We start from the raw sequence: 59,028 nt of genomic DNA, 5'->3' as shown, positions 1-59,028 counted from the left end.
TGAGGCAAAGCAGCTGCTTCCTAGGGGCTGCAAGAATTGGTTTGTTTCATCCTTTTTGCCGCCTCCACATCCACTCTGTAATTTGCCAGTCAGCCCCAGTTTAATAGCATTTAAGAACTGCTTATATGGCAGTGTGTTGCACTTGAGTGATGCTAACAACACCAAACCTTGTCTGTTGCAAAAAATAAAGGGCAATTGCATAGCAAAGTAGCATTTTATTCAAATGAAACTCTTTTAGATTAATTAAAAAATCTGCAGTTCTGTGGTGCAGGTAATTAAAGATAGATTAATGATCAAGCTAATGCAGTCGTCTGCCCAGTTCAGCACCTTGGAGAGCACCACCCTCTTAGCTCAAATGTAGGGCAGTGATTTTCAGCACCATAGACAGCGGTCATCAGATTTTGCTGGAAAGCCAATATAGTCGGTGTGCTGTACTAACTGACACGCTCAGACGAACTGTTCCTCCGTGTACCTGGCTCTCACCTCTCAGGGGTAGTTTGTCTGTTCTTCTCACAGTTCCTTGGCAGAAGTCCTTTGCCTCTCAGCTCTCTAGGCTAAGAGTGATTGAAGAAACCTCCCAGTGCTATTAGACCACCATGCTCAATTGCCCCATAAGTCTCCACCCTGACCACTTACTCAGTGTAGCATTAGATTATGTGATACATCACAAAAGAAAAAAGTCTACTTTTCCTTTTAGAGTCACGCAGCATGCTCTGGAATGTTCTTGAACTTGTCCTTGACAAAGGGCCCTTGTCTTTTTACAGTAGTCACTGTCATCCAGATGGGGAAAACAAGCTGTAGGTTGTCTTTCTTCTGAAGGAAACTAAGCAAGTAAGCAGCAAGTCTTGTTTGGGATTTTGCCTCTGGCCCTCTAGGGGTGACGAGATGCCCTGGACAGGCTAAACACAAGGTGTGTTGTGATTCAGGAATGGTACTTGCTGGGGTCAGCTCATGACCAGGGTTTATGCTGGAGGAACGTGGATAGCTTTCCAACCTTCTCAGCAGGCCATGGAGTAACATTAAACTGGATTAGGAGCCTCACTAACCCTTTCGTAAAGTTAAAACTTTTACATTGTCTACTAGCCAACCTCGCTATTCTCATTCTGTTGTCATGAGAGCATTTTCTATTCATATATAGACCAAACCCTATATGTTTTGTTAATTAATATTACTCTGTACAAAATTGTGTAGTTATTTATTTAATTGTATGCATGTATATATAATTAATTGTGTGCTGTGATTTATCTGTGCGGTCTGTCAAAATCCTTACTGAGAAGTTATAGCATCAGTGTGAGTCTGTCCCAGATCTTGTTCCCATTCTATTGCTCTCACTTTCTCACCTTGTTTTCATGTCTTCTATTTCGTGTATCCATAAAATAAGGCCAAATAATAAAAAAATAAATACCACTTTTACAGCCGTAAACATGCAGACAGATGTCTTAGGCTGTTGTGTCACGACTCACGACCGTTGTATTGTCAAGTGAAATAATGGTTTTGCTTTTTCAAAGCATGTCTCAAGACCAGTGCGTCCCGTTCTTTTCTTTTACGCTCCATTTCACAGTTTTTAATGCAACAATGTGTCTTTTTTAAAGGCCCTATAAGAAACTTGTCTGAAAACCTAACCTAATTATACAGGGCTTAGAGCCTAATGGATTTTAAAAACTATATAGCTTTGCACATCCCTAGTACTGGTCCTAAATCCAGCCTCTGCTGATGGCTACCGTAAATTCCTCTCTGATGCTTTTACAAGCTTCAAATGTCTCGGTGTCTGATGGAACAGCCCTTGTCTGGCAACACATCCACAAGTGAGTAAAATCATCATGTACAACGCATTATGTGACACTTGGCAGATGCTACACTCCTTTTAGAGGTGAGTTACAGAAGCAAGCATTTGCCAAATTCAAGGATATTCTTCTCATTGCTCAGGTAAAGATTTGTTGCCGGCTATATGCACATACCTTTCAGATGTAATCACTTTAATTAGCTAAATATGGCTAATGAAGCAGGCCATTGGCTGGCAATAGGCTAATGTGTCAGCATTTGTTTTCTGTGGAGCGATACATTTTACCCCCCCAGGTAAACTGACAAGCGCACCGTAATACAGGGCTAGTTCATGTTATCGGAAATCTGACTGGCTGTCAATTTCCCGGCTAATTTATCCCATCTGTTATTCGTATGCAGCTGCAGGGGGACGGTGAGGAAGAATGGACAAGCAAAATCAATCTGCAAGACCCTATCTGCTACTCATTTTCACAGATATGATGACAGCAAATAGTGTCATCACATTTCACGGTGTGTAAATCCAGGGAGGGTCTGTTTGGCTGACTTGTAAGTACAAGAGCGACACATCTGTGACAGTGTAATGAACACTATTATTTTAGAGTGTGAAATGTAAAGCCCTTGAACAGATCAGATTAACACAAAAAGTTTTCACATGAGGTCAATCAAGAGTGCCGTTTTCTGTGCACATTTGGTACATAACCATGTTTTAGATCATTATTTTCAATAGTGGCCTTAAGTATTAATTAAGTTGATGGTTTTCGGTCACCATCTCAATTCCTCTTAGTATTGTCCTATTTTTTGCCTCTTGGGTGGGATTTGTCCTAAATTCTTCACACAACGTTTGGTCTAAAAATGTATTCGTTCTTTCATGTGACCATATTTACTTGCTACACATGGATCAGCGCGGCTTTTTCCTTTTAAAAACTCATTTCAAAGTTACTCGGGCCTTCATTAGTCCCTCAATGTCCTTATCTTATGCCTTCATACACTACAGCAAATGCTGCCCTTGAGAACCTTCACAAGATCTACTTCAGGCTATTTTTCTCCTTTTCTCTGTTCTGGCAACAGTAAGAACTCTTTTTCTCTCTCTCTCTCTCTCTCTCTATGTGCAACCACAGCAAAAGAAGATCCCACCAGGGAATAACAAGCAGAATTAAAATCTAAGGCGGGGGGGGGGGGGGGGGGGGTGAAGGGTAAAAATCTCCCACAATCCCTTTCCTCTGCTCGGTACTTAAACATAATTTTAACATGATCATTTATCAGATCCTAGGAGGGAGTTTCTCAGATGTTACAGCAGTTTTGTTTTGTTTCCAAATGATGTCGCAGCTTAGAAAGATCCAGAGGATACATGTCGAACAGAAGGTGACCTTTGCCCCAGTATGTTGTTTTTAAAGCATTCAGCCCGCAGCCACATGCTTACTCACTCCCCCTGGGGGTTACCCATCTTTGTTCACATCCTGAATGGAGCTCATAATAAATATGTTTCAAGGAACGCGCATACTTTACCATTTGCATAGACATCAAAATGACAGATTAATGTCAAATCCACCTGCAAATGTCAGCAAAAGTTCAGCAAAATAGCAAAAGATGTGATGAAAGCCGACGTCTCGGCTACTTCACAGCCGTCTGCGTTTGGCATGATCACTGCTGATTCGGTTTCCTCCATTTTTGAACTTTAAGGCAAACAAAGATGTCAAATGAATCCAAACAGGTGTTGGAAATCCCAACATTTCACAGACAATTATTTTGTCAATGGCTTACTTAGTGATCTCCTTTGTGGGCCCTTTCAAAATGGAGAGAATTTCATTTCACAGCCATCAAGTAGAACAGTGGCTTTATTCCCAGGTGACATTGTTAATTTTTTTTTTTTTTTTGATGATGATGATTTCTCGCTTTGAGTTGTTTGTGTGTTATTAGGAGTTGCTGTGTTTGTTGTTCATGTTACGGCGCTTTGGGAATGACCCTAATGTGGAGGGAGAGGCAAAGAGACCTGTATAATAGCTGTGTCAGAATGTTTCATAAACAGCTTAGTTGCGAGATGATGCTTTTAAATATAGATACAACATAATGAAGAAAGAAAGGAAAAATATAACTCTGGGTGAAAAGATATTGTGAGAGAATAGGATCTGGCGTACTGCATATATTGGTTTGTGTTTATATTGCATTTTAACTTTTTTCGACCTCTCCCACAAGCGGTTTTCTTTGGAAAGCTTGGCACTGCATTTTTTTATTTATTTTTTCATGGCGGAGAAGTAAATATGTAAATACTTTTTACTTCCTCAAGTTTTTGGAGTGTTAAAATTGACTGCGTCTAAATTTTGCAACACATAAGCTGCATCAGTTACATACTTAAAGCGATATGAGAAGTAGGTCACTAACATTTTTTTTTTTTACCTTGCAAAGACTTGAGCGAATGCCAAATGCATGTCACAAACTACAGTTCAGTATCAAGTGAACTCTGTGTGCTTAGTGTTTTATAATGTTTTCTTCCTTAAAGGAATAGTTCATCCAAAAATGAAAATTTGTCGAAAACATACTCACCCTCAGCACATTCTAGATGTAGATGAGTTTGTTTATTAATGAGAACAGATTTGGAGAAATGCAGCATTACACAATTGCTCACCAATGGTTCCTCTTGCACCTACATTTCAGCTAACTCTCATTAGAGTGTTAGTAGACCCTGCTTAATATCGGCAAACTCTTTATTGTGATGGTGTACCAACAGACATAATGCTGACTATTAAGTAACTTTGCCAGTAAGTCAACTTACTCTAACCCTTCCAGACTACGGCACCCATTCACTGCAAAGGATCCATCTGTGAATCTAGTGATTAAATGTATGTAGAAACTACTATTGCTATTTGTTTTTAAAACATAGTTTTACATTTGTTATTTTAGTTATTTATTTTGTGAACTGCATTAGACTTCACAGTAAATTAATAATATAAGCATGATATTTTCACATCAAGTGTAGCAAAAAAAAAAAAAAAAAAAATGTTGTTGAGCCAGCAAAAATGTTGGCACCCACAGTAAAAATCTGCCACTATTATTCTAACAAGGCCAGCAGAAAAAAAGGTCTTTATTGTTGAGCCCTGAGCCCTACTTGATTTGAAGATTCTCTTTTAATGAGTTCATCCTGTCCTCAGAAGGCCTGCTGGTGTATTTCAGCTCTGTATGTGCCTGCCAACACCTCCAAATGTAGTCACACAGATCTGAATTAACTGTCTCCGCTCTCTTTTGACATTGCACACACCATTGCCAGTGTCATGGTGTGTCATTAAGTTTCTTGTGTGATTTTTGCTATAGCTTCTGCTGGCTCTGATTCCTCATCCCTCTCCAGAGTGCCCTTCAGTTCAGTCAACAATGCAGCATGCCTGGCAGCATCATTACCGAGACTGAACAAGGAATCAGAGACTAAATCTACATTAATCCGGATTCATTTGAAAACAGTGTTTTAATTTTAAAACGCTCTCTGTCCACACTAGCGCTTTCAAGCTCATCCAGACTGAAACACCAGAAAACGCTCAAAAAGCTCACTGCAGATGATACACAGGGAACATACATGAGACGGTTTTATGCAGTTTTTCTGAAAGGATTATTTTATTTATGAAAATAACTCTCCATTCACTGACGCATCCAGGTCGCACACACTCACGATATGAGTGAGTGTGTCACTCGTATTTTGAGTAAATATTAATGGTTAACATTAATGTATTAACCAACATGAATAAACAATACATTACACAATTTATTAATCTTTGTTAATGTTAATAAAAATAGTCGTTCATTGTTCATGTTAGTTCACAGTTCATTAATGTTTACAAACACTACTTTTAATGATTTTAATAATGCATACGTAAATGCTGAAATTAACATTAACTAAGATTAATAAATGCTGTGGAAATATTGTTCATTATTATTTGTTATTTATATATATGTTAACTAATGTAATGAACTAATTAACCTTATTAAAGATTGGCCGCAGATGAGGCATTAAGTGCATGGCACTGCGAGCAACTTAACTTTTTACAGTTTAATGTAGCAATGTGGTCGCTCAGTTTTTCAAGATCAGTTTTAATTGTGTAACTATTAATAGATTTGAAAAAAATAAATAGTATTACTACGCACAGGCCGTATTGATTGCAAATACAAAAACAAGATGAGTAAAGAAAAAGCGTTACTTATTAAAATAATCACCCTTTACTTATATGAACAAAGAAAACTGCTGTTATCAGGTTAATATAACGTTTCTTATTCTATGACTAGTAAATTAATGGCAACTTACTCTGATGAACCCGGCTCTCCTCAGAGTAGCTGTGAGTGTTGCGTCTTCTTTGTGTGTGCCAGGTGTCAGCGTTAATGCACAATACTGCCACCTGGGAGCTCAACCAGGTACTGGCGCTGGAGTATTTAAATGTGGTGTTATCATAAGAGAACTGTTCATTTTAAATATCGCGGTTATCGCTAATACCGGTATAATGTCACACTCTAAATTAACACGATATCAATAATCGTTGCTTTGAATATCACGGTTATCATCAATACTGGTATTACCCCTAATCACAAGTCAATTTCATTTCATTTTTGCAGCACTGTGATATGAAGAGTGTACAAAGTAACACATCTATAGCAATAGTGTGAAAGTGCATAGCACAAAACGTACACAATACCAGTATAAACACGGATATCTATTGGTATAATATGCGTCACATTACTAAACTTGCGTCATCATTTTCAAAAGCCTCAATTTTCACAGTCCACACTACAACAAATTTATCTACTTTGGAGAGCGTTTTCAAAAAGCTCAGTTTTCCTTGATTAAAAACGCCCTCTCAGTGTGGATGGGAGGCCAAAACGGAGAGAATAAGATGCATTTTCAAATGAAAACATATTAGTGGGGACAAGGCCAAAAACAACCATTGCACTCTCCTGCTCCCTTCACTGAGTTAATGCAAATCGAACACATAATATACAATCAACCTATCTGTAAACTGCTATCAGGAAATTATGTCTGTTATTTCAGAACATTTAATTTAGCAAATTTGTTACATTCTCATCAGTTTGTTGTTATAGTAACAAAGAAATGTGGAATTATATGAACACTAGTCATTCCTTTCATAGTAAAGAGAAGAGAAGAGCATAATAATTATCCGTCCTGAAACTAGAGATGAAATAAGATTTTTTTTTCTGTTAATTGACAATCTGCTTGGCCCTTAATGACATATCCTCAAATATCCATTTTTCAGGGTTTATTGAAGGCTTTTTAATATAACAGAATAAAATATGGCTGGATAAGTAGAGGAAAAGAGGCTTTGAAATCGCCAGATAGCTAATTAGACGTCTACGGCTTTAAGCAGGGTTGCTCTATGCCAATGCACATGTCTCTGAGACATAAGACTGCACAGGATTGTGGTGTGCCATCGTGGACTGCTTAGTCCCATCTCATGAATATGCTAATTTGTTCGGAGGCCACCCCTCCGAGTTCCAATACCTCTCTTTACATTTAAATTTCACGGCCTGTCAATGTCATCCACACTGACTAGTTTGACCTGTGCTGACGAAATGTCAAAACCCAAACATGTGGGATCTCCTGGCTGGGAGTTCAGAGCTGTGGCAAATCTCTGTGTGTGTTTTATTACCACAGGGATTCAATATGGCTTTTCTGTGGATTTACAGTACATGTGATGGTCAGTGTCACACTGCAACCTGTTTGTGATGACATGACATTCTGGCTTATCTACTCTTTATTTGTACAGAAGCAAATTCCATTACTGATTATGATACCTTGCATACAGGTTGTATTTTCTTTTTCTTTTCTTTTTTTCTTGGGTAATGTGTTGCAGCTTTGTGTGGTTGGGACGAGTTTATTGAAGCAAAACTCATAGATAATGGTTTGTTTATAGGGAGAATCGGACCTTAAAATAAAGTGTAAAGTAATGTGAATTTCATAGTGAAAATGGCTATTAAGAATATATTTGTTATTTTCTAATTCTCCTGTAGCCACATGACAACTTTATTGAAGGAAAATGCTGAAATTTAAGTCATTATTCACTAATAAAATGTTAATTCAAGAAATGCTACAACTGGTTTGTTTGAGTTATTGAGTTGAACTCCTCTTATAATTGTTTATTCTTATTTGTGAAATGGACCAACCAGTTCATAAATGAATTAAAAGTATTATTATTAATTATTATTAGTAAATGCGTCGCCCCTTTATATTAATTTAATTACTTAAATAGACTATAGCCTACAGCATAATAAGCGTTATGACCTCATACATAAAGCTTGCCACAAAGAACCGGTTAAAGTAATGATTATGAATGTGTTTAAATTAGCAAGGAGACATTTAATTGTTTAGTAATAAACAGGTGTTTTCTATGTCGCTGCTAAGATGAAGTTGACGATGTGGACTCGCCATGAACGCCAGAGAGAAATACACATTTCATATGGAATACATAATCAGATTACATAATCAGAGAGTAGACTATTTATTTTGATTTGAATATTTTCATTTAAAAGTAGACATTTCAAGTTTTCTTGTAAAATATTGCCCACCGAAAAGATTAAGACAGTACCTGACCCAAAATATCAACCAAGGTTTCTACAGCTTTTTTCTTAGCTATTTCAGAATCTGCAAAAATGACTGGGGCTAACTTGTTACTGCAGTCGGTAGAGCGATATGTGCGTGATGTATGGCATGATAAATGCACGTCACTTCTGCTGCCGAAACTTTGTCAGCCTGTGGGTCATTTGGTTTATTGAAAAACGATTGCACTGATTTGCATGTTTCTTGATGATGTGTTTTTTTTCTATGGTATTCACATGCCCCAATGCCGCTTCATGTCTTATTCTCCACCATGTCCCACAGAAAAACTGCTCTCTCTGCTTCGCCATCTACAGGTCTTAACCAAGAGTATGTTGTCCATCCACTTTTAAAAGTGCATCTTCTCTTTTTCGTGGCCACGGCTGCTTAACCTTGACCGAACAGCGAGCGCGCTTTCCAATTTGAGATTGTTGACAAATGTTGAGGAGGCGTCCATGCACCAGTCAACAGTTTGATTGCTGTACGACTCAGCCTATCGACTAACGCTTTTATTTCTCTCCTCTGAACTATTGGACATAAGTTAACACTACACCTATGGATGTATCTGTGCATTTATTAGGCAGGATCGAATGGAAAAGTGGGACAGATGCTCAATTTGCGTGAGGCGGGACAAAGGGTAAAATGTCTGTACAGTACAAAGTAAAGTGGGACAGGTGGTCACTCTATAATTGCGCCAGTTATTCAGCCAATAAAGTGTAGAGCTATGTATTTCAAAATTGTGTCTAGTACTATATAAATTACAAAGGTTTAATTGGCATCTTTATTTCAAACAACCTGACCGACCGCGACCCAAATATCATTAAAAATATTTTTGGATGACTCGTAACCGCGGTTGACCACAGGCACCCGCTCATTTTGGATCAAACCGCTTATCACTGACTAGTATAATAAATAGACGCATGAAGATTCTTCAAAATGTATAATTTTATGTTCGCCTGAAAATGTTTGGAATAACACGAGTTAGTGCCAAGAATTTAGCATTTTTATTCTTATTTTTTCAGTGCAAATAGCCATATCAGAGCCCTTTATGTAAAATCAGTTTACATTATTTATTTTCTGATGCACACAGATTACTCTCATGCCAAAACATCTTCCAGTTCCTCTCCACTCTGTCTTTTCCTTTCTCATTCTGCTCACACCAGACCGCTTGGTAAGACAACCTTGTTTTCTGAAACGATAGACCTCCAGGGCTGCAATTCTGAATTAAGTTTTTTTTTATATTTTTTTTTATTGATGATGTTTTCATTTCCTGTTTCATTCCTCCACATTTCCATGTGGTAAAACTCCAGGGTGAACCCGACAATAATAGAAGATGTGCTGTAATGTAATGTGTTTTTGCAATCAACACAATGATGATCACTCCTCCTGTCCAGCTGGAAATCTCTACTTCATCGAAAATCAATCACAAGGACACACGGGGCCAAGCATACTGATGAGGGTCGAACACCCCTCGTAAACTGTAGCCCAGGTAGTGCACAGAAATTACGGCAACACAGGGATGTTATGGTACCCCAGTATGGCAGATTGCGGAGTATTTTCCTCCTTTGAGAGACTTTATGTTCATAAAATTTTAATTTTTGCCTCTAATGTTATGCCTTACTTCATGAGAGGAGAATTATGTAGAAGCACGCAGCAATTCAAGGTGAAGAAAAAAATACTTTGGGTACAGGTAACATAAATGTTTTTTCACTTCACGTTGTTATCAACATCACAACCGTTCTCTCTGCGTGTGTGTGTGTTGTGCACGTGTGTTAAATATTGTTAATTTTAAAACGTGTGCCTTCCAACCTAACTCACAGGGCCAGATACTTAGCTCACATCCGGAAATTGGAAAATGAATTATAAAACTGAAAACAGAATGTTTCTTGCCTTCAAACATTTCCCCATAAAAACAGGAATGAAAGATTTACATTGGCACCTTAAAATGAAAACACAGAATTAGCATACTGTACTTTGTTTTGTGGAAATATCCCCAATGCTTATGCAATATCAAAATGCACTGGTAATGCTTAATCATTAATGCACCCATGTTTCTGACCGCACAGAAACTGCTTTTCTTCTCCTTTGATAATCTTCTGTAGGAAAATAACCAAGAATTGAATAATTTTCTGTCTCCTCATTAAGATGCTCATATTCTATAAAGCACATTTAGACAAGAAAAAAAATCAGTTACTGTTTTAATTTTATTTTTGTTGTGGCAAGGTAAGAAATTATTTTATAGTAATGTTTACCAAGTGTTTCAGACTTGATCCAATGAAACCGTGATCATGACTAAAAATATCCACAGCTCAGAGCACAATGTGGGAGTAAGTTATCGAGCTTTAAAATCACATGCATGCAGGGTGTGGAGTCTGGCTAATTATTGGCAGTGACTCTTGTTTCAGTTTTTACGACAGTTCCAAGCTGTGAAGTCTCTGATAATGTCCTCTGGTCTCATTTTCTACTGCTGAACAGAATAACTGTTAATTCTTCAGTTCCAGTGGTTAGGTCTTAGTGCACTGTAGGGGGTGGCAGACTGCTAACATAAATGCTCATCTATTCACCAAAATTACTTTTGTCATCTTGATCTCGTATTAGCGCTGAAAATGCAAGAGTTCATTTGGAACATGAAAAAGTTGAATGATTATACTGATGATGCGTTCTGACATGTCACCTGAATAACTTACACACGTTACACATCATATCTATTTATACTCGTACTTCATACTTGTATATATTTATTTATTGTACCTCTTTAAATAGATTCATTAAGATAATTATATGCACTGTGTAATAGTCAAATAAATTAATAAATTAAAACAAATAGATTGATTCAAAAATAAATAATCTGTGAAAGCCATTGTTAGAAACTATTATTTAAAGACCCACCAAATATTGACTGATAGATAACAACTGTTAATTAAGTAAAAAAAATGTTAAATTTTTTTTTTAATATTAAATTATTCTTCAGAGAGATAGTGTTGATTTTCTGGACAATCAACCTACATCCTTTTTTGACCATATTGCAGACAAACATCCCTCCTCCAACAAAAGATCTCAGGAGCATTTGGTCTCTATTATAGGGGTTTAAGCAGTGTCAGACACAGAGGCGCAGTATATGCAGTTTGTGACAGATCGGAGTCTCTGGAGAAGGCCATGTGGAAGGCACTATGGTTGTGTGCATCTGGGCTAGATTGGGGGCTGACAGAAACAGCTGTCTTGTGCTCATGAAACCTCCACGACTGGGAGCCAAAGCTGCCTATACATTTAATATGGCTTTTTGCCAGCATTCCAATCTGCCTCCAAAGTATCACCGCCACTCAGATGTTCAGTACGGTGTGCTCTGAGACATATGTACAGTTTGATATTGCAGGCTGATCACATACATTCTATTGATTGCCGTCTGCCATCGCATAAGGCCAGCTACTGTATGATGTGTTACTGTAGCTCTTCATTCAACAAAGTGGAAAAGGAGGCACGATGCAAAGAAGGCTGTTCCTTGACATTCCCAACCTCTTTTAAAAACCCAGCTCTCCCACAGAGCCAGACACCCTGTTGTCATGCCGGGGAGCGAGTTCAGTCAGGCATTTCAAAGGTTCAGTCTACCCTTGGCATTTGAGATTGAATAAACTATAGCTTATCCATCTAAAACAGCAGGTCGCTATCTCCCAGGAGTGCGACACAGAGTGCTAGAAGAGAAGCAGATAGTTAATCTTTCACCTTCTCTGGAAAAGAATGGAGGCCCATAACCCAATGTACCTACATGATATGTGGTCCGTCCCCCTTTGCGCCATATGTCGTCCACGAGTGTGAGGGTGGAAGAAACATTGCCAAGCAGCATCATCTCAAAGAAAGGGGAGAAGATTTCCCAGAGGGCAGCTTGGATGACATCCCGTGACCCACTTCTGACTTTTTTTTTTCTTTAGGTAACAAAAGTGTGATGTATGCAAGTAATTCTCAGGGTCCTGAACTCAACAACCTGCTCCAATGTGCAGTTTAATGAGTTTTTTTCACAATTGTCGGCTGTGGCTGAACGTGTCTTAACTTGTTTAGTGCCGTTATGGTCGATACATATGACAGGGGATTGGTTTACGGATGGGGGCTGTGGGCGGATTCATTCTTGATCTTGACTAATTCACAAGACTGTTTTATCAGTTCAAACACTCATAACCCCATGTGCACTCCCACCCAAAAGGACTGCATTGATGTTTTATTTCACAAAGAATGTAACTAGAGCTCAAAGTCTATTCTGCAGGCAGTGGAAGGTATGGCAAGAAGGTTTTTGCTAAAATAGGCCAATTTAGAGTGTTATTACACTGCTTGTGAGGCGAGTTTCATATTGATATTCCTCTTTTATTACAGTGCTTGCAAGACAGTGCTCTATTGATATTTCTCAAACATTATGATTTGAGATTTGTTCTGAAGTATTCATTTTCTACAATTAATTCGGCTCTGTTCAAGCTTTGTTTTGTCGATCATTTCAGTCTTGGGTTTTATTTCTTACTAGAATATCGATATGCACTTATGATGGACAGCATCACAATAGTGCACTTGCATGAATTACAGTATAGTGACGCACAAAATAATTCACAGAAAGCATACATAACTGCTGTGCTGTTATCTAGTTGTAATTTTCGTGAGCTTTATATTTTTTGAAGAAATGTATGTTTGAAAATAACCCATTCAACTGTTACTGTATTTGCGTACCCTTACAAAAAGTACACGTTATCATACTTGAAAAAAAAGAGCACTTATTATGAGAAATTATATACTTAAAAAAAAACTACTCACTGAATGTTAATGTTTTCATACACTGAATTAAAATGAAAATGTTTTGTAGTTTATATTTATAGTACATTTTGGAGTGTATTTTTGACCCACTGAAGTACATCTTTACATGTAATTTTATAATTACTATTTTATTATTCTTTGAAATATAGTTAAAATGCAACAGTACTGCTTTATGGTAAAGTAATAATAGATACTTAATATAATTTTCATTTGGAACTGATGTAATGTATTTAAATATTAGTTTATATATTTTGAATGACAAATGATAACTAAAATAAAACTATACTTCCAAGTTTGAACTTCAGTGCAAGTGCACATTCAATGCAATTAAGTATGCTTTTGTTTTTTGTTTTTTGTTTTTTACAATGGTACTGAAATTCATTTGGTTTTTCTATTATTATATTGACATGTGACTAAAACTAAAGTCATCTTCACTGTGACATGGCATCTTTTGTGCAGCTGATTCTGGTTACACTGAAAAAAGTAATAAGTAAATTTACTTAATTTTTATTTGGCAAGTTTTTGCACAAGCATTTTTCAAGTAAATTTAACACATTTGGAAATTAAGTAAATCTACTTAACTAAGTTAAGTAAAAAAAAATAAAATAATAATAACTACATTTTATTGAGTAAAATTGTATTAAATAATATTAAATTAATGCATTTAGCAGACACTTTTATCCAAAGCAACTTACATTATTCAGGCTAACAATTTTCACCTATCATGTGTTCCCGGGGAATCGAACCCCCAACCTTGTACTTGCTAATGCAATGTTCTACCTCTGACTACCACTGACTAGTCAGTTGTAGTAGTTCTTGTGTTTCTCTTTTCTTCAGTGATTCTGTTTGTTAACAGCAGCTGTTCATCACTAATTCTCAATCAGCACTTAGTTAATCACTTAATTACTTAAATGCAAAGTTTTAAAACTTACAGGGTTTAAATCAAGGCAATCTATTTACTCAAACGGTTTGAGTAAAGTTTACTTATCGGGTTTTACAGTGCTATTTCTTTTGTCTGTTTTCTTAATTGCAGAATATGTATCATGTTTAAAGGGTTTAAAGGGACAGAAGTGAGAGACTTATTTACCCTCATTTGATAAAACTGTTTTGAATAAAAAAATATATTTTACATTTAGAAATTTCTAGAATATCTGTTTCGTGTTTTTTGTTAGTGTAAAAACTTTTCCAAAATAAAAAAGTAAGTAAGTGAAATTTTCACTTATTTTTCACAAGGTCTTGAAGTGTTCCTGTAGCTCAGTGGTAGAACATTGCATTAGCAAGTGCAAGGTTGGGGGTTCGATTCCCCGGGAACACATGATAGGTGAAAATTGTTAGCCTGAATGCACTGTAAGTTGCTTTGGATAAAAGTGTCTGCTAAATGCATTAATTTAATATTATTTAATTAAATTTTACTCAATAAAATGTACTTATTATTATTTTATTTTTTTTACTTAACTTAGTTAAGTAGATTTAATTTCCAAATGTGTTAAATTTACTTGAAAAATGCTTGTGCAAAAACTTGCCAAATAAAAATTAAGTAAATTTACTTATTACTTTTTTCAGTGTACGAGACGCATAAAAAACAATGTTTGTTATTGTTGATGTCTCAACTGGCGACTGCAGGCAACATACACTTTAACTTGTGCGTAGTATTTTCATCACACAAAGTTACTGTTTGGTTTTCAGAGAACTTGAAATAGCAGCCGATTCATATGGACATTTTTGTCCTTTTTTGGTACCCATTTTCACTAAACTGTCATTGTGAGAGGGGAAAAGCAAGATTCTTGAAGTAAAACATTTGTGTATTGCTAAGGAAATTACTTAGCTGTTGGCTAAAAATAAACCTGTCATCAAAGAGCTCTTATGTGTTCTTGGCAGTTGCTTTATGGCTGCGGCAGCACATTGCAGGATCATTGATCAAGATGAGATTCATTGTCATTGTGAGCCATGTAACATTCATCAGTCCAAAGCCCAAATTCCAATTCATATGTCACATGAACATCTATTGACCCAGATTACCCCTGAGCACCGCTCCAACATGATTACACCCATAATTCCCCACTATTGATCATCCATCGATCTCAGGTAATGCTACCATTAGCCTCTTTCAATTAGACATTTAGTGATTAATTTCAATAATGAAAGCAGCAGACAGTGCATTGATGTAAAGCATATTGACTGTTCTTGCTCTCTCAGGACAGTGAGTCTCAGTGTCCTCCCATTATATTACATTTATTCATTCCAGCTTCTGCTTTATATTATTCACATCACCTGGGTTTGGAAAATTATAAGTGCTGCACATTCTACCCATTAAAAGATGCTTTATCTCCGAGAGATAATGTAGAGGCTTGTGAGTCACACACTCACAACAAAGAGAGAGACCCCGAGTTCACTCTCTTATCACGCAGGTGCTCCTAACGCAGCTAGCAGTATGGCACTCTGGGTAAAAGAACAGTCTCTAAAGCCCATCGAAGAATCAGATAATGACTCGCAAGCAGTTGTGGTATGCGTTGTTTGCTTCATTATTCATTAGGCCTGAACTCGTGAACCTTTTTGAGTTTATTAAATGTGAACAACCTAGCTGGAAGTTATCTAATATTGATATTGTTTCAAAAAGAAGTAAGAATGCAACATATAAAACTTCATCCAATCAGACTAGCAGTTTTGTGGTTTTATTTAGTTTATTCATTTGGGGACATTTTAATGCTTGTGTTGACAGTGAAGGGTTTATTTGTATTTTTTTTATATGGGAAAATTGGCTAAAAACACATTGTCCTATAAGTCTCTTCTTTATATGATTAGCGATATCAAGTATCAAATCATGTTCAGGGCTATAATGTCAACTACCGTATTTTTCCATAATTTTTTTTTGTATAAGTCGCATCAGTCCAAAAATACGTCATGACGAGGAAAAAAACATATACAAGTCACACCGGACTATAAGTCGCATTTATTTAGAGCCAAGAACTAAGAGAAAACATTACCGTCTATATATAGCGCGGCTGTAGACGGTAATGTTTTCTCTTGGTTCATTTCTCTCGGTTCATGTTAAATTAATTTTGATAAATAAGTCGCACCTGACTATAAGTCGCAGGACCAGCCAAACTATGAAAAAAAAAGTGCGACTTATAGTCCGGAAAATACGGTATTTTCACTATTTTCTAACTGTGACGTCAGCTAAGATATTGGCTTTGCAAAGGAAAAAAACCTTTGGATGGATCACAGACTCCCTGTTTTAATAGGAAATACATCAATACAGGGAAGGAAGGCATGACTGCTGAACTTTTTTGTTGAGTTACCAGCCTTTTTTTTTACTTAAAAATGAATATTTATGTATATTTTAATTCATCCCATTAGATGTATCATCTGGCAGTTTAAACATGTGGTTCGATTGTTTTTGCAAGCTTGGAAAATATAGGAAATGTTGTGGCTCAAAGAGCAGTGTTTTTTTTGGTGTGTTTCTCTGTAGAATTCCCTCAACCGCTCCTCTCTCCCACTCAAAACAGCCCCCGATACATAGTGCTGCCTCAAAAAAAACCCTCGGGCCAAGATTGGCAGTTCCTTGAAGAATGAACTCATCTGAACAGCAAGACAAATAAATAAATCAAATGTTAAAAAATGCAGACAAAGTCTAGGGTGCTGCAGAAACCGTCTTCACAGTTTCTAATTTCACAGTGACAAATGTGTTGTATGCAGAATACAAATCCTAGTGATTTTCAGATTTTTTTTTTATTATTATTGAATCTATTCCAAACATCTGTTCTTTGTGATTCAGAGTGCAGTAAGAGTTCTGACGGAGTCTTTTTCTAAGAAACATGGCTGTGAAAAAACACACTTTAAATCTAACCACACCTGTCCACCCCTCAAACTGTGTGTATTTTTGGGAAATGGCAGCTGTTCAACCTCTATATGAAAGCGCAGTCAGCGATTGTGCCACTTAGCATTGCTTATTTACCCATTGACGTCCCCTGAAGTGTTACCTGTACGTTGTTTATTCATGCGATGACAGCAAACTCACAAGGGAAAGCAGAGCACCGGTTTACCAGAACAGCAAAAGCTTCAGGCTACATCCTTATCCCATCCCTTGCTCCCCCCCCAGCCGCACACAATAACTTATAACTGTAAACGTCCTGGTGAAAATTTGTTCCTGCCGTCCCGGCTCACCATGATATGTAGCAAGACATCGGTTTTACAGCTCACCTCTGCTCCTGCATCTTAATGAGGCGGCTTCACTGATCCGGGCCAAGATTCTAGTGTCGACTCGTCTGAAGTGCTCCTCTGCTCTTTAATTGAATCTTCCGCCCCTTCTCCTCCCCCTCTGGCTCTCTTCGGCTGTCAGCGAGCCAAGGGTGTGTTTAAGTGTTAATTTGTCAACGGCGGTGGGGTGGCGTCCAGTTGGCTGTGTTGGCATTGGTGCGACGGGCACACAGCGGGAACAGATGGAGTTCAGATGTGGCTTCTTAAACATGTGCATAAATACTGCCATTGTGGCTGTCTGAGGACAACTCTTGAAGTTGCATTTGCCTAATGTGGATTTTTTTGTACTAATTTACACTAGCGTTTGCATTAATATTTTTAAACAGTTTACTACATGTATCTAATACAGATTTTATTTAATAGTGTTGTTAAAATAATAAAAGCTGTATGTTTTATGTGTGTAAGGATAAAAACATTTTAATTCTTGGGTAACCTCATTTTGTAACAAATTCTGAAAGAAAAAGTAGATTTGTCAAAAAGTCATAGTTTAAATAGTTTCATAGGAATTTACTGTTTGTATTCAAACAGTAGTTGTGAAAGGGTCTACTGAACTTTATTACTTTGCAATTGAATTGTTTATTCAAATTATTCAAATGAATGAATTTAAATATCTTTAAAATAAAATGTATTCAATAAATGTATTGCTGCATTTATTTATATATTTTTTTGATTAAGGGGAGTTTAGGTACACCTTAAAAAAAGTAAGTAAGTAAGAAGTAAGAGATGATTCTCATATAGGGTTCCACAAAAAATGATCAGACCCTAAGACAGTTCACATACTGTAGCACCCATCTACCTCCCTAGATAACAGTACTCAAGCCCGCAGTGATTTTTCCCAGCATAGTTTTTACTTAGCCTATTGTATTCCTTGTAACTGCACTTTTGGGGATGTAACACCAACTTTGAAGGCTTTCATTTCTCTATTTGTGTTTAATATGGATGTCTTGATCTAGTTTGCCATTATAATCTAAACTGATCTAAGAGCTTAAGATTTCATCCTCAGGGAGATTCCTTGTGTTATGCCGCAATATATGACTGCCTAATTGCCAAAGCCCGCCTCTGCATCACGCATCCTCCCCATGAACAGAAGTTAACACAATAATACATAATAAATGTACTCCAGGTACATGTATACACAGTGCACAAATGTGCTGTTTATGTGCATGTTCCATGTTTTTCCTCCCTGCTGTTGTATTTCTATGGTAAATCATACTGGCATGATAATGGTAAGGAAACCGAACCTTGAATCTGGGACACCTGGCTTTGAGTCATTTATTGAGTCAGCAGCTTCAGATCAGCCACTAGACCTTCAGAGCCATTATTTGTCTCCGTTTCCCTCTCTCCTCTTCCTTCTCTGAAGGGTCTCATTATTAAACTCTTTGAACCAACTCTGGAACAAAAGAAGCAGTTATTGCAGAGGCAAAAGCAATAGTAGGGAAATTTGTGTACGTGCTTTTACTCATTTTTATAAATGTGGAAAAGCGAACAAAAGCAGCATACTGGAAAACAATTCCTAGTATATAGCTAGTATAGACTTGTAACAATAGATTTAAAAGGACAGCATGACCATTTGCCATTCATGTGTAGCGTGTATTCTGAAAAGTTGAACTATCTATTGCTTACTGTATATGTGTGTTTGTGTGTGTGTGTGTGTGTGTGTGTATGTACATATATATATAGTACGAAGGGCCGTACAAGCCATAATTCATTCTGAAACTCTCACATTCTCCTTTCACATACATACATTTCTACTCTCTCCCACACACTTACATTCTCCTTTCACATACAGTACATACATACATTAGTAGTTTCAGCCACATAAATTCTCCTTTCACATAGAGTATATACATTGCTACACTCTCTCACACAAACACACATACATTCTCCTTTCTCCTTTGGCAATAAAGCTCTTTCTGATTCTGATGAAAATGCAGTATTTGCTCTGCTTGTGCCACTTTTCTCTCCTCTTTGTGCCAGTCTTCAGTACATCTGTCTTACAGATAATAAATCATGATGATCATTACGTTTGTGTTACCAAATTGCATCCTGTCAGGAATAACCTGCCCGCGCTGTTTTTAACCTGGTCATTTTTGATTACTTTCCGTTTAAATGCCCGCATTGCCAGGTACTGAAAAACAAACAAAACAATTTAAAAATAAATAAACCGCAATGAGTCCAAATCTTGAGTTATGGAAATAATATGAAGATATCACTGTCCCTAACTTGCAACCTCCCACTTTATTCACTTCCTAAATAAATAATAATAATAAGTCCATAGACGCTTATAATATGTGTATCACCAACACGACTGAGGCTTTGCCAGTGTCCTCGAATAACATTTTGCTCAAAGGACGAGGCCATCTTTTCAGTGCTTCCCAAAGGTTTGAAGTATACTTAAATCCTCCTATTACCCATGGCACAAAAATGGTCTTCTACTACATGTGACAAATAATGTGTGATTTGTAACAATATTTGTATTTATTGAAATTCATTGTAATTACATACAGTAGGATACTATTACATTTAATTACTCATATTATGCATTAGTATGCATTGCAAATAAATAAAATGTAAGCATAGTTCTCCTTGCTTTGTCATAAAGTGTCTCTCTCAGTGTGAATGGGACACAGATTTTACTGATATTACCATAATATATACTGAAAAATATTTCAAATAATTTTTGAAACACAAATGTATTTTTCTTCCTGTGGGAAGCATCTCACACAGAAACTACAATAGTTTACTGTGAATTAAATGGAAATTAAATCAAATACAATTTATTGTGTAACCAAAATACCAATAATGCCCAGAAAAACTTAAAACGACTTAACGTATGACTTAATTAAAAACAAGACTGGGACTCTTATTTTGAAAATATAAACTTTTACGTGCTGATCCTTCAGATGAGAGATAAAATCTGCACTCTTACAAACGTCTAAAACATTATTTAAACGTCATAGAGTAAACACTGTCCTAATTTATGAAGTTTATAAACAATCACTTAGCATAAATGTGCACTATTCATTGAGTGAGAATCCCCTTAAAGCAGTCTGAAGCGCTCGCACAACAGCGCCACCTTGTATGTATGTAGGATAGTTGTATTTAGGATTGACAAGTGGTTGAACTAGGTATTGCGGTCCAAATTCAAAATATTGCAGAGGTTTTTATTTTATTTTTTTCACCTGGTCCATTGACACACGCAGATCGATGACACTAACAGGAACGAGGGCACCTGACAATGGAAAGCATTGAGCCTTACACTGTATTATACTGTTGTTGATCATAAAGTTTTTAGATGGATGTCGAGGCCTTTTAGGTTGGGCAGAAAGTTATATTTCCCGCTCTGACCCCTTTTGTTTGCCAGCTTCCATGACGGACATGAAATATGCTTGTGTTTCCCTCCAGCTGGCAACCAGGTGTGCCGAAATACAATTGGGTAAACTGGCAGTGGGTGGGTTTCACAAACCAAAACAGAGGCCGACTTTCCAACCCAGAACGTACATTTTCAAAGGAGGATAACTGACTGTAGCAATGTTTTTCAGATAAACAAATATGTTAACTTGGCATGTTTCTTCTACAAATGAAGGCTACGTTCTTTCTTTAAAAAAAAAAAAAAAAAAAAAAAAAAAAAGGTGACTTCATCTATGTTTACACGGATTTCACACTATAGCCTGTGCGTTCGCTTCGACTCCTCTTTCACTGTCAGAGTCAACGGTTCGCGCTTGGTAATGATGGCTGCGGCTGCAGTAAAGAAAATGTTCGCGGTCACTGTTCAAAGTCATACGCGTTCGGGCACCATAATACATCTAAAAAAAAATCATTAAAACAGCTCGACACCGCTTTAACTTGGCACGAAGTTCTGGAAAAACTGTTCCCAGATCTTTTCCCATCCCTTCTCTCCTCTAGTCTAAAACCATGACCGTGTCGACAGTCACTTTGTTCAAAAATCTATTGCACGAATCAAACAACACAAGTTTTGAAAACAAAAATAGGAAATTGATTTTAAAGTCCTTCCCTCGGAGCGCGTCCAGGTTTTTTTTTTTTTTTTTTAGTTTTTTGGGAGCGCGTCACACAGCAACTGCAGCTTGGGACACACACGCATAACAGCAAATAATACTTCTATACAACGTATCTCTTTTTACTACAGAAATGTGAATTCTGTCGGTATTTAGACAGTCTCATGCACACAGATTCAATAGCCTGTACTGTGATGAACACTTTTAATGACTTTAAATGAAGGGATTTTTCTTTATTTGCACGTGCTCCTAAATACATTTTACAGTTCGCACACAGCTATTTTTTAGTCACAAATAAACCTGAAGCGCCCGCACTGTCGAGCTCTGTCTTTGTCTCTGTAACACACGTGTGAATGTCAGCCAGAGATAAAGCGCTAAGGATTGAATTAGGGGTTGAATTAGATTTTTTTTTTCTTATAATGTACATATTGAAGAATAGTATGAAAGTTCATGTCTAACTTTAATAGGGGATATAAATATATATAATATATATATATATATATATATATATATATATATATAATAAATAGATAAATTAATAGGGGGAAGATGTGAATGACACCTCGGGACACTAAACACTTTAAAGGGTTGATGGTGTTCGGAAATAATCAGACACTCACCGTATTTGAACTTCAAATTTTAGAAACTTTCAATTGCTTTCTAGTGGGACGGAAACCGGTAAAAGTTCTAATCTGAAAACGGTAACCATATCTGACAGTCGGCATATGAGCAAACTGAAGTTGAACTAATAGAAATCACAAAAAAGAGAACAATCAAGCCAGTAAATGGGAGAGCAGATACGCCTGACTTGAAATGTTAGGGACAATTAAGGAAACTGCTTAATAGGTGGATACATGTGTCTGGTGAATCAGTGCAGATAACAGATCTATTTAAAGCAAATTTTATTGTGATAGCTGGATTTTTTTCTGCTATTTTTTGGAGTGTGCATTGAGGTTTGCATGCTGGTGTAATCCATCACTTAGCAGTGTGTTAACAATTAAAACTAGGAGCATTGGCATTACTGACCATTTTGAGAAATTGGATCAATTCTAAATTGAACCGAGTCTCAGAGGTCGATTTGCATTTATGTGTAGGGATGCATGGGCAAAAATGGCAAACTCCTTTTAGCTCACTCAGATTTGAAGGAAGGAAGAGATCCCTGAATTAAACTGAGGCAAGACATCGGGAAGACCAAGCAGGAAGCATGTCTGTCTGGACGCGTGTGCTGATGTGTATTACACAGAGGGCATGTTCAGCAGACAGCATGGTAGATATCTTTGTGTCTCATTTCGCTCTCTGGTTCCCTATGTCGTCAGTTAGTAGTGTGAACATAAATTTGAATGATATCAAAGGCCTTGATTCACCAATCACTGGGAATCTGCTAATTGAGTGGTTGTGCATTAAAACGTAGCTGGTGTTTACATTTTCATTTTAGCTGTTAAAAATACAGCCTGTTATGCAATATGTGTTTGTCTGCATTTTTTATTAAGAATAAAGTACATACATGGCTTCCATAATTTTTTTTTTTAATAAGCTATAACATGCAGAACATGTGTGAATTAACAAACAAAAATAAATAGGAATAAATCTTTTTGTAACAACTCTGATGTAAACTGAGAGTTTATTTTTAGTGCATACTGATGATAAACAATATCAAAGACTGAAAAAAGGCTGTCTTCATTTGTACTTGCTCTCATATATATATATATATATATATATATATATATATATATATATATAATTTTTTTTTTTTTTTTTTTTTTTTTGATGATGCATTTAAGTGCACTGGAATTAATTTGACAATGGGACAGTCCTAGAAATGGTCAGGTGCACTAAACTAGAGAGTATACTGAGCAACTCTAATTATTTTCAAGAATAGGTTAAGCTTTTTTTTTTTTTTTTTGACATTTTTAAACTTGGTTAAAAAGGCTTTGAAAATGTTGTGTCACTAAACATCATACTGTCGCTGCTTTGATTAAGAGTTAGTCATTTGATTAATGAGTTTGACAATTTAGACGATGCATTTACTTTTCACTTTTACTCTGGCATGCCTTTCACCTTAATGAAAAAGAAAAAAATCGAATCTTGTCATTTAATGAAATGAAATGCATTATGATCTTTGCCTCATTCTCTTCACGGGGTGCCAGAAATGGTATTAAAATGTGCTAATTTCTGCTCAAACCACAAGACCTGCTGGGAGTTCACAACACTCCAGTGCAGGCAGTGACCTTGTGAAGAAGCACCCCAGTTCAATTGCTTGGTAACACAAATTGCTAATCACATGGCAGCAACTCATTGCATTTAGGCATCTAGTTCAAACCGAGCATCAGAATTTGAAGAAATGGGATTTAAATGACTTTGAACCTGGAATGGTTCTTGGTGCCAGACGGGCTGGTCTGAGTATTTCAGAAACTTGCTGATCTACTGGGATTTTCACGTGCAACCATCTCTAGGGTTTACAGAGAATCTCTTGTGAAATGTAAAGGTTCTTCAGATGTTAAAGGTTCTTCACGAAACCATGTAGACAAAAAAGTTTCTACCATGGCATCGTGAAGTATCTTCATTTTAAAGAGTGTATGACAGCATTTCCAGGATGCATTGAGGAGGAACCTAAACTACACTCAGTGGCCAAGTAATGCTTATGGTCCATGATATTGGTACATATCATGAATAACTGATGAATTCAAATTAAATAAATGAAGATGTAAAAGGCCTTTAGTTCCGACTTTAAGTGAACCTTAGCTCCCAGGTCATCTACAAGATGGATTAAAATGCTGATAAAGTCAAGAAAAGATGAGACATAAACACATGACACTATGATGAAATGTTCAAATGTTAAAAAATAAAATAATAATAATTAAATAAATAAAATAAATTGGGTATATAATATTTTGTGGCACCTAATAAAATAATTAGGCACCCAAGTTTTTTTTTCTTATAGGAACCAATGGCTCCGTACTCTATTTATTTATTTATTTATTAATTTATTTATTTTTGAGCCCAGTGCCAGTTTCTATGATCTCATCAGTAATAATCAAATGGAAATAATGCTGAGAAAAAAGATACTTCCTCCGATACTTAAAGCACTCCCAAATACTGAAAGTGCTTTTTGTTTATCACTTGTAATCGCCACCCCATTGTTTGACACTGCTTCCACTTATTTTACTTTAGATATGCAATATATGACACTCCTGTTTCAGCCGCGCCACAAAGATGCACTGTTTTCTTTCAAATCAATACACGTAGAAAACAGCACATATGTGTGGCGTGGCTGACACAGTGTGTACTGTACGCAGCCTGCACTATGGAGATGTGGGGAGAGACAGAGAAGACAAATTGTTGAATAAAGTTGTTATTTGTGTTTTCTTGTTGTACAAAAAGTATTCTCATCGCTTCATAACGTTACGGTTGAACCAGTGATGGCAGATGGTATATTCTGACGATCCTTTTCATACTTTTCTGGACCTTGACGGTGTATTTACTTGGAAGTTTATGGGACAGTCACAAGCCTCCCGGTTTTCATCCAAAATATCTTCAATTATGTTCCAAAGATGAACAAAGCTTTTATGGGTTTGGAACGACATGGTGTTAAGTGATTAATGACAAAATTTACTTTTAGAGTGGGGTTTTCTTTAAACAATTACATGTTTTAATAACCTATGAATTTTACCGAACAGAGTAAATTATTTTTTAATTTTTTTAACAACTTCCTTTTAATACTGTAATTTCTACACTACTGCTGAAGCCAGTTTTCTCCTCAGTGAACTATTATGTACAGTGAGGATTACACAACTCTTTTACTGACCAATCAGTACAGTACATTGGAGTGGAATAAGATGGTTTACATTCTTTTCATTCTGATTTGAGCCTTTCAAATCCTTACAGAATCTCATAATGCCAGTCGGAGCATTGACCGAGCATGACAGCCCTTGATGGAGCATGTGCTTCTCTAATTTCTTTATTTCATTGCCATCTCACTGGAGCATTATAATAGCGTTCATGGTATTAATTTCAAAGCATGCAATCATGATTATCTGACCAGAGAGTATTACCAGCATCAAACAAGAATCCTGGAACAGCTCTTTTGTAACAGATCTGTCACTTATAATCAGTTTAATACATTTCATGTGAAAATGTATATGAACACATTTTAGTCCCAGTCCTCGAATTTGATTGGTCGATTTTAAGTTCAGTCTTAAATTTTGTAGTGTTTTAGAAGTTGTTTTCAGAGCAGTGTGATGTGACAGCCATAGAATTGTCAGATCAACAAATTAAAGTGCAGCAGGGCATTTACTAGCATGATTTTGAATTCATTAATATAAATTATGAGGTGAAACAGCTCAGTGCATTTGGGAAAATTAAAATGCAGAGCTGAAACAATACGCAGGCTGATGCTTGTGAGAATCTCAGTGCATGAAGTCAAGAAAGACAGAGAACGTCCTCCATCTGAAAATCTTTATACCCTCTGATAACTTCTGTAGGGATTGGCTATAGGAGATGTGTTGCAGTTTGTTTTTCGTTCTGATTTTTCATATCAGTTGGGAACATTACAAGAAGAAAATAAAAAACCCATACATATATCTCAAATAAAAAGCCCATGTATATACACAAGATGTTCAGCATGGACTGCACCATCAATAGTAGAAAATGCTCACATTTTTAGTAGAAATAAAACATCTGGCAGAATGGATAAACAGCTTCTGTGAGACTGAGGTCCAGTCACCACTGTTGTCGAACAGTAACAGAACATCTCAGTTTGTCATGTATGCCATACAGGGATTTTCTCCGGTGAGACCGCACAATGAGCCGTTTCCCCTCTTTTTTTAGTTCTTCTCCCTTTGCCATCTGTAGTTCATGAATAGTCATTGAGAAATGACCTCTTCAGGGTTTTTTCAAATGTCTTGCCCTTTTCTCGGACGAGTCCAGCACCCAGAGGTAACTTTGCAGATTGGTGATCTTTAAGTGCGGCTATATCGTCTTTACTCGCTGTTTCTCTCAAGGATGGTCTTTGCTCCTCCCATTCTCACTCTTTCTTCACCCCTCCATCCTTTTCCTCTCTCTTATTCACCAATTCTCTCTACCCTACACAAATCATTGATTTTTCAGAGGTTCTATAAAATATTTACAATGTGGGGGCAGGCCTCTTTTCTTGGGAATTGGCGAGGGAAAATCATTTTGAAGGCAAAGTCATTAAAGGTAAAAGACGGACAGAAAGAATTAAAGAAATAATGAAAGAAAGAAAGAAAGAGGGAGAGAGAGAAAGACAAAAAAGAAAAGGCAAGATAAAACCATGGAAGCCTTTCTGGCATCGTGTTTGGAATATCAATGGCTCACTTTGGAACAACTCTTGAATATAAATAAATAAGCAGATACACTGGTAAAGATTGCTTTCCATGGTTCTTGTATCTCCATGCTCTCTTTTTAAAATCTCAGATCAAATCGATTCCAAGCAGATTCTCAATCTCTTCGGCTCTGAGGACACACTTTGTGGCGGGCCCACACCAGCTCCTTTCTTTCCACTTGAGTTTTTACATGTTACAGTATCATTGAGAATGTGAATATAATTTAATCATAGACAACTTTATAATTTAATTATAGAACAACAATTCGATGTAGAGGTGTTTCTTCAACTATAGACAGGCACTGTTAACAAACTCTTAATACACTTTTCATATTTTAATTAGCATCCTGTGGTTAAACTGAAGGGATGGAAATTATATATATATATATATATATATATATATATATATATATATATATATATATATATATATATATATATATATATATATATATATATATATATATATATATATTAATAACACTCCTTTCCCTTATTGAGTCTAATTTCATAGCTTTAATTCACAAATGATATTTTCACAAAATATTCTGTGAATATTCTGAGTAGACTTTCCCTACTCCGTAATACATAAGTAACTTAGGTGCCTAATTACATAAGTAACCAGAGACATCCCCTTTCAAGGGAACTTAGAACTGTGTCCTCTAGTGGTCACTATGGGGAACTGTATACCAATGCCATCATTCTGAGGGGAGTGTAGGCCAGAAACATGGCAAGCACTAAGTACCAACTCTGTTTTCCATGAGAGTTGCCCCTGGGACGTTACATGGCTGTCCATTACATCATCTCTTACGGCCAAAGGCCTAGGCTACATAACCAAACTTACCTGCTAGGGCCAGACTCCTGGGCCCAGGGTAGAGCTTAAGGCTTGGAATCAAGAATAGATTCCTTTAAATGGATATGACCAAGAGCCTAGCATCATACTAAGTCTTGCCCTTTCACACAGGGGCTACCGCTTGCTCTCGCGTATAGTTGTTGAAGAAACTGTCTCAACAGATCCCTAGTAGCAACACCCTGTTTAAACGGGTTTCCTGAGGATACATAGGTGGAGTGGCGCCCAAGATGAACGGGGATTACCAGCTCAAGAAAGGGCATGAAGCCCTCACAATATAGCATTTTAGAAAAGAACGCAGAGTACTGGCATGCAAGCTTACCACAGTTTGGATTTTAGAAAGTGTGCAAAGACTTCAGGTGCACACTTACAATAAGATGGATTTTAGGATAACATTCTAAGGGTCTCTTGTGGCAATCTGAAAGAGCATCTCATAGATGGAATGGTACATCCCAAAACCAATATTTTTGAGAGTCATCAACCCGATCTATGGTATAATTCTGTAGAGGCCAGCAGTAAATATCTAGCGAACACCCAGTTCTCAGTGATAAGGGGAGGGGCAAACACCCAGTTCTCAATGATAGAGGGGGCTCAACCTACAACATGTTCCAATGCAGGAACGGCTAGCAGTAGGTTACCTAGCTGAGAGCATAAATCCATCTCTCAATGAGAGAGAGGGCTTGACCTAAAGCATGATCGTTAGAATCAGAAGCATAAACATACTGTGAACTAGACACACTGGTTGAGTGGAGCCCAAGGTACGAAGGTCTAACCAACTCGGAGAAAGGGAACAAAGCTAATATGCATAACCCTTACCATACAGGATTTCAGAAAGTATGCAGAGTCTTGGGTGCCCACTTACCACCACGTGGATTTCAGAAAGTATACAGAGCTTGGCGTGTGTACTTAAAGCTTCCCAAGCATCTGTTCAGAGATACCTAGAGGTACTGAACCAAATGGGATAGACAAGCTCAAACAGATACTCATCACTCTAATCCGGATGAAAGCACTGACGCCTCGTCTGGATCACATCTTTTATCTTGCCTACTTCCATCTGACCCGTGATTCCTCCTACCTCTACCCGTAGGCGGGAGAGGGGCGTGAGACAAGACACTAGCCTTCTGTGCCCGTTTCTGATCCTCAGATCGAGATGTACAGGACCCCTGGGTTTGTACGAACTCAGACCTGGAACTTCGTGGAACGAAGGATTTGAAGGCCGCTGAGCATGTGTTTGCCTCCCTGAACTTCTCAACCATCGCCTCGACAGAGGTATCGAAATATTTGAAAGGTGAGATGTATCCTAAAAGGCTTACATCTTAAGAGAAGATGCCTCCCCCATGGAGAGATAGCAGGGCAGCTTCTCTTCAACAGGTGGCATCTTCTCAATCATTCTCACACATCCCCTCGATGTTGGCATAAATGGTATGCTGGAATCTGTGGATGCAGGATGAGAATGGATTGTATTTTTTATTTTAAAATAATTCCAGCCGGAGTTCAGCATAATGTGGTTATCTGAGAAGAACATGATATAAACCATCTGTCAAAAACCTGCAGACAGACCCACACTATACATTTCCAATATAAACCAAAGGAAATTACTGGTCAGAGCCTTTCCTGTCAGATCCTTTCTATGTTCTCACCACGACGCAATGCGCAACATGCATTCAGTTCCTGCGGGAGCTAAACACGGTCCACCCAACCACTAGATTACCACAGAAATCAAGCGCAAGCGAAACTGCTGCTGCAAATGCATAGCTATTCTCGTGAGATGCGAACGCACTCATGCAAATGTTGTCTACAAACTCAGGTAAATTATGAAATACTCACATCTCCCTCAGTAGTCTCACAAATGCATCACAATGAGTGCAGCAGAGTGCATCCAACTCCCTCAAGAGCTGAACATGCTTGCTCTTCACTACACACACCCACAGCATGCAAGAATCATGCACTCCTAAACACTGTACACTTCAAATAAAATTGTCAGTGAAGATGAAGAAGAGGATGGCGTGTCCTTTCGGCGAATAGGTATACTATAGTCACACCGGCCAACGTATTGTTGGTGTTTTTCAATGTATGCTTCTGACATGGGTCACAACGAGGCATTCCCCATAGCAACCCCTAGAGGACGCAGTGTCTCGTTCTCTACTCAGGTAAACATGGTTACATAAGTAACCTGAGACGTTTTTGCATATTTTCAACCACAACCAACAGATCTGAACCTAATACACGCAGTTTGAAGTTCCCTTGAAACGATTTTCACACATGCTCTTTTATGGATTATCATAGTTTTAAACACAGGGATAAATCATATCTGTTCATAAATTGATTTTATTTTTTTTATTACCCAAATTCGAGACTGGACCTTCATTAAACCAGAAACCCTTTTTTATTTTGTTTAAATCAGGCCAAAGGCAGCATCAAGATGACAATTGTTTTTTTGATAAAGACAACAAATAGCAGTTCTTGTGCAGCTGGTTGCCATCTGTTTTTAACTTAGCTCCTCCTCATTTAGAACATAACATTTACTAAGACAAGCACATTATAAATCAGAGAAGCCATCCTTGAATGAGCCTGTGTCCTACTTGTCAAAAGTCTGGATGCTCCATTGGTCTTTTTACCGTTTCTTTCCATCTATTTGATTATTGGTTCTTGGCTTAATTAAATGCCACCTCTTTTAACAATACCTTTATTTTATTTTTGTTCCTGTAGGTTGGTGGGACGATGTACAACACCGGCCGCCATGTCTCACTCCGACTCGACAAAGAGCACCTGGTGAACATCTCCGGTGGACCAATGACATATAGCCATCGTCTTGAGGAGATCAGGTTACACTTTGGAAGTGAGGATGGACAGGGCTCTGAGCATCTTCTCAACGGCCAGGCCTTTTCTGGGGAGGTGAGCTACGTCATGAGTGGGCTACAGATCAGATTGTAGAGCGCCATTAGCTGCTGATTATCATCAGCCTATTGATCTGTTAAGGTCACCATCTAAGTGCAAAGTGTAAAGACAGCAGGGCTCTAAGGTCAACAGGTCAGTTGTAGACTGAATGCAAAACTCTCCATGGTATATAGGTCTAAAATATTCAGAAGTTTTTATGCATCGGCAGAGCATGCGTTTCATGAAATGTTTAACATGGTTTGCATCACAGTTTGCACCCTGCTGAACAATATTCTTTAGCATACTAAAAAAACAGCTGTATTTTGGGCTGAAACAGTCTTAACTGTTTTGCTGATGATAACTGAGTGTGCTCATTCTTCATTGTAAGTAGTCTCCCACTAACAGAGCCATAACAGTGGGGAAAAGCATCTCAATTACATTTGTGGTGTAAATTTAGCATGCGCTGTACTGCAGCCTCCATCATTTGATAAAGTCGCCAGTCAGTAAAGTCCTGACATTTCTCTTTGAGGATAATAAGACTGACGATTTGTGTGGCAATAAAATAATTGTGTGCTTGACAGGCAAATCCTCAGTAATTAATGACTATAATTTCTCACCCAATACTCTGTGGCAGCCAGCTGATAATCTAACAATAATAAAACAAAGTGTCAACAGTCTATCAGGGCAAAGAGAAGCGTGACCTGGACACCAAAAGGCCAGCTCTGTCTTTCACTCCTATGTTGAAACCATTACTTCTCAGGGTAGACAAGAGTAGCTAAATCTATATTCTACTGAAGTTGTTATTGCTTCAGCTAATGAATTTATGCCTTGACTGTATCTGGAGAAAGATGTCTGTTGGCATTCATATTCATCTCAGTTGTTCGGCTGGCACAGGACTCAACAGAGGTACACTACCATTCAAAACTTTTGGGGTCCATAAGATTTTGTTTGTTATAATTTGAGCTGAGGAGTAATGGCTTCTGAAAATTCAGCTTTGTCATAATTTGAATTATATTTGTAAAATAGAAAACAGTTTTCAAATAGTGGAGACCAGAAGAGACCTCTTTCAAAAAATGTTTTAATAAAAATAAAAATCTTACAAAACTCTCTTTAACTTTTAAACAGTAGTCTATGTGATCGTGTAAAATTAGGAATAGTCTTTTAATTTAATTTAATAAATTTAACTGGCCATATCCCAAGAGGAAGTTAAGTTTGAACTTTATTTTAAGGTCTAATTCTCGCTGTTAACAAACCACTAACTCTGACTTTTGCCTCAAACTCCTAATTTTCTGCTTACTAATTAAGGTAGTTGTTAAGCTTAGTTATTGGGTAGGATGAGGCATGTAGAATATGGTCATGCAGAGTATGTGCTTTATAAGTGCTAATAAACAGCAAATCTGTTAATAACAGGCATGCTAATAAGCAACTAGTTAATAGTGAGAATAGGTCTTTATCCTAAAGTGTTACCAAAATTGCAGTTGTTTGAATTTCAATTCATGTTAATTCAACTAACATTTACATTTAAGCTGCAGTTCTGACTCATGCTTTTTTTCTGCAATTTGAATTCAAGAATTGAATTGGAATTCTCAATGTTTTTTGCAGCCACTCACCTGAGCCAAAATTACCAGGTTACTAAAAACACTAGAGCGGAAACAAAATGACGTCATGTCTATGAAAGAGCTTTCAGAATCACTCTTCCTCGCGCCCAGGAATAGCTCTGTATAAAAAACATCTGAGAAAGTAAATTAAACTAAATGAGCCGAGACTGTGCCTGTCCTTGTAAAGAGAATAGAGAAGAAGAATATTACAACTTAAAATGACAAACACATTCCCAACCAGAGACCGTTTTGCATTCAAATGCAGCCGAGCTTTTAAGTTTCATTTGGATGTCTGTCTCTGTAACATTCAACATGTGTGCCTTTCTCTTGTCTCATTTGTTCTATAGTAATAAAATATTGTTTGACTGATGCTCACGGTACCCAGAAGGAAGTTGCAGCACCTCTGACTTAATACATACCTCGTTCTCCCAGATCCTAGATAAGCAGTCTCACTCACAAGCTGAAAATGAAAAACCTGTATTGAAATGAGTGCTAAAATATTCAAGGTGTTTTTTACGGACTTGCCTAGGTGGTTTCCCTCTATCTTTTTTTTCTCCTTGGAGGAAAGAACATAATGGCAAATAAATAATGTACTGCATTTTAGACAACTTTCTAGCATGCACAAACAACTGAAAGCTTTTTACAAAGATTTGTCTGTTGTGTTTGTCTCTGTTATGTCTCCATTTCACATGCTTCAGTGTCTCTCAATAAACCAAGTAATCATTTAGCAGGAATATATGTTTAGCTTTTAGCCATCATTTATTTATATGTGTAGCAAAGGGATAGTGTTGTTCCAAACCCATAAGACCTTCATTCATCTTATGACAACAAAATGAGAATCCACACATGGGTTATGTGTGGTGAACACAAGTGGAAGAAGAGAACAAATTGTTGAATAAAGTTATTATTTTGTTTTCTTTGAGCACAAAAAGTATTCTCATAGCTTCATAATATTATAGTTGAACCACTGATGTCACATGGACTATTTTAACGATGCTCTTATTACCTTTCTGGGCCTTGAACGTGTCTGTTGTGTTGCTGTCTGTGCAGAGTTAGAAAAATATCTTAATCTGTGTTCCAAAGATGAACAAAGGTCTTACGGGTTTGGAACTATCCCTTTAAGATATTCTGACTACCCCTTTAAGTTGTTTTCATAGATCACAATGCCCAAATCAGAACTACATTTCATTATGAAGTGATGCATTTTATTACCACATAATACCATAATCTATGACGTAAAGACAGAAATATGTGGGTGTGCAGATATAATGCTGTTTCTGAATGAAACAAAAAAATTTAAAGTTTCCTAATATATATAAACAGAAAAATCAAATGCATAAACATAACGCATAAAAGCATAAACAAGTGCCATCTAAAAAGTACAGCAGAAAATTAGAAATCATCAAATTCTATCATAACTAATTATATTATGTTATAAATTGCGTAACAGCCCTCTCCATCATGTCCCGTCCAACTAAAAGCACTACGATCAGATGCCATGCTGTAAGTGGAAACTGGTCACGTAAGCCAGATGGCTTTCACAGGCTACGCGCTCCTTCACAGGACATCTAAACGTAATCATATAGGATTGTTCTCCGTACTGTCGGGCTTTCGTTTATTTGCTTTATGAGCACACGCTCTGATTCATCCACTATTGGATGGCGGTTCCAGGCAACTGCTTTTCATTTGCCCTGTTAGCGCTGTCCACCGCTCTTTTGCTATCGACTTGCTGTCTTCATATTTAGCCCATGGTAGACCTAAGCCAGCTATCACACAATAAAGAGCTTGTCAGGGGGCCCACCAGAGGCATAAGCTGTCTCCCGTCGTAGCAGAGACACTTCTCCTCTCACGGTCTGACAGATCCGTCTGTGTGCAAAGATGCGCTGAACATTTCCTGCTACCATTCGACACCTTTCCACCATCTGCAAAATTCTCAGAACCAATGGATCCTGTGAGATGAGCGAGGCAGCTTTTTGCACATGTAATATGATTTCTTAGAAAGTCGGTTGAGTGTAAAAGTTTGGGGTAGTCACTTCAGACTCACTCTGGTTAAATCGTTGAGGGAAGGAAATGGCTTTCCGCATCAAAAAAATAAAAAGTCTAATCAAATTAACATTCGCTCTGTTATCACGTTCCTCCACACCTGATTAAGTTTATAGACGATGTGTCACTCCCTGGATCCCCTTTTGCATTTTTCATAATTATTATCAGCCACACAGATTTTAATTTATTTCTTTAAAAAAAAAAAAAACACGCACACAAGGCTAAACAGGGCTTGGTAAAGAATCGATCTTAGCCAAAAATGGATGTACGACGCCGCTCCCAGCAATTCTACAGCAGTCAACAAACTGCTTACAGTGTTCTGTGGTGGGTTAAGACCTTGGACGAGACACTTTTTCCCATCAGAAAAAGTTATTTTACAATAATTGTTCTCTGCTCAAGGTAATCTGTACATTTCTTGCCTTTGCTTTCTTTCTGAGGAGTACAGAGAAGAAATTGTGTCCTCTTCACCTATCTAAACTGCCTAAGTTTTAAAGCTCTTTCACAGGGACAGTGTGCGCTCAAGCGATTCACAGGAGGAAGATTAGCTGAGCTTCACAATGAATTCGAATTTAAATTTGACAGACATGTTCAAACAAAAGACAGAAGCAGCTGTTTACCTGTGATTGTGATTCAGAGCCATCTGTAATGACATAAACTCAGGCTGTTATCCAAACGGACTCTCAGCTCATTCAAACTGTCACATATTTATTTTTCATATTTACTTGAGGTGAAAACAGGTTGTAAGATTAAATCTGCACTATGAAAACTGAATTTTCTGTAATTGCCATGCAAAGTATTATCAATCAGTAATTATTCCCAATTATGCTTTTATATTTCATAAACTCCAAGAGAAATTTGGACGTCATATCTCAACACCTGCATAGCTGACACTTACTTGACATAAAAACAACCATTTTTGTAGGATAAAGAGCAAAGACAGTACTTGTACATGTTTCCCTGTGCCATGAACTTAAGCTGACACTATTTTCTCCTTGATCGTGAGCATAATGCGAAGTAGGGAAGCATTTTTTCAAAACCATAATGCCCATTTTGTCTTTACACAGGTGCAGCTTATACATTACAACCATGAACTGTACACAAACTACACAGAAGCTGCTAAGAGTCCAAATGGCTTGGTGATAGTGTCTATATTTATGAAGGTGAGTAATGATCATACACTCAACAACAGAGAGTGAAAGCACAAAACCCGAGTATAATCTCAGATAACCTCGGTTCAATCCACTCCACACAGTAGTGTGAAAACACAGACTGACATACATGTTTGTTTCTAATTTTGTTATAAATGACTAATTATTCACTGAAACACACACACACACACACTCACACACACACAAGATACATTTTTAAGAATTATTTGATGAATCGTGTGTTGAAAAGTACCGCATTCACTTCACAATTTGAATTGGTACATTCATTCAATAAATGGATGGGGTATGGAGAGAGGAAGAGACTGAAACTATTAGCTTATACATGCAATTAGCAGACAACAGGCAAACTAAGTGTGCATCTCCTGGTCACTCTGGAAGGACAAGGTTATGATAACTTTCCCCCGCTTTATTAAAGGACTGAGAGTAGACATGGCTGCAGAGATCCCCTCAGGACAAGAGTTCAGGCTAAGATAATTAACCCATCCAGTGTCACTGGCAGGCTATGACCTCTTTGCCCTGGACGTGAGTCTGGTTCAGTCACCTCTGCTGTCTGTCCATATGGAAAATGCCTAATTTATGCTCAGTAATATATAGTCTGTGTATTTAAACCCAATATGGCATTCTCCATGTATACTATAGAGAGACAGTTATATATCTGTGCTATGATCAAACACTACATTAACGATATGTTGGTGTATTTACATTTAATTAAGCAATGATATTTACATATTGGGATCTTTATGTGCCAACACCGTACATCAAAATGTGTACTTTCATGTCAAATATTTGGATTTGACATACAGCATTCAAAAATGATTTCAGAACACATTCAAACCATAGTTGTCTGTTAAATAGCTCTATCTGTTAAAGAAGGGCTGACAGGTTGACAGCTAAAAGTGTGGACATAGCCATGTTTTTGAATATCTGCTAAAATTCTCATACATGTTCTTCACCATTTGGATGATGGTTTATGATGCTGTTGACCAAAAGTAGGGATATGGCAGAGATATATTTCCCTATATATTTTTTTAAACTAAGGTATTTTGGCAGAAAGTATGATTATTGTGGTAATTGTATTAAGATATGTTTGACAAAAGAAAAATATATATATTTGAGCCATTTTTCTTAAGAGCCCAATTTTGAGTCTCAATATTATTCTATTTTCAGGTTAATTTCTCACTGCCCTCTCTGCCCTCCCCTGGCAGTGATCCCAATGAGAACATTGTGACTTCACTCCAATTTTCCTGTACTTTTCTTCTCTGTGACTTGAGTCACCCAAAGCCATTTTCTTAAGAACCCCATGCTGTGTTCCCTGTTATGGCATCACACCTCTGGGAGGGACTCCCATCTGAGTCTAAATAGTATGAACACAAAGGATCCCAAAAAAAAAGAAAATGGAGGGACCATCAATAGAGGCACAAGCATAAAATGGAGGAGGCGGAAGAGAATCCGGCCATTTTGTTTGTGATATAAACAGCTACTTGTATGAATAGCCAAGTTGTTATTCTTAATGTATTGATTGCAAGGGAAAGTAAAAGCTATTCTTTTTTTCATGCACTGTGTAGTCAAGCCTAATTATTTCTAGAGATAATGGCTTGCCATAGCCACAGGTTCTATAACCGTAAGTCTCGAAATGATGCGACAAAGACTTTTAAGCCTCAGACTTCTCTTTTCAAAGTGATCTCTTTTAAACGTTCAGACTGAAAGCGTTTTAAATTAGCAAGTAAAGTGGAGTCAAAGGAAAGTTCTCTAATGGCCTCGTTGGCTTCATTCATGCTCTCTAAAATCAGAAACAATTTTTAAAGAACTTTTCTTAGCAAACACGTCAGTGTGTCATAAGTGATTCTATCAGGTGTCATTTAATTACAGAACACTGTTCAGGTTTATCTTGATGCATTTGAGTGCAGTAAAAACATTTTAGAAATAATGTTGTCACTAATAATCTGCTTCTTTTTACTTTCCCCTCGATCCTTTTTCTCCCCCTTTTCCTCTCTCCTGTCTATCATTCTGTCCTTCTCATCTGTTTTTCACTGCTCTGACCTTCCTCCCGTGACATCGGTTCCATTTCAGATATCCGAGACTTCAAATTCATTTCTGAATCGGATGTTGAACAGAGACACCATCACAAGAATAACATATAAGAGTAAGTGGAAAAATATTATAATGTTGACCAATTGACACTAAATCCAATTGTGTTTTCAAATGCGCTCAATTGTACTGACATCTTGCAAGTGATGAAATCATATCAGTTTGTTCAGCCATATAGTCAATATCAGGTGCAGCTTTATCAGCTGCTAGAGAAATGATGTAAGCATCTCCATGAGATCTGAGGGTAGCTGTCAGTAAGGAAAACTTAGAGATATTGAGTCTGCTTATGTTTATGATATCTCAAGGCAGTGCTGAATCATGAGTAGCATGAGAAAATAAATGACGGAGGAATGTGTATGTGTGTATATATATATATATATATATATATATATATATATATATATATATGAAAGAAGATAACTGCTAACCAGACTGCATTAATTTGATTCAATTATTTAATTATATTTTAAAATGTAATTTATTCCTGTAGTGGCAGTCAAATTTGCATTTGAGTCAGCTACACCAAAAATGACCTTTTGCTGCCTGTCTGAACATAGTTTTTGTTCTAACTCAGTGATCCTCAAATCTGGCTCGCAAGATTCACTTTCCACAAATTTGAGGATCACTGTTCTAACTGAACCTCACAAGATAGTTGATTATTTATTTTTTGGCCACTTGATTTTGAAAGATAGCAGTTTCCCTGGTAACGGCTGTACACAATCATCACTGCGCTCACAAACGCTGCTTTATCAGGTTTTACAGGCATGATGAAATGAAAATGAGACCAATTGGACCAATCACTCCAGATTAGCTTCATACACAGGAGAAGTTTAAAAAATGAATCGAGTGAATTGTTTGGGAGTCGTTGAGCAAGTAAGGTAAAAATAAATGCATGCTATAAGAGAATGAAAGTGTTTTTTGACCTTGCATTCATGTCAACCTGTTGTCGGGGACTCCCGAAACTAAAATGATAACCTTTTATTACACATAATAGGGGCACTTTTAAACAGTCGGTAATTTGTGCTGCTTTGTGCTGTAGATTGTGCTGGTGATTATGGAAATTATCTGCCTGCATCTGTGTTCTTCAATGTGCGCACTGTTAGTAAATCACCTGCAGAATTTTCCCCTCCCATCAATGATTTTATTGAATTGCGCTCTAATACTAATGTGCCCTTTTTAGTAAATATGGCCCTTTGATTTCAAAATTCATAAAATCTGAGGTAATTTTGGAAGATTTTCTACAATAAACCAAAACCCAATGGAAAGATCCAACTGTGAACCAGGGTGATGCTAACTTCCAGGTTGGCCTACAAAAATACATTTGACATTTAATCCGTAAAGAAAACCTCACAGTGGTTGGACATTAGATATGACAATGTGTTATTACTTATGCTCTCTTCAGCTGCAGAGAAACTCTTCTGATAGGTTGTTTTTAATGGACTGCGTTGTTCTGCAATTCTTACCAAACCTTCATGCTAATTATTGATTTACAGCAGCATTTTGAAGGAACAAGACTTTTGCAAATAAAGGTGTTGAGTAGCAAATGTATTCAGCCTTGAGAACTCAAACCACTTTCTAGTTTGGGAATATTTCATGACTGAAGCTGACATGCAGTGTAGTGGAAATGTTCCGTGGCATTATCCTTTTAACTCACCAGAGGGACTTTTGAAAAAAGGCCTTCATAATTGAATTAATAGGGGTGGGGAATGAGAGGATGAATAGATAAAATGTTCTGACCCCTGGTGGCTGGTGCGTGTCTCCCAGGCTGCAGCGGTGCATGAACAGAGGCTAGGACTCGACAGCACTGCCAGAAGGAGAGCAGAGGAGCATAGGCTTTGACAGCTGTCAGAGCCCCCCCAACCTGCCTCTCCGGTCTCCCGCTCTGTTCCCGCTTGAATCTTTGAAAACGCACTACTACCAGCCCTTGCTGCAGCAGCAGTGGAGCTAGCGCATTTATTTTTCAAACATATCCCCCTCCTCCACAGCCAAAAGGAATTATTTATGCCACCAAAGCTATCAAAGTTCTGCACGATAACGCCATAGAATGACAAAAAATGTGGGGAGATATATAGAGAGAGTGTTAATCAATGGGATAGAGGGAGAATAACTAACTATTTTCTCCGGCTGGCTTGAGTCGGAACCTATTACATGTCTGTTGTCAGTGAAAGTGGGTTCAATATTCCTATTCCTCATGAATTCAGTGACTCATTGTCTCACAGCGTTTCCTATCCATTTTTTCTTTTTTCTTTTTTTTGTGGCAGCCTGCCACATTATCAAAACTGACCACCAGAAATAGATTTTCCAAAAGTATTTGACTTTGTTAAATAAACATGATCACTGCACATTTCGAAATCGGAACCCGGTGTGAGTGTTTTTTTTTTTTTATCACCGTATTTCTGAAGGAGTCCGACTGTCTTGGGATGTCATTTTCATTTCATCTTGTATGTAATGTCTCATGAAGCAGCATTTTGTTAGCTGAGCGCTGCTTTGTGTATAGCGGTTACTGTGGAAACCTCTATTTCTCCTGCTTTACAAGCGCCTCCTCCTGGCAGAGAATGAATTTGCACACATATGCCGCCCCAATAGTCTGTGGGAAACACTGTCTTATGTCGGCCTGTTATTGTGAAGTCAAAATAACAAATGCTATCACCACTTGTCCAACAAATCAAAGGCAATGCATAAATCCTGAAAATAACTGCTGACAAGCAAAGATAAAGAATTGTTTGGTTAATATTTTTTAGCTTTTGTTGTTAGGACATCATTTCAAGACATTCTTATGTTACTTAATTATTGAATTTTGACTTTGGATGAAGACTTGGCTGGAAAATGCACTATTTTGTTTACTAGAATTTACAAATTTATGTTTGTGAATTGGTTATCTAGATGAGTTTTAATTGATACAACAACATGTTATTTTACTCTTTTATGTGTAGATGATGCATACCTTCTCTCGGGGCTAAACATTGAGGAGGTTTATCCAGAGACAGCAAGTTTTATCACTTACGAAGGGTCTATGACAATCCCACCGTGCTACGAGACTGCAACATGGATTCTAATGAACAAGCCAATTTACGTCACAAAGATGCAGGTAAATTAATAAATTGAGTATTTGTAAAGCTTTAAAAATGGAAATAGGTTTACAAAATAGTTTTATGTAAAAACTCTTGGCTGAACTTAAAATACTACACTGCAATCGAATGATCTATTTAGATTTAGCAATGTTGTACTAAAATACTTTTAGAACTTAGTTATATTATTACCAATCTACTACTATCAATCTCGAGACACAAAAACTGAAATAACATAAAATCCCCAATAGACAACAAGACTGCATGTCAACTACCTGATGATTTTAAGTAAAGGAACACAGTAATCCAGACATCTTAAGACAACAACAGTGTAAATCGGAAAACAGTCACATAATGCAACCATATTAATTATTCATGCCAAGTTCATACTGGGAAGGTACTGTAGGTAAGGAAACTGAACAACAAACCATTTTTCAGTGAAAAGCTAAACTAAAAAAAAAAAATGCATTAATTAATGTAATCAGTTCAGTTTGAAGACTTAAAAAACAGATTATTATAATAGAAAAGGTGCATTAGTTGAGTTTCTGAAAGTTGTCAGAACTCCAGAATACCAAGTAAACAAACAAACAAACAGAATAATGAAGTAAATCTTTCAGCATTATTTACTTGATCTGAGAATCAATTTTTATGGATTCATATAACCGGCATGCTTCTCAGAGGCAGAACGCCTTACTTTCTGACCCTGCAGATACACTGTTTTGATGACATGTAATATAATCTGTTCTTGAATGACACTCTCACGTAGCTCCGCAGATGCTTTTTGATGCGGGTCCGTTAGGATTGGATTGACTGTGCGATAATTGCCTGACCTGCCATCAGAGAGTCGATATAAAACGTCTGCTCCGTCTGTGTCGTCCTTACAGATGCATTCCATGCGACTGCTAAGTCAGAACCAGCCCTCGCAGATATTCCTCAGCATGAGTGACAACGTGCGCCCAGTACAGCCTCTGAACAATCGCTGTATCCGCACCAACATCAACTTCAGCATGCAGGGCAAGGACTGCCCCAACAACAGGGCACAGAAGTTACAGTACCGAGGTCAGTTTCTCTGAGCTTCCTCCTGTGATCTCTCAGCCCGCTTTGAATTAGAGACTAAGCCAGTCCATGAAAAACTAAGTGTGTTTCTACAGCTTTCATCATTTACTTCTCCAAAACAACGCAGGCTCAGAGGCAGAATCGCATTGTTGCTCATAATGAACAGTTCGCTGAAGCTACGGAGTAAAAGTTACAAATTAGTTTCTAGCTGACTAAAGGTGTGTCAGTAATAAATGACTTTTTCCTCTATTCTTGTCACTTTTCACATTTTTAAGTATTTGGTGATATGTAAAGACAAGCTATGCCTGTTTGTTAAAAGAATTATAATAATTGCAAAACTTTCATTAAACATTTATGAGGATCCATTACTGTTAGTATGCCTCATATGTTGGTAGTAGGCAACCAGATTGCTCACTAGGTTTCATAATAGAGCTAATGTGATTTAAGGTATTTTGTGCTGTTATACAACTCTCAAAAACATTAGAACATTGCAAGTAAACAAGCATTTTGTACATATTAGATGAATGAAATGAATTATGCAGTAGCTTATGAGCAAATATTTACCCTCAAAACAACCATATAATTACCCCTTTCCTTAAATGCGTCATGTGTGTAGAGAAGTGGTTTTATATTTAAAATAAACTTGCTGGTTGTTCCGTCATCCTGTCAAAAGTGTTTAGATAATTCCTGGTAATCTCCTCTTGACCATGCATCATTTATTGGCTGAGCTTGTCTAAGAGGTTTAGGAGTCTCAGTAATGCAGAAGTCCACGGGCATCTTAAGATGTGTTTGTGCTTCTACTAGAATGTCTGAGATGTTGTTGTAAATTGTTTCTGCACTAAAGCATCATGTACAAGGAAAAGAAGGCTCTTACGTTGAGCCTGCTCTTATCGCAAAATTTAATTATGGAGAATTCGCTTGTACTCTCGCTACAGCAGTGGAGTGATGAATCAGACTCGTGTGGCATTTGTTCGAGAGGTTGGATTTACCACCCCAGCGGGTAAATGAGCCATACAAAAAAAGAAAAGGTTCCTTCCTTTTATTACATTCGAGTTGTTAAAAGATGTAAATATCTTGGAGAAGGAATGGATAGAGGCGTTTAATTAGCGTTGGTTAGGCATCTGAGGTCATGTATGTTAACCGGGGAGACACATCCTTTGTTGCTAACACAGTGCGGTGTCTGCAGGCTAATTGAATGTTAAATTTAAGCTTGAGGTGGTGATATTCAGAGTGCAAGAGAAAATTGTTATTCTGGGAAACTGCACAATGAACATGAATACAATGTTACAGATTCTTACAGAACAGAAGCTAGTCTTAAAGGGTTAGTTCACCCAAAAATGAAAAGTCTATCATTAATTACTCACCCCTGTGTCGTTCCAAATCCAGAAGCCCTTTGTTCATCTTTGAAACACAGATTAAGATATCCTTCCATAGACAGCAAGGTTACTAGCACAATCAAGAACCAGAAACGTAGCAAGGACATTTGTGAAATAGTCCATGTGACATCAGGGATTCAACCGTAATTTCATCAAGCTACAAGAATACTTTTTGTGGACAGAGAAAACTAAAATAACAAGAGGACTGGGTTGAAGGGAGGTAGGTCTTTCTGGTTTTGATCGACATTAGGGTGAGTAATTAATGACAGAATTTTCATTTTTGGGTGAACTATCCCTTTAAGAGAGAACTGTAAAATCCAAGATGCCCTAAAGATGAAACCTGCTTTACACATTTGTCAAATCATCCTTAACCTCTGCAAACAAGTAAGTGCATTTCTCAAAACAATTTGTACAAATGGCACCACACAATCGATTACCTGCAAAAGCCTGTAAACTTGCTCATAATTCTTGGTTCATCTATCAGAAGCATTTGTCAATGGGCACACCAGTGCCATCAGATTGACAAAGCCCCTGTGTCACTGTTCACAAACAAGATAGTCATATGCTTAACCATGTTGTCAATAACAGTGTACTCAGTATTTCCGGAACCATAGCTCAGGTTTTCTCGATTTGAAAATGCACAATGCTGCTCTTTTTCTGTATGGCATTGAAATTTCAACAGTAAAAATGAACACATTACTGTGAGAGACTGGAGAGTTACTCTTTAACTGGTGGTCTGAAAAAAAAAAAAGTGCTGTCAAATGATTAATTGTGATTAATTGCTTCCAAAATAAGTTTTGGTTAACATAATATATGTGTGTACTGTGTATAATTATTATGTATATATAACGACACACACATACAGCATATATTTTGAAAATATTTACGTGTACATTTTTATTCATATAATGTATACACTTATTTAATATTTAAAACACATTTTCTTAAATATATAAATCTGTGTGTGTGTATATACTGTATTTCTTAATAAATATACAGTACACACATTATGCCTCTGAGCTATTTTAGAGAACTGAATTGTCTACCACTTTACATTTCCCTTCATTAGTGAAATTAAAGATTCATCTCTGCAATTCATGATATGTTTGCAAAAACAAGTATAATATAAATATATAGAACAAATGCTTGACAGTTTGACAACTAATTCAACCATTTGATTGAACCACTGTCAGTGACAACAAATATAATATATTTTCATTAACATAATGTAGGAAACAGCAGATAATTGTACATAATGTTCCAAAGCATTGACAATTTGTTAAAAATCATGAGAAACTGCTTTTATGATGTGCACGAATGAATAAATGAGGTTGAACAAGTAGTTTTGAGAGTTTCAGTTGGAATCTGAGAAATGTACTACAAAAGCGACTGAGAAAAACACTCAATGTAGACATGTTCTAAATCTTATATACTTATCTGTAAATGTTAGAAAGGAAACAACAAGGTTTTGCATTAAGTCTTGACCTGAAAAGAACAAGCGAGTCTCTGCTAAACCTCATAGACTTCAGTAAATGAGTGTGCAAAATGAGTCTGACTACACATTGTGCTATTTTGGGTATACATTTTGCTAAAATGTTTCCTGTTGGACGTTAAATGTCGAGTTAAAATTCATGTAGCTTTATGCGAACAGTAACTGTATAGAGACTGTGGTAATGGGATAAGGTTCAGATAAGTCAATGTTCTTCATCCAGTTAAAAAACTTATGAACTAATTTTTGTCCTAGAACATGATGTACATATTTTAATCCTTTTTTTCCACGAACCAATACGGTGGATTACTCAGAAAAGGTCATCTCAACCTGTGCTCAGTGAAGTTCAATGAAGCATGATAATAAACATTATATATATTTTATTTTTTTCCCCTTACAGTGAATGAATGGCTGCTGAAATAGAGCCAGACTGCTGACCAGCCCAAGAACACTATGAAAAAGAACAAGGAGAATTGCCCATGGATCAGTACAGAATGAAGACTGACATATGTCCTGCCAGATACAGTCATGATGTTGTAAAGAAAAACAACCAAACCCCAGCAAGAAGAGACTTTGCACCCATAGCAAAGAGATCCAGTTTCATACATCCAATCAAAACTAGTGACATACAGTTAGAACTACACAAATGTTTTGATACCTTTTTGGGGGGGGATACACAAAAAAGAAAAATACAACATTTATTTCATAGGCTCTTCACAAGTGGAACTGAATGTTTTTAGCCTTTGTACATATGGACAACTTGCTACCAATCTGGGAAAAAAGGACAGGACATTGAACCACCCTACCAATACAGAGACATCCTTGAAACATAACTGCATTCTCAATCTTTATTCTCGCTCACGCTGTGGAGAGGAGGGACAGGCAGCCTTGCAGGTTTATTGTCAAGACTAAAAAAAACATCATAAAGACGATATGGGGTGATGTCTGTGAAAAAAAAAAAAGTGTCTTGGCCTTGTAAATAAAATTATTCATGCTGAAAATGAATATGTAAAGATACAAATAAACATTAAAAAAAATAATATCAGAGGGAAAAATAAAATGAAAAAAAAAATTGAATATTTTATGCTTGGCGCACTTTCTGGAGCAGAGCTGATGCCTTTTTTTCTGTTTCATTGTTTACAATGGTCATACACTGTGTTTGATAAATGTTATCGGCCCAATAAATGTGTTTGGAAAGTTAATTTTTGTAAATATTTTTCAATGTCTTTGGCTGCCCGTGTAAAATGAATTTGTTTTACATAAGCATTAAATATCCTCAAAAAAAGAAGAAAAACATACTTTTGCACAGAATTTGGTGTGGATGTCCTAAGAGCTGTTTAAAGGTGATTTCTTTCATTTTTGGTTCATCACTGGTTTAAAATGCATTATATTTTTGTTGGTGAGATGATTTCTAATGCGTGTTTATTGGGGCTGAAGCTGCTACAAGAAACACTGCAGTGTTGATTTGCTGTGGACTTCACAGCGAGTGAAAGCCACATTGATCCCCCCACACCACCTTTTGGTTTAATTATATCTCAATCAATGAAGCATACCTCCTGTTTTAACCCTGGTGTGAGGAAAAAGACGGCCTGTGATTCTAGTATGTTATCTCGGTACCTCACAGATGGCTAATAAATAGATAACGAGAGGCAGAAAGTTTCAACAGCAAGCTCTCATGGTTATACTGGCCATTTTTCTATCAGGCCTGCAGTGGAAGAAACAGATAAATACTCCCTGTGTTTTACTCCTGACAAATAATCACCCCCGGACTCGAACACCTCCCATACAGTAGATCTCAGTGGAGCACACTCACTTTTCCTCCTGTGATACCTGCTCCTGCCAAGGACTATAAATATCTCAAATCCGAGGAGGCGGCACTCCGAGGATATTAATGATATTACATTAATAAGGCAATGAAAAGGTCTTTGGCTCTCAGGGAATTTAAGTGCAGCATCTGCTGCATGAAATGATCTAAGATTTTTTTTTTTAAGTCCATGGAGACAAACGTGTCCAGACGCTCAAAGGCATAAAAGACAGTGAATGTGGTCAGATGGCATTTCCTGGACAAACACCTATAACAACCAATAATAACATTCATTTTGAATGTCAAGAACAACTGTCATCTTAAGAGAAATCTCTTAAGATGACAGTTGTTATTGACATTCAAAACAAGGCTGTGCAGTTAATAAAAAAAAATGGTTCAATATTGGCCTCCAACGGTTATGAAAATACAGTAATCAAGATAAAACCATTATTGCACCCCATTCTGCCCCCTTTTTGCAGCGTGTCGCGCTCGTTATTATTATTATTTTTTTGCCATAATTGTGCAGCCCTGATTCAAAATGATTGTTATTATAGGTTATAATTTGCACAAAATCTGTAAATAACATATCCAGGTCATATTTTAGAAATGAGAACTAAGAAACTGAATTTAATAAATTCTTCAAAATATTATTGGCATAGCAATATTTTCTTAGAAGTATTGATTTTGCCCCCCAAATCGTATATTTTATGAATGAAAATATTAAAATAGATATAAGATTAGATATTATATTATAAATAATATATTATTAATTAATATTCCTTATATATAGTAATATAGTAAAGAGAAATAAATAAATACAACTGAGAATAGGAATTACTCATTCTTATGAATAAAATACCTCTGAAGTATATTCCTATTCATATTTAAATTTTTTAGCTTACCAGGGTAATTCTAAACATGAAAATGTTCAGCCAAGACTTCCCATTCCACAGGATTTTAAATATGAGGAACACCAAACAAAATTATCTTAATCATCCATCACAAGGATTAAAACCCCAGAATATACAGTATTTTCTGATGTGCAGAACAAGATTGTTGAGTTTCATTTTCACATTTCCACCATCAAGACAATAATTAAGTTCTAATCAACTAAAGATGTTACAAATCCACCTGGAAGAGGACGTGTGTCTATAACGTCCTAATGCACACTGAGGAGGAGAGTTTGAGTGACCAAAGACTCTCCAAGGATCACAGCTGGAGAATTGCAAAGATTAGATGGGTCTTGGGGTGAGAAAGCCTAAAAAATATATCAAACAGCCCCTACATCACCACATGTTGTTCAGGGGGGTTTCAAGAAAAAAAGAAGAAAAAAAAAACTCCTGGCTCATCTAAAAAGAAACTCCAGCATATTCAGTTGCCAGACATGACAAGAACTTCAAATGGCACTGGGTTCTATGTTCAGAAAAAAAAAAAAGAGCATTTTGGCAGCAAACCCACCAGATGGGTTTAGTACAAACAGGGATAAAAAAAAAGTACCCCTTGCCCACGGTTAAATATACTGCTGGATCTTTAATGTTGTGGGCCTATATTTCTGCTGGAGGTCCTGGATGTCATGTTCAGAAACATGGCATTGTGGATTCTATCAAATACCAACAGATAAAAAAATAATAATAATTAAACCTGACTGCCTCTGTAAGAATCTTATAAGGGACCATGTTTGGATCATCCATCAGGACAATTATCCAAAACAAACATCAAAATCAACAAAAATGTGTCTCGGAGCACAAAATGAAGCTTCTGCCATGGCTGTCCCAGTTCCATGGCCTGAACCCTGTAGAAATTGTTATTTTGAATTGAGTGGGGTGAACTGAAGAGAAGCAGCGCCAACATGGAGCTGGTATTCTGAAGAATCTGGAGAGATTCTGGATGAAGGAATGGTCTTTGATCTCTTATCAGGTGTGGTCCAAACTCATCAGACATTAAAGGAGAAAACGCAGAGCTGTTATCTTGGGCAAAAGACAATAATTGCAATAATTGGGTGCTAATAACTGTGGCTAATGGGAACTAGAGAAAAACATTTATTTAATAATGTGAGTTTCCCCTCACTTTCCATTGTTTTACTTCTATGAAAAGTAATAATTTTCAGAATAAAAGATCAAATGGATAAACAATGCAGATTTATTTTCACAGCCACTTGGCTCATATTTACCAATAAGGGTGCCAATATTAGTGGGCGGCACTGTATATAATGCAAGTGCTGAATGGTTTAAACACGGGCAAGAATTAAAAAGAAATGCAATTAATAAACTTTAGTGATGATGTGAAACTGCCTCAATTGTGCAAGTGGCAATTCCTGTGTAGACTGTGCAGCATGCAGCTCGCTTACAGTGCAGACGAGATGTGATTTGAAGCCATTTGCGCATTTTGAGAAAGAGAGCATGCAGTGATTCACTCACGCTGTTTGTGAAATTATGTCTCACAGAAAGTCAAATTGCTTTATACGTTATTTAATGAAGAAATATGAATTGTACCTCACTTTCTGCATTACAATTATTTCACCTGGGCCGAACAGACGGTGACACTGCATGTCATGTCAAACCTCTCACAGCATGTGCGTCATCAGCTTGAGATCAGACTTTTGAGATTAGCCTTTATAGAGACCACCGATCAAACATCCCAAAGCAATTTTTGGGTGATAGTGATCAGTAGCCAATCAATCAGAGCTCCCTTAGTATATATGTAATAATAATAATAACAATAATAATAATTATTATTATTATTTACATTTATATAGGTACTCAAAGCACTTTAAATTATGATTTGACAGCAGCTAGTGCGCTAGAAGTCATGGGAATGGATAGAGATTTGGACTCATAATCCAAAGGTTTATGAGGCCAGCAGGAATTGTAGTGTGGGGAGTGAAAGTACAGAGCTCTCTCCACCCTCAATACCTCGGTGTGTGTATGTTCAATGCTGTGTGTGTGCACTTTTTGGATAGGATAAATGCAGAGCACGTATTCTGAGTATGGGTCACCATACTTGGCTGTGTCACATCACACTTTCACTTTAGAATGCCCACCACACACCAGCTTACTGTTGGAGAGGAAACAGAGTGATGAAGCCAATCAGTAGATATGGGGATGATTAGGAGGGCATGATGGTCAGAGGCCAATGGGCAAATTTGGCCAGGATGTCAGGGTTACGCCCCTACTCTTTTTCAAAGGACATCCTGGGATTTTGAATGACCTCAGAGAGTCAGGACCTCAGTTTAACATCTCATCCAAAAGACAATGCTTTTTACAGTATAGTGTTCCCGTCACTATACTGGCGTGTTAGGACCCATACAGACAACAGGGTGGGCACCTCCTGCTGGTCTCACTATGTGTGTGTGTGTGTGTGTGTGTGTGTGTGTGTATGTATATTTACATTTACATTTATGCATTTAGCAGACACTTTTATCCAAACCCACTTACAGTGGAGTACAGTTTTTTTTTCAGTATGTATGTATATGGGAATGGTGAGTCAATTGGACATGTTTAAATGGGATTTTCACCCACCTCCTAAAATACATCCAGCTTCTCATTGTGATTCCCAGTGCCAGCAGGTGACTCTTTGAATCTGTCAGTCTTTAAGAGAATGTATTCTCTCATGGTTGCCGCTAAGCTTCTCCTGAAGACAATCGTTGCTAGTCATCCTTGCTTTGTAATCCAATGAAAACAAGCATTAGGGTCAAGAAAGTCACATATGCATTCCCTCTTACAAATATGGAAAAATGTTGCTTGAAAATTTCTTTTTGGTAGTATAGTGTTAGGGTAACTTAAAAACTGTGGCTCTAAAGAGCTTCATGACCATTTTTCTTTGCTTCCCTTATTAATGGTTCAGGAGGTTCAAACACAGTTTTACAATGCTGTTTTCATAGTGCCTGCCCTTTTGATCAGTTTTTATCTTTCCTAAAAACACTGGTGATCTGTGAAGGAATTTTCTAGGGAAGGCTGATATTACGGCTATGCAATTAATTCCATTATTGGAAGTAAATCGCCATCACCTGCTGTCAGATGGAGCGGCATTTACTACAGTCATAGTTCACTGACAAGCTAGACAATATCACAATGAATTGTTTATGAATTGCATTCAATTATGAATGTGATATTGCCTTGCTTGTCAATGAACTACGGATTTGTGTATTAAATGCTGCTCCATTTGAAAGCAGGTTATGGTGATTTACTACCAATCACAGAACCGGCTTTACTGATGAGATTAATTGCACAGCCCTAGCTGATATATTGTGGTATAATCTTTCCAATCACCAACTTTTCCAATCACTATTTGAATACCCATTATGATTGGTCAATTTACTACTCTGGGTGATTAAACAGATAGTTGAAAAATTGAAATTCTGTCATTAATAACATACCCTCATGTCATCTCAAAGCATTAAGACCTTTGTTCATCTCCAGAACAAAAATTAAGGTACTTCAGATGAAATCCGAGAGAGCTTTCTGAGGCTGCATTAACAGCAACACAACTGCCACGTTCAAGGCCTAGAAAGGCAGGTAAGACATCTTTAAAATAGTCCATGTGATATCAGTTGTTTAACCATAATGTTATGAAGCTACAAGAATAGTTTGTGAATATTCTTTTGTATTCTATATTCAACAGTTTTTTCCTCTTCAATGTCTGTCTTGGACATGAGGTTGTGCAATTAAAGACAGAATTGACATTTTTGGGTGAACTGTCCATTAAAAAAATTCCTGGGCATCTGAATTATGCACATTTGTAAATGAATAGATGAAGATAAAAAAATCCCTGAATGAATCTTTGAGGAATATGAGCCTCCCACTGACAGACTGCCGCAATCTATACTGGTTTTACAGTTGCTAGACTAAAATACACATTGTGATGTTATACCACGTTATTAGTGTGGTGTGTCTCTATTGTCCTATTCTTACTCTCCCTTACTTTTTTTATTAGCCAGCAGATGGAATGCTCCCGCCTGCCAGTATATTGAAGAAACCTTTCACAAGAGCATGGCTGCAAATTGTTCTCTCCTGTCCACTGGGATTTTATTTTCACAGCCCAGCAGAGCTCACAATGTATGCTCTCCTGTTTATCTCTTCGACATATAGAGCAACAAGATGCCCGTCGGGCTGAATTTCAGAGTTTCTCCTCTCATTTTGGCTTTCTCTGACACCCCTCCCCCCACTTCTCCACCCACTTACATCCCTCTGTTTTCTACATCTCATTATTTTACCCAGAATGCACTGCTCTAGCCAAACTAGTCCACACAAACCGCAGTTATTCAGATATATGTTCTCATCTTTAGGCTGATAACAAACTTAATTCCCAAGCATTACATCTGAGAGCTTTGTCCTCCTTCCTGTTCTGAAGATCATTGCTCATCGACAGTCGCACAGAGTGACACGAATCGCTGGGAAAGATGCAGCATTAGTCATGAGCTTGAGCAAATTAGATGCAGCTAAATGTAAAGGAGGTCAGCGGTGGGAGAAATCATCAGAGTTTCGTATCTATGCCAAAACGTACCATGCCAGTGCCCCTTAAAACATCAAATACTCAGCTTCTAACAAGTTGGCAACCTGGATTAATGAGCGGGGTGTAGATGCTATTATTCTCTACCTCTTCGACCATTTCAGCGCACACAGGCTGAATGATAATATTTTATCCCTCTCTCTTTTTAAATCCAATTAGCTGAAAGAAAGTGTTTTGTGGCACCACGCCACATCAATTATTCATCCCAGTTTTTACACCCAATACATGCGGGTTCCTGTGCATATTAAATAGAGGGAAAGGCGCAGCCCTGCCAGATGTGCTGATCCTAGTCATTTTCATCTGGTGCCCCTCTAGAGAAACGCAGCCCCAACACACTAGCTCTCTGCACCCAGACATGAACATCTACTGCCCAGGAAACGCTGGATCCATTATGCCTACTGGAAAACAGAGCGAACATCGGAACAGTATACAGTGTTTGACAAGAGAGTGTGATCTGAATTAAGAGATATGTTGCTGCTGTAGTTGGTGGTGCAGTCTAAAAATAACATAAGAAAAAAATTTAGAATGTGAAAGAATTGAAACATTATTTCCTCCCATCTCATGTTTTTCCTTTCTCCGGTTTTGCATTTGGTTAAAGAGCAAACACTTTGCAAGAAATTACAAAAAGTTTTTCAACAGAACACAAAAGTTTTGTAATTAGGCTAAAAGCAATGTCATGGAATTTTTTCCTACCCTCTAATATTTTTTTCCCCCAAAACCATGTCCCTTCAGGGATGGAAAGTATCATTGAAAACGGGAAATTAAACACATTGAATCAATTTGATAAGATAATTGATATAGTTTTATGTTATATGGTTATTACAATTTAATCCTATGCTAACTTGCAGTTATTATGTTATTTTGATCAAATTAAATATGACTTCTTTAAAATAGGTTTAATATTTTACCTGGTGTATTAAATATGATGAGGATACAAAAATATACTGCACAGCAGGAATGCCCAGCTTTTTTCACTTTAAGGTGAAAACTCTGAAATGTTTTGCATCCAAATAAATATCTAGAGTGGAATATTATATGTATATTATATTTTGTGGTTTTTATAATGTGCTGTTTTCAATGCCGCGTTATAAAAACCACAGGCCATAGATGGACTGGCACCCTGGCTGTTTTAAAGTGAATTCCACAGCACTCAAAGAGAGTGTCTTCAGAAGCCACTAGCATTGCTCTTAAGATGAATCCGCCCCCAGGAAATGGACAACCTTTGCCCAGACAGCCAAATGAAAAACTTACAATGCAGTGGGAGGGTGGTTGAAACATGTCACTTGGGTCTGCCAACTGCCCCACTTCCAGACTCTCTGGGAAGTTCATCTAGTAGATTGCAGGTTTAGAGCTCAGATCATTCACTTAAATATTCTGCTACAGTGAAAATTAAAAAAAAATCCAAATTGCCGGCGCGTCCACACACAGCGGCTTCTCTCTGTCCTGACAGAACGGTGTTTTCGTGTATTTTGTCTTGTGAGTCGAAGTGTTTTTGTACGTGTTATCGCGTCTACCTGTACACGCACTCGGAACAACTACGGGATCTCGATCTGCTATGGAGGCCTACACCATCACCGACCCCCACTACTGCATTTCGCCCACAGAGGAGGTGGCCACAAGCGGTGTGAGAGGAAGCAGAAGAGGGGTAAGCGCGGAGGTATCCAGTAAGAGACTGTTGTGTTTTTGTGTTCATGGAAACATGGCTCAGCAACAGCGTTCCAGACTGCGCTATTCAGCTCGACCAGCTGTTCAGCTCAACGTGCTATCGACGTGATATCTATGAAATTATGCATAGAGAAACTCGAAAGAATGAACTCAGAAACAAAAAAACATGCGCCACAATCACATAAGCAGCACTCTGGGCCCTCTTGTTTTTGGGAGGTGTTCATTTGCTCTGTCACAATACTTTAGGATCGATATTTTCACGTTCTGAAGGCTTCAAGTGCCAGTAAAACCAAGTAAAAATGCATATGCTTTTCCAAACAGCTGTAATTTTCGCTGCATTGCATGTAGGCGTTCTGCGCATGCGCAGTGTGAAACACAGGACGCTATAACACAGTGATCCTCAAATCTGGCTCGCGAGATCCACTTTCCTGCGAAGTTTAGCTCTAACCCTAATCAAACACGCATGAGTTTGCTAATCAGTGTCTTTAGGATCATTAGTAAATCACAGGCAGGTGTGTTTAATTGGAGTCTGCGCTAAACTCTGCATGAAACTCGCGAGCCAGATTTGAGGATCACTGCTATAACAGGAAGAAGAAGCTCCAGCGTATCAACTACCAAAGTCGTCTCTGTTTATCGAGCTTGGCATGAATGTATTTGAGAGTAAATGGGGTAAAACCTTAAGCTTCTTCTGTGTTTTCGTCGCGGCGCTCGCCGCTGTTTTTTACTATCTTGAGAATTCAGAGATCGACGAGACTTTCCTAACCTGAATAATTTGTCACACTGCGCATGCATGAAATGCGTTAAAAAATTTGACGTAATTAACGACAACCAACTAATTAACGCCGTTAACGCGCTATTTTTGACAGCCCTAATATATATATATATATATATATATATATATATATGACCAGACCTTTAACTGACAACATAAGATCTGCTCTTCATTTGACCTAGGACAACCAATTTAGGAAGAGGCCAGCTGACTGACATGTAAAGCAACCAATTACAGGCACTTTGTTCAGTGTCATGTTTAGAGACAGAAAATGTCATGAAAATAACAGAATGCCGTGCAAGTAATGATTCAACAATCTACATTAGAAATGCCTAGGAAATTAGTTATATATGTAAAACAAATAAGCACAGCTATTCCGATCCGAAGCTCTATTTGGAGCACCTCTCTCCAATTTTTAGCACCCAAGTAATTTGGGTAATCCAAATATAAAACTGGCTTTCAGCATTTGGTGTGTACTTCCAATACAGGTGTTAGGAGACATAATAATGATAATAATAATAATAATTCATTACATTTATATAGTGCTTTTCTAGGCACTCAAAGCTCTTTTTTTTTCTGATGGGGGGGCTCCTCACCAGTGTGCGGCATCCACCTGGATGATGTGACGGCAGCCATAGTGTGCCAGAATGCCCACCACACACCAGCTTACTGGTGGAGAGAAGACAGAGTGATGAAGCCAATCAGCAGATATGGGGATGATTAGGAGGCCATGGTGGTCAGAGGCCATTTGGCCAGGATGCCGAGGTCACACCTCTACTCTTTTCGAAAAACATCCTGGGATTTTTAATGACCACAGAGAGTCAGGACCTTGGTTTAATGTCTCATCTGAAGAACGGTGCTTGTTGATAGTATAGTGTTGTAGTCACTATACTGGGGAGTTAGGACCCACACAGACCACAGGGTGAGCACTCTTCCAGCAGCAACCTACTTTTCCCAGGAGGTCTCCCATCCAGGTACTGCTTAGTTTCAGTGGGCAACCAGTCTTGGGCTGCAGAGCGATATAGCTGCCGGCAAGAGCTAATAAACTTAGCATAGAGCTCATAAAATGAGATCACTCTGGAAACCTTTCAAATGTTGGCAAAATGTCAGACAATCATTCAAAAATACTTTCCTTTCACCTTCATTTTTTACTAAACAGTAAATTTCCTGGAAATCCAGAAGAAATCACACATCACACATTTAGCCAGCCGAGTATGGGTGTTCTATTAGCCTGACACTAACCCAAACCTTTACCCCTTGGGTAATGTCTGTCACACATAGCATTTACTTTACTGAATATAGATTCTTAACTAATGCACAATACATTTGGAAGTTATAGTATTACAGATACTACCTTACAGTAAGGTTCCATTTAACATTAGTTAACTACATTAGCTGATAAACTGTTAATCTTAATGACAACTCTTGGAGGGATTGGAATGGTAATGTGCATGGCAATGTTGTGTTTGGTCTTGACAGAATAGACCTGCTACACTGCTACTAAATATCAAAATATCTAGATACCAAGACTTGCTACTGCTAATAAATCCACAACACGCTGCTGCGAGCATGTAAGAAATACTGCTGCACATATAACATATATGAAATAAACCTCACATAGCATACATGAATCACCCCATAGCAGATCTATACAGGTGGAGCTGGGGAGGGGTTTCTGAAGTGCACTGCTACAGCAAGCACTAGCCAAGTATTTGAAAGTTGAGCAGCAAGCTCATTGGCTGCTGATACAAAAAAAGAAAAAAAAAAAAAATTCAGCTGCACCATGTGAGGTTTTTTCAAGGTTTTGAAAATGTTTAAATGAATTTAAAAGGTTTCCTGAAGTGAGGTTATAATCATAGTACTTTTTGTTAATAAAAGTGTCGACAAAAAAAATAAAAAAAATAATAATAATATCTTGCTTGTGATTGTTGGACAGACGCCAGTTGTTCAAAACACACTTCCTTGATTATATGACAATTACGCATGTTAAGAGGAATGACGAGAAAAAATCTTGATGTCACTGTAGCAGAAATGAGTCAAATCAGACAAATCAAAGAGTCTATCAGAGCTGTGTGCATTGAAACATGAGCTGAATTCCTCAGGAAGTCATAAATCAGTTCTAGTGCCACAGGAACCAAACAAGATAACCAACCAACCAACTTGTTCACACAACAGCTTTCAACATTAACACCAATAGAACAATTATTGACAATTTTAATTCAAAGAAGAGATTGTCAAATTTATTGTTCGTGATTGGAATGCAACGCTGGACATCACATGTAAACCCAGGAGATCAAGTTAAATACTTGCATTGACTTCCCCCCCCAGCCAGTGAAACCAGACTGAAATTCCTAAGGGGGAAGGGCTTTAAACCTTTGTCTTCACAGAAAAGTCCTTTGCCAGAGAATGGCAAAGAAACCCTTTTTATACATTATATACGGACCAGAATGAACTCAAAAAAGACTTATGAATGAATCATTCTATTGCTTAACTCCATATTCATTTACGTGTAACCCACACATTTGACTATCATGTTATAATCACTTATCGTGTATGTTTTCTTTAAATGACTATGGTATAGCTGAAGGGTACATAGTCGTGTTTGATATGTGTGTGATTGAATTTTCTTGCTTGATATTGCCCTGACAATCATTTATTTGTAAAATATATCATAATCATGTTATAGGAATCATGTCCAAAATTAGACCCTGTGAGGCAAGAACCACATGCTTGGTAAGATAAACAAATGATTTATGATACCCAAGACTCAAGAACATATCTGATTGGTCAAGGCAACATTTGAGGGGTGGCCAACAGGAAGTTTTAAATACTTTGGACACGATGTAATTTTGCTTTTAGTCATGCCTTGCTTTTAGTCTGCTTTTAGTTCTAGTCTGCCTGCTGCTATTAGCCATGTCGGCTTTTAGTTCCAGCCTTGCTCGTGCTATCAGTCATGCCTGCTCTTAGCTTGTAGCTTTGCTACCTAGCTTTAGCTTGTAGCATCTAGCCATGTGGTTAGTCATCATGGTTCTTTGAGCGCGGTTCCAGCGTGCCTGCCTGCTGCTACTTATGCCACAATGAGAAGGAACACAACCTAGTCTCGTCAAACTTTATTTCTTTTCTTTTCCGTTTGAGAGTTTCGTGTTCTGAGTTAAGTTTTGTAACGTCGACCTCGTCTGCGCGTTTGAACTCTGACCAGCCACACAACTCCAGCTTCAGCCAACGCCCAAGCACGGGCTCCCCAAGACGTCACTTCAGCCAACTGAACTTCCAGCCAATCAGCGACACCGGGATACCCCTTTCAACGGGAGTCCCTTTCACAGGAAACTAAGGCAACGTATCCCCAGATATTTGTTGTGCTGGTGTATCTAATATAATTTTAGTCACATTGAGGAACTCAATGCGAGCGCTAATTACGTGATTGATGGTTGTTCATGTCTATGCAATTTAACGTATTGCTGTAAACTTGGGATTCCATATTTCCATTCTCTTAAACTCATCTTTCCCTAACTTTCGACCTTCCTGCAACTTGTGTGAATGTGTGCGTGCGTGCGTTTATATGTTAGATTAGTTTATATGTCTTAGATTTATCTAATAAAGCCTTATTCATATTGAAAAGAGAAGTATCTTGTGTTTTGTGCTTACAAGTTAATGTCTTAAACTGTCGATCTTGTTACTGTGCTAATTGATAGTGTTTTCACTATAGTTTGGATATTAGTATCCAGCGCAGATTTGATGTTAAACGGCTCGTTCACTGAACCGCAGGCGCGTCTCCGTGAGCAGCCGTGAAACAGTGATTCTGTTCAAATTCCCTTTTAAAATCTTAAATGATTCCCTTTGAGCTAAATTGACCTGTTTCCCTTACATTTATAATGGTGGAGAATGCGGGCAGTTTAATCTAAATTGTGAGCATAAACCAAGATATTTAATCTTTGATTTTGCTAAAGGAATGAAAGATGAAAAGCTTCCGAGACCTGAGTATGTGTGTGTTTGTGTGACGAAAGCAGCGCGCGCCCTCCCGCTTGAATGAAAGGAGCTAGAGGAGACTTTAACTCGAGTCCGTCTCCCCTTTGTTAACAGCAGTAAGTGAACTTAAAAGTAAACATCTGAGATCGTACAATAAGGTAGAAATTGAGCGTGTTCCTCATTTGTGTAATGCCTTGTTTTATAGCTGATTTGATTTCACTGCGTGTTCCAGTGTCTCAAACGCTATCTCAGTCACTGTTTGCTGAACGGAGCTAAACTGTTAGTGTTCAAAAGGGATATAAATCGGTGAATAAAGAATAGTTTTGAGCGGGTTCCTCAATCTATTTATCAAAGTCCCCGTATTCATATTTCATATAGTTTGATTGCCAGTGCGTGTTCCACTGCCGAATCAAATTTGATATTCGACTCCCCTAAGTTAACGTTAAACATTAGAGAACAATGTTTGTCCATTTGTATCCGTTCACAAAGTGAATGCAATCTCGCGTAACACTGCGTGTGTCCGAGAGTAATTTGAATGGGAGTGTTTTAAAAGCTTGATCAAGTAAATTTTAACTGTGTACCAACAGCGAAGGAAAACTTTTATGTTTGTGTCCAGAAAAACTGGCACGGAGAATCAAATTGCTGAGATTGATATAATAACTACAGCAGGAAGCTGCTATTTGAATTAAGATAAATTTAACTCTATACAAACTGAGAGTTTAAGTGCCACATCGCAAAACCAACTGAAAGGCGGTGTTGTTATTTGTACAGTGTTGAAATGAGCCGACATTTCATGTAACATGCTTAACTGTATTTGCAACAATGCAACGATTCATGTGCTGATCCACTAGAATGTGTTTTGGTTGCCATAGTGACGACCGTGACCAGGAAGCCTAACGTACTTCCGGAGCAACTCCGAACTGTGCACG

General features: G+C 37.5%; 1 protein-coding gene across 1 annotated transcript; it reads left to right on the top strand.

Annotated features, from left to right (window-relative positions):
• Positions 1-30,308: 30,308 nt before the first annotated feature.
• On the top strand, positions 30,309-45,586 carry LOC127969559 (carbonic anhydrase-related protein 10-like). Its single transcript, XM_052571612.1, has 6 exons — positions 30,309-30,515; positions 35,203-35,298; positions 37,378-37,450; positions 40,329-40,483; positions 41,348-41,522; positions 44,785-45,586. The coding sequence occupies exons 1-6, from the start codon at positions 30,342-30,344 to the stop codon at positions 44,805-44,807; spliced, it is 696 nt and encodes a 231-aa protein (XP_052427572.1). The 5' UTR covers positions 30,309-30,341; the 3' UTR covers positions 44,808-45,586.
• Positions 45,587-59,028: the final 13,442 nt, after the last annotated feature.

This window comes from Carassius gibelio, chromosome B12 (genome assembly GCF_023724105.1).
Source record: "Carassius gibelio isolate Cgi1373 ecotype wild population from Czech Republic chromosome B12, carGib1.2-hapl.c, whole genome shotgun sequence".
NCBI lineage: Eukaryota > Metazoa > Chordata > Actinopteri > Cypriniformes > Cyprinidae > Carassius > Carassius gibelio.
The sequence above is the reverse complement of the archived record's forward strand: the minus strand, read 5'-3'. Positions and strand labels throughout refer to the sequence as shown.

Bases quoted from the DNA above. Each gene is read 5' to 3' on its own strand.
- LOC127969559 (XM_052571612.1), top strand. From the start codon at position 30,342: ATGTACAACACCGGCCGCCATGTCTCACTCCGACTCGACAAAGAGCAC. The intron at 30,516-35,202 runs GTGAGCTACGTC...GTCTTTACACAG, and splicing joins GCCAGGCCTTTTCTGGGGAG to GTGCAGCTTATACATTACAA. The intron at 40,484-41,347 runs GTAAATTAATAA...TCGTCCTTACAG, and splicing joins TTTACGTCACAAAGATGCAG to ATGCATTCCATGCGACTGCT.